General features: G+C 35.9%; 4 protein-coding genes and 1 long non-coding RNA gene across 5 annotated transcripts; 2 read left to right on the forward strand and 3 right to left on the reverse strand.

The window, feature by feature from the left end:
* Positions 1–5,601: 5,601 nt before the first annotated feature.
* LOC112711029 (uncharacterized) lies at positions 5,602–15,773 on the reverse strand. The gene is made up of 21 exons (XM_025763562.3): positions 15,289–15,773; positions 14,748–14,846; positions 14,485–14,636; positions 14,231–14,303; positions 14,006–14,128; positions 13,633–13,741; positions 12,716–12,795; positions 12,482–12,563; positions 11,029–11,168; positions 10,828–10,938; positions 10,624–10,740; positions 10,429–10,518; positions 10,284–10,337; positions 9,936–10,010; positions 9,742–9,817; positions 9,534–9,633; positions 9,033–9,102; positions 8,635–8,708; positions 8,067–8,176; positions 6,624–6,881; positions 5,602–6,287 (listed from the first exon to the last, which is right to left on the reverse strand). The coding sequence occupies exons 1-21, from the start codon at positions 15,412–15,414 to the stop codon at positions 6,019–6,021; spliced, it is 2,388 nt and encodes a 795-aa protein (XP_025619347.1). The 5' UTR covers positions 15,415–15,773; the 3' UTR covers positions 5,602–6,018.
* Positions 15,774–18,181: 2,408 nt separating this feature from the next.
* LOC112709208 (CBS domain-containing protein CBSX6-like) lies at positions 18,182–19,561 on the forward strand. Its single transcript, XM_025761104.3, has one exon. It carries the CDS (start codon positions 18,227–18,229, stop codon positions 19,499–19,501), a length of 1,275 nt encoding a protein of 424 aa, XP_025616889.1. The 5' UTR covers positions 18,182–18,226; the 3' UTR covers positions 19,502–19,561.
* A 3,090-nt stretch (positions 19,562–22,651) lies between these two features.
* LOC112711030 (ubiquitin carboxyl-terminal hydrolase 2) lies at positions 22,652–26,922 on the reverse strand. Its single transcript, XM_025763563.3, has 7 exons — positions 26,737–26,922; positions 26,458–26,634; positions 26,276–26,331; positions 25,940–25,986; positions 24,026–24,072; positions 23,810–23,912; positions 22,652–23,708 (listed from the first exon to the last, which is right to left on the reverse strand). The coding sequence occupies exons 3-7, from the start codon at positions 26,304–26,306 to the stop codon at positions 22,932–22,934; spliced, it is 1,005 nt and encodes a 334-aa protein (XP_025619348.1). The 5' UTR covers positions 26,307–26,331; positions 26,458–26,634; positions 26,737–26,922; the 3' UTR covers positions 22,652–22,931.
* A 9,064-nt stretch (positions 26,923–35,986) lies between these two features.
* On the forward strand, positions 35,987–42,015 carry LOC112711031 (uncharacterized). Its single transcript, XM_025763564.3, has 14 exons — positions 35,987–36,543; positions 36,959–37,087; positions 37,608–37,700; positions 37,858–37,986; positions 38,624–38,707; positions 38,791–38,909; positions 38,992–39,093; positions 39,267–39,383; positions 39,868–39,924; positions 40,006–40,072; positions 40,504–40,557; positions 40,676–40,765; positions 40,921–40,959; positions 41,525–42,015. The coding sequence occupies exons 1-14, from the start codon at positions 36,502–36,504 to the stop codon at positions 41,618–41,620; spliced, it is 1,218 nt and encodes a 405-aa protein (XP_025619349.1). The 5' UTR covers positions 35,987–36,501; the 3' UTR covers positions 41,621–42,015.
* Positions 42,016–42,706: 691 nt separating this feature from the next.
* Positions 42,707–44,086, reverse strand: LOC112712997 (uncharacterized). The gene is made up of 2 exons (XR_003158025.3): positions 43,928–44,086; positions 42,707–43,067 (listed from the first exon to the last, which is right to left on the reverse strand). It is a non-coding gene; the product is annotated as an uncharacterized lncRNA (long non-coding RNA).
* Positions 44,087–72,089: the final 28,003 nt, after the last annotated feature.

A 72,089-nucleotide genomic window follows, 5' to 3' on the forward strand; every position in this document is an offset into this window, starting at 1 on the left:
AGATCGAGCATACAAACAATAGGATCTTTATTCATCAAACAACATACACAGAATAGATCTTGAAGAAATTTTATATAGATAAGTCACATCCATTAAGTACCCCCAATGATCGTAAGGTCTTTGGATGTGAAAAAGGATCAATTCCGTCCTAAATAAGAAAATGAAGATATTTTTGGTCCCATATCTCAGTGTCATTGGAGCACTAATCTATCTTGCTAATAATGCATGACCTGGTATATCATTTGTTGTGAATTTACTAGCAAGGTATAGTTCCTCTCCAATCAAAAGACATGGAAAGGAATCAAATAAATCTTTCAATATCTTCATAGAACTGTTGATATAGGAATATTATATCCATATGAATCCAAGTCACAATTAGTTGACTATGCAGATGCAGGATAATTGTCTGATCCACAAAAAAGAAGGCATCAAACAAGATACCTATTCACATATGGTGATACAGCTATATCATGGAGGTCTACAAAAACATATGATAGCCACAACATCCTCTAATCATGCTAAAATACTAGCGGTACATGAAACAAGTCACGAGTGTTTTTGGCTTAGGAGTTTAATCTAATATATTCTGTTATATTTAGACTGATTGATCATAAAATAGCTCCAACTATTCTGTTTGAAAATAATACAGCATGTATTGCTCAACTTAACGGTAGATATATCAAAGTTGATAGAACAAAATGTAACACCCCAATTAGCCTAAGCTTTACCTCGCGTCGTAAAGCAAAGGTTAATCAAGGATTACGACAGTTCTAAGCTCATACATATGATATATAGAAGGAATAATATTATCTAGAAGCCCGATGAAAGATATAGCTCAAAAATCAGGATTTGAAAAGCGCAAAACGTACTAGCGAAGCTACTAACTTAAGGCACAAGGAATAGGTACGGTATAACAACATATCATAGTAAAATAGTATAATATCATAAGACGCTAGTCACGGCTCGCAGAGTTTAAGCCGACTAGCCATATACGGACAATACATGAACCCAAATAGTAAAAACAGCTTATACAAATTTTGTTCTCTCAGATACAAGCCTCTAGGTGAAAGAAAATACAAAAGTGAGAGACATAATTCAAAATAAATTAAAAAACCCAAAAGGAGTATCCATATCCTCCGCTTCTGTCACCAACTAGATAACTCACCAAGGTGGGTTGCGACCTACATCTGAAAACAACAACAGAAATATGATATGAGAACCGGGGTTCTCAGTATGGTAACAGTGCCCAGTGGTGTAGGATATAAGACCCAGGGACGCCAAAGGCAATCCTAGACTCCATATCCATCACAAGAATTCAAGCTTAAATCATTCTAAACCAAATAAGCATAATAGGTAAAACCTTAACAAAACTTAGAACCATAGCACCATAAAAGTGTAATCTATCTTAGGGGATTTCTAATCTAATCAAACACCGCTATCCCACAGCCTTCACCAACCGATCCTCCATGTGATCCCATCGCCACCGCCTTCTGAACCTCCTCAAACCCAGTAAAAGTGCAAGTATATACAATACAAGTAAAACACAAGTATAGGCATGTATATCAATTAAGTCAAATAGCAATTAGACATGTTATACAGATAGGAAAACAATATCAAGTCGGCAAAGCATACAAACAGATAGAAGATGCACATAATGAATGTCTGCCCTACAAGCTGTGATATCACATTATCGGTTCAACTGCCAACCCGACACGTCTCCATGGAGACGTCGCCTTTCGGAATCATCATATGGGAACCCCCGAGATATACTGCTCGGATCACTATCCAGGATTGTGCGCCTGTACACTTTGGAGATCCGAAGGGATGCGAATGGGATCCATTGCCACCGACCTCACATCTAAGCACAAGCGGGACAAACCACCGCCCTTATGCCGCCGCCGCTACCTCGAACAGGCGGGATCCAACCTCGGCCCTTGCCGGGCGCATAACGTCTCATAATCTCAATATACAATGATACATCAGTGGTTCTCAGAAAACATTTTCAATATGTCATGGATCCTTTAATTCCTTCAGAGTCTTTGACTCAACCCAACCATTGCCAATTCATATTTCCATTCCTCTTCTCACTCTGCCAACCCATCCTCAGTACACCAGAAACCTAAACCTCTGTTTCTCTAATTTTTCATAATAAACATCAACTAAAACCCTTAGCCTATTTCCCATATTTCCATACTCAAAAATTAAGCCCAAGAGTCCTAAAATGGTGTTAGAGAAGCTTACAACCTTGTTGGAAAGGTAGAATAGTTGAAAACAAAGTAAAATTTGAGAAACAGAGCGTGTGCGTCCGCACAGGGGTGTGCGTGCGCACGCCCAGGAAAATTTTTTTAAAAGTGTGTGTACGCACAAGGGTGTGCTTACGCACAGGTGACAAAACTTGCAAGATTTGTTCACTCGCACAACCTGTGCCAGTGCCCCCAACAGACTGGCCTCCCCAACGTGTGCGTGCGCACGAATTTGTGCGCACGCACAGGTTGCAATTTTCCATTGATGCGCACACGCACGATCTGTGCCAGCGCTGCAAGCAGACTGCCTGCCTCTGCGTGTACGGACGCACATATCTGTGCGTGCGTACAGGTCACAATTTTTGCAGAGTGTGCGTGCGCACATACCAAAAAACATAAAATTCTATAACTTTACAGAATTCCAAATTTTCCACACCAACTTTGAATGATCATAACTTCCTCTACAAAATTCCAAATTTCACAAACTTTATATCAATTTAAAGGGTTTTCAAAGATCTTTAATTCTAAATAAATCTCAACCAATTTTGAAAACTGAGATGAAAGTTATGATCAGACAAATTTCACCAAAATTCAACTTTTACCCAAAATCATAATTTCCTCAATCTTTCATAAAACACAACCAAAAGCAAACCAAATTCCATTTGTCACCACCATTAACACTATATGTCATATTACACCAGGATTACCATATTTTCCTTTACCATTCCTCATCATCAACCTTAACATCAATATATTACATTATAATTAATCCTCATTAACACTCTCTCAACAACATTACCAAATCATCAATATTATCATCACATATATCAACACAAATCACTTCTCAACTTTACAAATCATTCATCATCATTATATCACTTTCAATTAACATAATCCAACTCAACAATCCTCAATCCTTCATAAATCACCACATACCATCATTCAACAACCCAACAACCATATAATTTCAAACATATCTTATGGGTCACTAGCCTAAATGTCCATGAATATTATATACGACATAGAGAAAACCGAAACCATACCTTGGCCGGTTCCCAATATGAACTAAATGAGCTTTCAACCAAAATCCAACCACCAATGTAACTCCAACAAGCACCAACAAGCTCCAAACTCACAATAATCAAGCTATATACATATAAATCACCACAAAATCAACCTAGGGTTCCATTTAAACATAATATCACAAGGGTTTAATGGCTCTTACCTTTTTCAACAGATTTGATAGCAAAAATCTAATGCTAAGCAAGGATTAGAGCAAACCTAAACATCCAAAATTACAAAAACTCACTTAACCCAAAGTCCTAAAACCCGAAATTTAGAGGAGAGGAACTGGGAAGATTTCGAACTTTTCTTACCAATTTCTTACATGGGTTTGTAGAGCTCTTCACAAGAAACGCGTAGCCGCTGACGGCACGCAAATCGAAGCACCATAGCTCAAGATATTAGCTTGGAAAGATTGAAGTGAATAGTGCTCAAGGATTTCTCTTCTCCCCCTTCTCTTCAGCTGAGTGTGTGTGTGTGTGTGTTTAAGTGTATTATGAGTGTTTGGGTTCATTAATGAACCCTTATATATGTTGGACTTTGGCCCAACTTGGGCCCGGTTCAATCCGTTAGTGTTTTTAGCCAGTTTGGCCTAACTTCGGACCAAACTTTTAACACTAACACCCGATTTTCCATTTCTAATGTTTTTCTAAGATTTTTTACTGTTTTCACTGTTTCTTGCGCAGCACCGAGCAGACTTGAACCGGTTCAACCGGTTCGACTGCTGATTCGCGATTTTTCACGGCTTTTCGTAGAAAACACATTTTCTGACTCGGAAGGACCTACTGAGTTCAAAAATCATATTTAAATCCCCAAATTCTCATCCTAACTTTCCGGAGTTTAATTTGGGCATTTAAATGATTTTATCCGTGAAGAATCCGGTTCTTACACAAAACATATTTCTCCCAGATTCTTCTTCACTCATGACTTTCAAAATCAAGGAATAATTAATATCCAACAGATCAGCTCAAGCAATAATTTGGCAGATTTATTTACAAAGTCGCTTCCAAAATCCTCCTTTAAAAGATTGGTACATCAGATTGGGATGCACCGATTTCAAAATATTAAATAATGTCAACAAGAGGAAGAGACTGTACTTTTTTTTCTTGATCATGTTTTTATCCCTATTGGATTTTTCTTGACAAGATTTTTAATGAGACATTTTTCATCATAAAAGATATTGTACTCTTTTTCTTTCACTAAAGTTTTTTTCCTTTGAATTTTTTTTAGTAAGACTTTAGTGAGGTATAATCCTAAATGGACATTCAAGGAGGAGTGTTGTGATATGGATGTCCATGACTTCTTTTACAATATGAGTGACTCGATTTTTCAATGTTGGGAGACTCATGTTATCAAGAGAGATTGAACATGTTATCAAGAGAGATTGAATTTAATGAGGTTTGTATAAATAGAATAGTCGAGTCTCAAATAAGAAATACACAAAATACTAGCATAAAACACTTATATATATATGCTATGAAAAAGTGAATTATCAAAAAATATATGAATTGTATCAATTATATTGAGATAATAATATTAGAGAATATTAATCCTAAAATTTTTTATTTATATTTTTTTATTTTATATTTATTTCCTCTTTTTTATTTATTTATTTATTTTACAACACTTTGTTATATATAAGTATATTATTCGATGATCTTGCTCTCTTAACATATTGTAGGCCAAGGTGATATTATGCAACTTTGTCTTCTGCCTCGTGTTTCCCACTTTCCCCACTTTGGTACTCTTAGTTTTCCTTCTAGGGTTGACTTATCCGAAGCACTTATTTATACTCTTAATTTATATAATTTATTATTTTACAGATGAAATTCAAAATAAATCAAACTATAAATATAATTTTCATTATATTCGAATACTTACTATTATGAATATTATCATTGTTTTTCTTGTTCAATATTAATTTATAATAGATTTTAACATGTAGAATCTATCATGATGTAATTCTTTCTTGAGATACTTTTTCTTAATGTTTTTGCTAGAATTTTTCACTAAAAATTTATTCTTGAAATTACTTTATCCCTTTAAGACATAATCAAACAAGAAAACTTTAAGAACAATCATGCTCGTATACACTAAAGACCAACAATCAAATCAATTATTTGTATAAAATATATATTAAAAATAAATTAAATCTCCCATATATTTATATACAAATATATAATAATTAATCATTAATTTAATGATTGACATTTTGTGTACAAAAAAAATTTTTGAAGAACAATATTGAGTATATTAATATTAATAGTGTTAATAGCCTTTAAGACGCACACATGGGTTGTTACCGTATGACACTAATCACTAGTAATGTGCATCAAAGAATACAGTGTATTTGATCCATCCGATATTGAAAAGGTTTAAGTACATGTTTAACCCAAAACTTTTCCTATAACAGAAACTAATTACATTGCCTCTAAAATGTTGCTTGTTCAACACAAGAAAATTTAGACATGCCCCCAAAACATATGGGCAAAATACCACACAGCCATTATGCTGCCCTTAAGATTTCCCTTCAAATAAAATCATTATCTATGAAAGAATATTACAAATCAACTAAGCCAATAGAAAACACAATTAAAATCCATATACCATAGAAGTTTCTTCTATTTTAACATGATCACCAGCGGCCAGAAGAAAATGTTAACCTGCAGATTCGACATTTTTCCTTACTCCTTTTGTTGTCTGGCAATTTGCTTTACATCCCGGATGACGATGTTCGGTTTATCCTCTGAGCACCTAATTTTAGAGCAGCTGGTTTGGCTCCCCGGCCTCGGCCTGCTGCCAAGGGTTTGACCTTAGTGGTGGGTGCAGGAGCAGCAATAGCGGCCCAGGGGTCATCATCATCAGTTGCATTTGGTTTCAAATTTAAAGGTTTTGATGTTTTCGGAGCAGGAGCTGCTATGGAACCCCACAATTCATCATCTTCGTTCAACTTCGGTGTACTTTTGCTTCTCGAATTTGAGGCTGAAAGAAATATAAATAAGAAAGCCCACTCGATTAACACATGAGCAAACAATCAACCAAATTATACAGATTACTAGTTATAAAACAGTAGAATCCCTGAAAAATAACTGTATTTCTCAAGATAATTATCAAATTCAATGCCATCTAACAAACAACAAAAGCTCAAAGTGCGTTCTGCTTTAATTCCCTTTTAGTAAAGGCCAATCCATTCATTTGGTGCAAGAATTCACACACACACGCACATAGTATACATGACTTTCAATATCTCATTCATATTTGCAGATAATGGAAACAAGGAATTCCAAACCAGAACATTAACACTTGAATACTTGATACCTAGTTTTGTCTGTGCAACAGGTTGAGTAACTGGCCGCCGTTGAGCTGCTTGAATGTTTGCAAGAGCCGGAGCTGGCTTCGATTCTTCTAGTGGTTCCAGATCACCCCACCCATCTTTGTCATCTTCATGCTCTTCATCAATTCCGTTCTCTAGTTCCCCCCAACCATCCGTTGATGTAGGGGATGGAGGAGCAGGCTGTTCAGCAAAATCAGTTGAGGAGCTTACTCGGACAGGTACTGTTGATGGTGTTTCTACAGCTAGAATACACAAAATGCAAAAAGAAATAAACATGTTAGACCTAAAACCAACTAATAGAAGGAAACCTTTCTAGTAAAGCAAGATAGCGTCAACAAATCAAATAAGGAAGAAAAAATAACGGGTTCAGTTTTGCCTTCTCCTCACACTTCTCCATTTACTTATCCTCCCCTTCATTTAAAAATCATCACAAATGAGAAGTAAGAGGTATGCAGACGAGTTTTGGAAGCACACGATTTCATTTAAGTAGAAATATGTTGGAATAAATGAAATGTAAGTTTAACAGGAGTAACAGTAATTTTAGCTTAAACATTAAAATTAAAAATCATATCATACCACAAGTAACATACATTAATAAGCATCTTGTGTTTGTCGTACAAAATGATGACAAAATAGAGGGATGTAAATTAGATAATCTAAGATAAATGGATAAACTAAAGGAGAGGTGACTGTTACTTGTGGTAGAATCTAGAAATGTATCATAGAAATGTATCATGTAAGTCTAAAATAAAATATTACAACTAATAAGCCTACAATGTCATATAGGAATATATATTGGTTATTACAAAACCAAGAGAATAAACAAAACATTGTAAAGATGAGAAAGTCATGGTTAATAACAGCACAGATTAGACTCTGTCTCTAACAGCAGGTAGGGCACTTGACATAAACGAAAATGGACAAGAAAGGAGTTATACCCAAAGTTAATAAACCAAACTGTATGGTGGCTTCATCAGTTATATAGTAAGAACAGTTCAATCTTCAGATACCCTCTCAAAGAAAAAGGGGAGAGACAACAAATCCTTTAAGAAACTTTTCTCAGATAATTTCATTGTTTTAGAGGAAGTTCCATTATCTTAATCCTGACACTTACATTTGTCATTCCAGGAAGTCGATTTTTTATTCTCTAAATAGCTAGTTTTAGCATTATTCTGGTTAACTAGTATGATTGACTAAGGCTAATTGGAAGGCATCATTAGCATTTGAAATTATCTAAATGATAAGCAGGGTGGAACCCTCCCGCATGTCGTAGATGTTCAGTGCGAAAGTAAAGACTAATCAAAACAGCTAGATGCAATTCATGACACAAATTTAGATTATGCAATAAGCAGATCAGGTTCAAAATAAGTAAATGCGTGAGACACTAGTACCCAAAAACACACAAGCACACTGATCATTTAGCATACCTGAGCTGGCACTAGAAGTTGTTTGTGTACGTGTGCTAGTGGTTGCTGAAGCAACTGGAGCATGATGATCAGAAGGTTTACCCTTCAGGGTCAACGAGCTCATAGCCCATCTGTGGAGTGACAAGAGTTTAATCAGGAACACAAAGACAACGGGAAGAATCAATCATGTTAAACAAGGAGAAATATCAGGTACTCTAAGTTGACATGCACACTCGCCTTTGAGAATATAAGAGATATCTCATGCTTTCCTATGCTATCATGTACGTTATCATCGGTGATCCTCCCTAGTTATCACATTCATATATTTATTTATGTGGCCACTGAATCAAGTTTTCAAAAGCAGATTACAAGAGATTACATATTAACGAAAACAGTACCAAAACAAAGTAGACAGGAATTTAAGAATTAGCTACTATTTTCTGAATTTCTTTGACATTAATAGACGGGGTACTGCAGTAAATAATCATAATAAGAAAAGCTAATGCCAAAAAATGTTTAATGACATTCTTGCTTTCTCTTGTACTTTAACTTGTTAACTGACAGGCCAATAAAATTTGCACGGACATACCCAAGTAAGCCAGCATTTTCTGGAACAGATGAGCTTCCCATGCCTGCAGCTGCAGCACCCTCTGCTACATTTGTCTGGAAGAGAGAACAGAAAAGAACATGACCATCAGAAATTCAGTATCACAGATCAGCAATAAAAGGCGGCAACAACAAATTATCACGACAAAAAATATTTAATTTAGAGGCCAGTCAGCAAAAATAAAAAAGTTGCTCAACCAGTCCAACACTAAACTATATATATGCAGTCATTCATGATGGATGCAGGCCATAGAGGATAAACCGCAAATACATAAGAAATCAGTTTAGCTAAGAGAAGTTAATAAACTAATTATGTGCATACACATAAGATTTACTTACAGTTAAGCATCTGAATTAAAGATAAAAAACTTCAGAATTTACCTTCTGATAATAATTCTTCGCTATCTGTAAAAATTGATCAACAGCTTGAAATGCCTTAGCTCGAACATCACTATTTGGAACATGACAAGGATAACATAATCACTGTCTTAAAAAGGAGAAATAACTAAAGATCTGATCATAAGAATGATATCTATTTGGAATCTGAACACACAAAACAACCAAAGCACCACATAGCACAAATAAATGCTCACACAAAGGAACATTTATCATGAACATTCCCCTACAACAGTACTGGAATTTGAAAATGGAAATCAAAAAGAGAATCTTGCAGCAATGCTAGTACAATTGTATGATGAAAAACTAAGTGAACCCATTAAAAGATATTAAATAATCGCATATATCAATTTACTAGAGAACTCCTTCATGTACAAATAGCAAAAGGGATATAAGGAAATAACAACCCATTAATCATTCTCTTATCTTCTAATGAAATGTCTTTTTCTAGAAAGAAATAAAGAAAGAAAGAAAAAAAGATGTAACCTGTCAGGATCAATTGTGAGTACAACAACATTAGGAAGAATACGCGTTGCAACTTCAGTAATGTCATAGTAGGAACTGGTGGCACATAAAGCCATAATGCCTGACCGAGTAAAGTTAAAATGGTCAGAAAATACTGCTTGAAGAATTTATCGGCTGAACAAGAACAACTCAATAAAAACACTAATAGATATGTGTATGATTGAGTTACCTGCTGCTCTAGCAGGTGGAAAAGTATCACGCAAAGCACGAGCAGTAAATGCATTAATCAACACTCTTTTTCTTGTCTGCAAATATAGTTATTAAGCCATCAGTAAACTCAACAATGAAACATAAGCTACTATCATAAAGTAAAATATAGTAAACCAATCCTATTTGAGTTTGCAGATATCATTTAGATCATACCCCATCATTTAAGTAGGTTGCAATATTTCCCAACAAGATGGTGGTATTTGTTCGTATAGCTGGTTCTTCATCAACCTACAAAGCAAATTTCAGGTTTATAAAGTTTAAATTGGAAAACCGGAAAGAGTTAAAAAAAAAAATTTCATTTACAAAAAATTAAAAGGGTAGCCCAGTGAACAAGCATCCCACGTTAGTAGTTAACGCAGGGTCAAATGCTCCAATTTGAAACGAATTTAGCAGTTATAAACTGTTAACACAGCTAAAAGAAAGCTATCATATGCTTCACTTCATCAGTCACCAGAGGCAACTAATCTATAACTCTCCAAACTTTAGTGGTATAAGCAGTACCTGTAACTTTGACAGATACTTTAATAAAGACCCTGAAATTGTCCTTTGAGAAAGCTGCAATTATGAAGAAAACATAAAAATTTAAGTAAATGAGAAACCAGAGATAATGCATAATTTTCTAACATGAATACGAAAGAAAGCATGCCTTTGGAGCCAGAGTTAGCATGGATTTGAGAGTCAGCTCCCTTAAAAAAGCAGATGTATCAGAGAACCCAGTAGCAACATGAGGGTAAACCTGAACATAAGCCGATAAGCGTCAACAATAATTGCAAAGTAATCATATTGTAGTTGAGAATCTTTCTTGATGTAACAAGAGGAGGACAAAAAAAGAATCACATACCTGCTCATCAACAATTTGTGCTGATAATGACTCTCCATATTGATCAATATGTTGAAGTAGGGCAACTCTAATAGATCGGTCATTAGAGGCATATAGTTTAACAATTGTTGGAAGCACCTAATATTAAATTATAATGATGAATACTGAATTAGAAGGAATATAGTACTTTATTAAAAAAAGAGGAAAAAGTGAAGAAACTGATACCTTGACACGAAACTCCTCAGCAGAAAGCCAGGAACCCATTTTCAAAAGTGCAGTCAAAGCAGGGGCAGCAGCTGAACCAAATTCAAGGGCAGAAGCTAATAAAGGAAGTAACTGTGAAAACCAAAAATGAGTGACATAATCAATTGGTATTAAATGAGGTTGATATAGAATTGAAAAATTATAACTTCCAAAGAGATTTACCTTCTTCAATACAATTGGACGAGGAAGCTGCTCTGCTAAATTTGGAAGCTTGCGGAAGAAGGTGTCTTTTTCAACACTATCTTTCAAACTCAGAATTTCCATGAAATGTATTGTATCAACCAACTTATTTTGAAAATACTCTGCAAATCCATAGGGGATCGACACAAATTAAATACAAGGATCACAGAGAATTAGATAAGGGATTCAATCAGGTGAGAACTATTGAAACAAGGGGAAACTCTGGATGTGCTATAGATTGTTGATAAAGCGAAATTTCATTTCAACTGTTTGCAATGACCCTGAAAGCAAAGCCCCCCCCCCCCCCCCCCCAAAAAAAAAAAAAAAAAAAAACACACACAAACACATCTAGCTCTAATCTGGAAATAGCCGAAATCAATGTAAATTATATAATGTGCTCAAACATGACTCTCATCTAAACAATAATCTCAATATGTGTATAGGCTCTAAAAATGTGAATCACCATCTTTTCTTTTTGCTTGTCTATAAATAGTTTAGCAGAAGAGTTTACAATCATATATATAAGCAGTAAAAGATGCTAAAATCAGTTTACACAAGCAAATTCTGCAATATGATATGAGCCTATCATGTTAAGAATAACCCTCAGTACACATATATAATACCCTAAACACAACAAAATATATTGGTGCGTATACCATCAAAAAGTAGGGTTTAAGGTTTAGGTTTAGAGTTATACAACACATGGCAGACTTTGGCTTAGTTTGGTAAAGCTTTTACTTTTTAAAAGTAACTTATCAAAGCTAATTTTTAAAAGATGGCTTTTTAAAAGTTGTAGCATTTATGATTGGTAAATCAAATTAAAAATAGCTTTCAATAAACACACCCAACAATAATTGTGTTTGGTAAAACAGCTTTTAAAATTTAAAAATACTATAATAGACATAAATGAGAGCATTAAATTTGAAAATTAGTTATCATATGAGGTTATATTAGACTTGTAAATTTTGAAAAAGCACAAGCCAACTTTGAAAAGCTCTATCTTAGGTGCTTTCAAAAGTACCCCGATCTTTTAAAAACTGCAAGCACAAACACATGGTCTTTTTTATTTACCAAACACAAAATGAAGAGCTTGAGCTTTTAAAAAGCACAAACACCTCTTCAAAAAGCTTTACCAAACCAAGACTTTAACTGCAGCCTGATTATAACAAAGTACAACCTTTAAAACTGATTAAACAAGGAACTTCCAACAAAAGCCTTATGCTAGCTAAGAATAGATTGCTAAACCATTTATTTATTAACAATACCATATTGGTCAAATTCATGCTTCTGAAGACCTCAATATAACAAATAAAGGCTTTAAGTAGCCAAGAGCCATTACAAGCTACAAATCAAACTAATATCACCAAGCCTATGATAATATCAAGCTAAAGAAATGTTGTTTAACTATAAATATATCAAAGAGCAGAGCACCTACCACTGTTTTCTATAAGCTTTGAAGTATTTAATCTACGAGAAGGCATGGAACTCAGTAGTCGCTGGTAATCTGGAAGCAGAGACTGAGAGGGGAGGGGGGGACAAACATGAAAAACGATTATTCCATTAGAATAAGATGTAAATCAATCACAACAGACTAAAACCACCCTTAGTCTTTGCACACAGCCATAACTAAAATATATAAACAAACCGATAAATTCCTAAGTAGGCTGACCTTTGGAATGGAGCCTGTGTTGCGCAACTCCTCTGTTTTTCCCAATCTCGTGCCAGAGAATATCTCATAGATTAGACAACCTAAAAATCCAGAATGAGGGAGGTGCACTTGGAACAGGTAAAATACTAATATATAATGGGGCAAAAAATGTTCTGTGAACCTACATGTGTGTTAGTTCACATAATTTAAACTAAGGTTACTAACTCATAATTCAAAGAACATTTATGTTAAGAAAAAATGTTTGGATAACTAATAAAATAGTTTTTATTATGCCATTCATTATAGTTATCCAAACATACCATATGATCTGTTCCCCACAAAGCAAGAATTAATTGAGGCCACAAAGTTGGCAAGTATGTAAGCATGCGTCGAAGACCCACTCCTAAAAAGCTTAATATGTTGTCCAAGGTTGGACATTGGCTTGTATATCCTAAACACAACCTTCACAGTATACCAATCTAGACCGTAAGCATGAACAATGCAAACACTCACTCACTGTGCTGAAACTCACTTTATTTAGAGCAATGGAGGTGGCCGGAAAGAAATACTAACCACAGTTCATCTAGCATGCCAAGGACCAACTCTCCAAGAAACTTAAACAATTAAGTGAAAGTTCAAGGTTTAGTTTTTATAACTCTAACCGCAAGAATTTCACACACTAGAAATCAAAACTTAATAGTATGTATATTTACAGAAGCAGAGAAACAACAGGTCTAAATGAAGAATAAGTTCCGAAACATAAGTGATGGCCATGTGCTAAATGGGATATTAACTGGCCTAGATAGCAAATGAAAGTTGTCACCTTCAGCATGCAAGGAAAAACAAATAGAAAAACACTGGATAGTCCTTATATTCCAAATTGCTATTATATTGTGTTATTTATTAAGAAGAATATAAAGGGTCAGCATATAACATACCCATGCCCCAAGAATCAATGGACCACGGAGGAGACTTCTTAATTGCAGCCCAGTCCGATTTTACCAGCTCCATTGGTTTGTATTGTGCCCCAACAAGCCATGCATATTGCTGAATGGAAAACATGAGACCATATGATGATTATATATTTATTTTTAACTACTTCAATTTTTAATTGAAAAAAAAAATCAGAGGAAATCCTTGCAATTAGCCAAAAAAGGGGTAAAATTGCAAGGGAGCATCCATTATGTCAGTCAATTTTGTCATAAATGCAGCAAGTATACAACAGATGGCTGAAACTGGAAAGCAGGTTACAGATGGCTCACTTCAGTCTACTCAACAATTACAGGGTAGTACAAGCAATCAAGAAATTACCAGCATTGAGGTAGATGAAGTTTCATTATTCCCATCAAACTCCGATAGAACATCAAAAGCATGGAGTTTCCAGTCCAAAGTTTGTGTGACGACAACACTAGCCATGCAAACATTACCATGAACCTGCAACGGACAAAGTATGTCAAGAATCACAAAACAAAACTAATGAACATAAGAAAGAAGAACATGAGAGCCAGAAACCACATTTAGCTCACAAATACTCACAAGTTTACAATCGTTATTTAAGAAGCTCACAGCTTTAGCTACTTGGTGCAAACCCCAAGCATAGTACTCATCCCTACATCCCCAATAATCAATGTATTAACAAGTGAATTTCAACTTAATTCATAAACCAGATTAACACATGACAGTACTATGAAAGTGTAGACCATAAAAAAGAAAACATAAAAGAAATAGTTTGGAGCAATTGAAATAAATACTTGACAACTGAAACTTATGAAGTAGGAACCCATTCTTACCTTTGTGTACCTTCAAGGCCTAGCTCCCTAATCTTGTCCGTAAGTGGCATCACAGGCTCAGTCACAATGTAGATGGTAACCTTGGGAGAACTGCCATCATAGGTTTCGACTTCGGTACTATGAAGAAATGACAAGATATTCGGATGCCTAACCTGAAAACCAGCACTACCATTCAAAATAGGGGGAATTTTCGACGAAACTGAAACTCTCACAAACGTTCAAAAATCTGACAGCACACAACATAACATTAAGATGAAACCCACAGTTCGGAGTCGCTTGACACCATTCCGACCCGCAGCTAAATGCCCATCCTGGGCGGTGCTCCCAGTCAGAGAGAAGATTGATACCGGAGACCCGTCATCCTGAATTCGACAAAAACTGTAGCATTATCAACCAAGTCAACGTGATATTTAGAGGACTACCATCATTCAATCTAGCAAGTCCTATGCAGAAAGCTCCATGCTAAATCTCAACCAAGAAAATCCAATAGTGAGCAAGTGCATACATGAATCAAATAAATTGTTTTTTGTTTTATTTGGTGGGGGTGGGGGGGTGGAGGAATGGCGAATAATCAACTTGGTTCTAGCAAGCATAAAAGCACATCACCCTAAATCAAATTAATAAACTCATATAGCGAGTAAGTAACTACATGATTGATCGGTTGTTGCTATGTGATATAACTAGATGAGATCAAGCAACATGTATTATAACATTAAAACTAGGCGATCATTAATAATTACAATCACAATCATAATCATAATTGTAATTATAATCCTAATGAGGGGGATAATTAGGAGGGGGTACCTTGTTGGTGCCGCGGTGATGAACCCAAGAGCCCCAAGCGGAAGGGTAAGCCTCGCCGATGTTGTAAGGCAGATCCTTCAACCCTGTCCCAGATCCACCCACTACCTCTTTCAAAAACTTGAACATTTTCTTCTTCTTTTCTAGCTTTTATTATTGTGAATTTTGGATCCCAAATCTGAAGAAGATGATGAAGGTGGAATCTACTTAGTTGCTGCTGCTAGCTACTGTGTTACTGGATCTGATTGCTTCGTTCGTTCTTTCGTTAGCTTTCTGTTCCTATGCCTTCGCAGCAAAAAGAGATCCTTATTTTAGATTCGCTACTTCAGAAACCCATCCATTTCCAGCACCTTAACTACGAAACACCAGCCATATTATTATGAAATCCTTCTTATTAATTCTGCCATTTTTTGTTATCGTTTAGTAAGTTAAAAATTAGTTTATTTAACTGTAAACACCCGAATTATTTTGGGCTCGAAAAATATTTCTGAATTTTGTTATCAATAAAAATGCTTTATTTTTATAAATAATAAATTATTTCTATATTTAATAAATTCTGTAAATATTTGATCTAAAAGATTGATAAAATAGTTATTTATTTTTTGTTAAATTATACAATTGTTCTTATATTTTTAGTAAAATTATATATTGATCTTTATATTTTAAAAATTTATAATTAAATTTTTAAAAAAATTAAAATTTGTAATTTAGTAATTTTTGCCGTTTAAAAGGTATTTGATTTAACAGAATATTTTCAGTATATTCTCTATTTTAAACATGTGAGCTACACATATTACAAATAAAGATCAATTTATAATTTTTGTGAAAGTATGAAAACCAACCATATAATTTAACCATTTGAAAATGGTCAAAAACTCTCTAGGCTATCAGAATCCACCCTATCCCTCCATAGCTCTCTAATTCTCACTTTCTCATTTTTCAAAATGGCACCCCAACCCAGCACTCTCCGTCTCTCATCTTGACTCACCATCGTCGTGCCTCTCATCCCCACTCTCCGTCTCTCATCTTGACTCACCATCGTCGTGCCTTTCATCCCCGTCACCACACTAAATCCATTGATAAATTGAGTTGCTAATATTTATGTTAATTTGTTGTTATTTTCTTCTTAGACATTGAATTGTTCGCTTTGAGCGTGTTTGAGATTGGAATTGTTCTCTTCCATTTATCGGTGTTCAGTATTGAGATTGGAAGAGAAGAAAAAGTCGACGGATAAGAGAGGCAAGATGAAAGAAGGAGACGAGACCCAACTCATGAGCACAAATACGGTGGATCCAGCGCGGCAACGGTAAACCGAGGTGAGAGACAGAGAGCGCTGGGGTTGGGGTGTCATTTTAGAAAGTGAGAAAGTGAGAGTGAGAGAGCTAGGGAGGGGCGAGGTGGGTTCAGATAGCTTAGGGATTTTTTCATCATTTTCAAATGATTAAATTACACGATTAGTTCTCATACTTTCACTAAAATTGCAAATTAGTCCATATTGTTAAACGTGCAGCTCACATGTTTAAAATAGAGAATATGTTGAGAATATTCTATTAAATCAAACACTTTTTGAATAGCGGGGACTAAATTATAAATTTTAATTCTCTTTATGGACCAGTTATAAAATTTTAAAATATAGAGACCAATTTACAATTTTACTGAAAGTATAGGGACCAACTGTGTAATTTAACCTCTATCCTCTTATTTTTAATTTTTTAAGTAATTTTTATTTACTCTAATTAAATCAAACTTTATTTGAAAATAAACTTTTAACAATATTCTCACCATTTTTTCATATTAGATCGTACCGATCTCTCTGATTTCTTAATCCAACCTAAGAGAAGTAGTGAATAAAGTAAACAATCTCGATTCTTTCTCTAAACTTGATTCAAATCTTTTCATCTAAAACACCAATTCAAATGCTTGTAAGCTTTAGCAAATTGCCCTAATAGCACTTTAGTTTTGCACAAACGTGTAATATTGTATCTTTTAATTTTGCTATTAAAATACTCGTTGATAAAATTATTAGGTGCTCAGTGCTCTTAAGAGTTAAGAGTGCGTGTGTGTGTTGTGCCTCTAACCAAAAAATAATAAAAATTGTGTTATTCAATAAAAGTTGAAGTAAATGATAGATTAATATTGGAACAATTTTTTTTTTTTCCAATATACTACTGTTTTAAATTTTTATTACCAAAATGTGGTCGTTTTACTTAGGTGCACTGTTTATCATGGTAACATAAACCCCTCGTATTTGTTTTCGCATTCTGACTGGATGGTGTTTAACCGAATTTCAGGCTCTAGCATGTGAAAAAACATGGAATGGCACTGTGATAAAATGGTGACATTTAAATAAATAATTTAAAAAGTATAATATTTTGATCATAAGTGTTTAGAATAATAGTATACTGAAAAAAAAAAAAAAACTCTTAATATTGTCAGCATTTTTAATGGAGTGTCCGAATCTATGATATATCTCAATGATGTTAGTAGCAATTTTATAAATTCTACCGTTGTTAATTGCCTTGAAAAAAATTTAGCGATTTAACAAATTGGTTTGCTCAATTTCACACCGTATATATAGGGTGGGTTAAACCAACAAACCATTCATTCTTCAAAACATGCTAAATATTCATAAGCCACAAACCAGATTAGACCTCGTCAGTCTAGTCTTTCGGAGTTACACAGATATATTTGGATGATTGATTAATTTTCCTTGATCACCTCCTTCTTCAAATCTTAATTATCCATATCCATCTCTTGCTCCTTCACTCTCTCCTACATTTGATTCTATACAATTTACACACATAGCCCATTCACAACATTAAGTCACATGAATCGATCCGATTCGTCATCCGGGCGATACAGAAACTATGAAATGGCCATGAATTGCACACGAATCGTCGGAACCAGTCTGGTGTAAGAACACCATCAATCAAATAAGTTTATGGCATTGGCCTTTGTGTATCACACAGTGGGAGATCTCACTGTTGGAAAGCCTGACTTGGTTGAATTTCATGACACTGAGACACTTAAGTCAGCAATTCAAGCAATAGCAGATTCACCTGGAGGCAGCATACCAATCTGGAAGAAGAGATCATTGTCGCTGTCATCATCATCCTCAGATGTTAATGCCCATGAAGACAATGAACTGAGGCAACAAAGATTTGTTGGCATGCTCAGTTCTCTTGACATTGCTGCTTTCTTGGCCAACACGGCAACTAATAGTCAGGATCAATCTTTGGACATGGACAGGAAGCTCAACTCCCCAGTTTCCGAGGCGGTTGTCCCAAACAACTCCCTACTAAAGATTGTTGATCCTTCAACAAGGCTCATCGATGCACTCGAATTGATGAAGCAAGGAGTAAAACGCCTGCTTGTTCACAAGTGCCTTGTATGGAAAGGTTCGTGCAAGCATTTCTCGGTTGTTTACTATTCTAGATGGCTCAAGAACATTGAATCTAGCAACAGCAAACAAACAAGCATGAGTTTTCAAGAATCCTCGACATCATCACCTTCAAGAGTTACCTCGATTCCTAACAAGTTTTGTTGCCTCTCCAGAGAAGACGTGCTCCGATTCATCATTGGTTGTCTTGGAGCTTTGGCACCTCTTCCTTTAACCTCCATGGCTCACCTTGGTGCAATCAATTCGCATTACAACACCGTTGAATCCTTCAAACCAGCCATTGAAGCAGCAAAAGCAACTCCAACGGACTCCATTGCGGTTGCAGTGGTGGAACAAACACCGGAAGGCAAGAACAAGATTATAGGGGAAATCTCTGCGCATAAGTTGTGGAAATGTGATTACATAGCTGCATCTTGGGCTTTGGCGAATCTGTCCGCAGGACAATTCGTAATGGGAGTTGAAGATAACGATAACGATAGTGATATTGAAACTGAGTTGAGTGTGGATACAAAAAGACCTAAAAGATTCAGTAGCAGGAGCATTAGATTCTTGAGTAACCCTTCAGGCCCCGGCATTTTCGGCCAAAGCAGGAGCATGTACAGAGGAAGAAGTGCTCCTTTGACATGTAAAGTGAAAAGCACATTGGCTGCTGTCATAGCTCAGATGCTTTCACACAGAGCAACTCATGTTTGGGTGACTGAGGATGAGAGGGATGATGTTCTAGTTGGCATTGTAGGATACGCCGACATTTTAGATGCTGTGACAAAGCCTCCTACTGCATTTATCCGTGCAACTAAATCCACTGAGATAATGTGAAATAAGAACTGACTTGAAAATTCTTTTTTATTTTTCCTTTTTAATGATTGTGTCTTTTGTGCTGTGCGGCATGTGTTGGAAATGTGATATTTGCCAAAAGATTTTCATGTCTAACAAGATTGCCAATATTAATGTAACATAATATCTCTGTTGGTTTTGTTTAGCTCAATCTGCTTCAGCTCAGAAAATGTTTAAAGTCCTCAAATTTGGGTTTAAAATAGGGAACTTAATCAGAAACTTTTCATCCAAGTAGTGTCACATGGAATTTTTTTTTTTTTTTTTGCGACTAAATATAAAGGAGGAAAAAAAGAAGACAAACAAAAGAAATAAAACGCAAGCCAAATCAGATGGCTGGGATCATGTCTAAACTAATAAGGTGTTGAAGCTCATCGCAAGGTTGATTCCAATCCAAATACGGGTCCGCACTAGAGGTAGCAGGTTTAGCCATAAAATTAGCCACATTGTTTGCTGATCTTTGGATCAAAACTATGCTAACCTTCCAATTCCCATTCATGACCTCTTGAATCTTTTTAGCCAAATCCCACTCTGCAATACCATTACTGAACATCCTTCTGTTCACCAAAGAGAAGGCATCCAAGCAATCTGTTTCATAATACACCGCTCAGAACCCACTGTCCCAAGCAAACAGTAAGCCCCACCAAATAGCAAACCTCAGCAAGTAGAACGGTACTAGTTTCAAGTTTCCCAGTACAGTCTTTCAACCACCAATCATCAGAGTTGCGGATAATACAACCAAAACTAGCAAGACCATTGGAAGCGCTTAAACTAGCATCACAATTTAATTTAACTGGATTAACAGTGGGAGGAAACCGGGACAAGCAAAGAGAAGGAGTTCAGGATTGATGCATGGAGAAAACAATACGTAGCTCCTTAGCTGAGCTACGGATCAGTCTACCCACTTTGCTAGTACTCCAAGAATCATCCGAGTTAAATAAGTCCTTATTTCTATTTCTCCAAATCCCCCCAAAGGGCCGAGTAAAACACAGAAGCATCACCTTGTCTATAGCTTTTAGTCTTTTACGAAGCCATTGACTCAAATTTGGATGGTGTGAATTGATGCGTGAGCATCTTTCCTATCTTTTCCTAATAAATTTACATTTAAATTGTTGAGTTTAATCAAGAATTAATTATCTTTTAGCCATTATGGATGCTACTTTGATTCTTGTGCAATTCTGTTTATTTTAGGTAGCATTTGCCTGGATTTGGAGCACAAGAATTAAAGGAGATGACCAGCGAGGAGCGACGCGTGCACGCACCTGACGCGTACGCGTGACACCCGAAGAAGACTATCAACGCGTACGTCACGTGCAGAAAACGCAGAAAACACTTAGGGCGATTTCTGGGCCCCATTTTGGCACTCAAGTAAGGCGCAACTCTTTGTCAAGTTAGGCGCAGATCCAGTAAAGCCAAGTGGTCCCCACGTTACAAGGCGCGGACTATTTAATTAATTCTGATTTAGATTTAAATTTTAAAATAGGAAAAGATATTATTTTAATTTTAGAAATTAGATTTTAATTAATTAGGATTAGATATAAAAGATAATATTATTCTATTCCAACGGGATTCCGCACTTTATAGTTTACCTGAATCCTAGTTTTCCACTCTGAACCATGAGCAACTAAATCTCCACTGTTAAGGTTAGGAGCTCTGTCTATTGTATGGATTGATACTATTATTTTTCTATTTTAATTCATGTTTGATTTATATTTCAAGAATTGTTTTCGTTCTTTATCTTATGAATTTGGGTGGAACGGAAGTATGACCCTCTTTCTAATTGAATTCTTGTATAACTTGGAAAAGCTCTTTACTTGAACAATAGGTTGAAAACAATTTCTCCTAAATTCTAATTATCTGGATTTAATAGGATACATGACATATAATCCTCTTATATTTGGATAATTAGGATTTCTGTGGCATATAAACTAGAATTGAATTTCACCCTCTAATTGGAATTAATTGACCAAGGAATTGACAGTTGATGAGAATTAGAGGAGACTAGAAAGGTCTAAGGAATTAAGGTCTAGTCACATATATTTTGCCATGAATTAAATCTTGCATGATTAAAATAAATTAATAAGAAAAGTCAATCCGGAAAATAGATAACTCTGAAGCCTTAACTGCCTTCTTCATATTGTTTTTCCAACTTATTTACTTGTCTGTCTTCTTATATTCTGAATTTACTGTTTAATGCAATTGAGACCCAAACGCTCTTTTCTTCTTGTCTAACTAAGCCAATCACTCAATCATTGTTGCTTGATTCATCAATCCTCGTGGAATCGACCCCCACTCACCTGAGGTATTACTTGGTACGACTGGATGCACTTGCCAGTTAGTTTGTGGTTAGAAATTCCACACCATAAATACAAGCCTAAAAGGTTCCAAATCTCGTTGGGTCTAACACAATCTTTGAGACACTGCGTTAAAGTTTCAAAGCCCAGTTGACATTGATGGCAAAGATTCAACATAGGTATGCCACAATTAAACATAATCTTCGTTGTAGGAACATTACGAAAACTAAGCCAAATCAAGAACCTATACTTATCCAGAACATGATGCCACCAGATCCACAACCAATTTCCATGCTCCTCCCACCCAAATTTTCTTTTAGCTAGTCAACTATAACCACTGCTTGCCCAAAGGGGAGATCACTAGCAATTGATCCCTCAAGATTCCACTTGTCAGACCAGAAAGATTGATTCAATGAGCCAATACACCAAATAAGACACCCTAAAAGCATTAAGGCTTTCTTATTAGTGTATTAATCAGAACTCATAGCTCCAAAGTTCAACTCCATGCATATTGCATGCGTATGCTTGAACTTGAATCTTAATTTGTAGAACAAGGAATGTAGTTTCCAGCATAAATTTCACTTCTCTGCAACATTATGTATTTGCACATCCCGTTAAGCTTAGTAAATCTATTGTTCCTCAGCTATTATTTCTGAAAATTCAAAATGTCTGTTACTTGACAATCTATGTGGCCTTCCAAGTTCTGCGACAACAGAAACTGTTTTTGACCCCTTTTTTTCATAGAAGTATCATGGACAGTGAAGGAATTCCCATCCACTTGGTTGTAGGTGGGTGATGCACAATAAAAGATTAAACATAGTAAAATTCACTAAGCCAAATGTTGGTTTAAAGCTTAAATTTTTCCCTAAATAAAATTAAAGGCACATTATCGAATCCAGACAAATGATTCACCAGTAAAGTGAACTCAAGAATCTTAAACTGAACACTGCAAGTAACCTGGGATCAAAAGGTTTGCAACAGTACTCAACAACTGCTTAAATCCTAGAGCAAAAAACAATAAATTAGGAAGTTTTCAACATGATACATATGAGCATGCTTAAATATCAGGGGAGAAAAACCCACATAAAATGTTTGTCTAAACTGATTAACAAGTACATTCTTCAACTAGTACTGCTTGTTTTTTGCTTCGCCTTCTCAATCAGGGGCTTCAATTGCTTCTTCTCAGCAAGAATCTTTAGGAAGTTAAACAAGAAGGGTATGTAATTGTGTTTCCTACGAATATTTTCTGTTCTCCATTTCTTAAACTTCTCTTCCTCCATCAAGATCTTCTCTGTAGCGGCTTCAATCCCAGCATTAACTTCAGACAGAGAATTGTTCAGTAACTCAAAATTGCTGTTGTCCACCAGTCTCTCTGACTTCGATGCAGCCAGCTGCTGCAAAATTCGCTCCCTCCTCTTCTGAAGCTCCTTGAGCTCGGCAGTATAAATCTCCTTCCTGTTCTTGATGATTGCCATAAGATTGAACCTTATTTCGCTTTGGGAATACCTCTCAATACGCTCTTGGATCACAGGTTGCACCATCTTAAGCCAGTCCATATCGGCTTGTCCACCAGAGCACTGGCCAAGGCTAATGGGACCCTCCTTTAATCCATCAAGCTCATACAACACCCCATCAACAGGAAGATAGCTAATAAAATGGTAAACATCATCATCTTTGGTAGCAACCTTTTGCTCTTCAGGGACAAAAGGTTCTGGCCTTGCAAAGCTATTATGGGCGGTACGTATGGCTTCACTATTATTGATGGCCAAACCTTTGAGCTCAGGAGGAAAGTTCTTGGTAAATTCTTTCAATTTGGTCAACTCTGGGCCAATATCAACATCTGGTGAATTTAGAAGAATAGACAAGATCGCCTGGGTTGCACAAGCATTATTAATTACCTACAAATGCACAAGGATTAGAGTTTTTTAAGATCAGTAAAACTGTAAAACGGTAAACTTTTATGATATTTGGGTAGAAAACTTAAAACAAAGCAGCAGACCTGGCTTGCAAAAAACAAGTTGGGGTTTGGATCTTTGATTACAACACGGTCATCCTTTTCTCCAGGACGCCATTTGAACAGAAAGATCAACCCGTACACAGGCCTGTTATTGACAGTGCAAATCCAAAAAAAGGGGGTAAAGGCAGATGCTCATAAATTAATTATCATGATCACTGAATATCAGAAGTCCAATACTAACTGAGACAGTACACTAACCTAAGGCTGTTTAGAGACTCAAGGTCCAATGAATAAAGTTCCTCAACCTGCCAAATAATCGCAGGTACAAAGATCATAATCACAAACAAAAACAGAAACTAAGATATGTATCTCCTCTCCGGAACTCATAAGATGATATGAGACCAGTAGAATCTGATGCATGCATCCAAGTTGGAAAACTAATAGAAAATTAAAAGAACACAAACTGATAGTCTGTAGTGATAACTCAGGAACTTGAGAGGCCTGACCTCTCCCGAATTCCCCTTTCTTTTTCCCCTCACCAATTCCCTTTTTCCATGTCCCTGCTGCTATGTGAGAAGTGCTTAGTTTACAATGAAATTACGCCTTTCTCACTTTCTAGGTGGAATTACAACCCATACTCTTTCTAAAATATACATAAAGAAAATTACATGTACAGAAATACTAAACAAATATGGAGGTACGAAAATAAAATGAAGTTGCCAGCTTATCCATTTCATAACAAACCTGACTGCAAGTTAAATCAGATAGGAAATTATTTTCCATGTCCATAGATTTTACTAGAACTATTCTGGTCACCAAAATGAACACTTGTTTTTCTCCCCATTAACCTGTTCCAAGAAATTAATTATTTGTTCAGTTGATGGGAAGTGTAGTTATCTTCCCCTTCTACATTTACTATTTCCTAAGGTCAATTTTCTCTTCTGATAAGGAAACCACCAACTTATACCATTGTTGTGACTTCTGAAAAATCTTATATCATTATCCCAAAAAGGTTTTTTTTCCCCTTCTTTTTTTTTCAAAAAAAAAAAAAAAAAAAATTCCCCAAGCCATTAACAATTTAAATAAGGTTGCACATGATTCTTCTACTTCATGACATTTTGGTGCTGTAATGCTATTATGCTGAAGTACACTGCTGTCGTGTTATTTTTAGTTCCAGAATGATGGAACAATTCCTTTAGGATTAAGCATAGACCTTTGCTTTTATAGGGTTTCTGATGGCTTGCTATAAAGGTTTTTGGAGTAGGCTAAGTTTTAAACAGCATATAGTTTATGCCCAATGCTTGCATAAATAAAATGCATTAACAAATTGTTTAACATAAACATATATACCACCAATATTATTTACCATGAATTGGTGTTCATATCAGTCAATGGTTACACAAGAGGAAAACAGCTGAAACTAAGGTAGCATTTGGTGAAGAGACAAAGACGGAAAGACTGAGACTGAGAGATAGAGACTAAGAGAAAGAGATTGAAATAAATCTCAGTATTCTGTTTGGTGCAAAGTGGGAGGCAAAAATTGAAACAAGAATGAAATTCTAATTTAATTTGTGAAAAGAGTAAAATTGGAATTAATTAATTGAAATGAATGTATTTTAGGTATAAAATGTTATTAAAGTTTCAGTCTCCATCTCTAAAAATTTTAGTTCCCTGTGTCCCCACTTTTTGGAGGTATTGAAATACTGAAATTTTGAATCTCAGTCTCCTAGTCTCTGTCTTAGTAACTCAAAACAAACGCTACCTAAATTCCCTATTTTCTCAATGCTTTCGCATAACATAAACACCTCCTTAGCTATGGTTCTATTTTCGTTTTACTAAAGACGATAAATAAACAAGCCCAATGCCTTATAGCCCCAACCCGAACCCCGCAAAATTGAAATCCCATACCATGAAGCTGGGACCTAATACATATCCAGTGAATATTGAACACAAATGGCAATATTTGCCAGTTTATTATCCCTGTGAAAACGTGGATGCTAGAGCATGCCAATGAGATCAAAGCAGAAATCCTTAAGGAAGCAAAAAGTCATAAAAGAGAATACCAAAAATAAAGGGGGAGAAAAACAACATCCAAACCTAAAGAAAAACCATGAAAAGTATGTGCGATTCTAAAAGAAAACAAATGTCATATAATAAAAATAAGTTACAGACCTGTACTCCTTTCACTTGCATTTGCTGAATGAGCTCTGTAAAAACCCCTGACAACGAAAAATATATATAATTTAATGACAAAAAAAAAGCAGTAAACTGCTACATAGTGTACCAATTTACGAATCAAATTCTATGTATCCAGTGGTCACAGAATAAACAAACATAAGATTACTTTTTTTGCGAGCCCTCACTCTAACAATCTATATAGACATGTTTGTGTAAAAGACGTCAACCATTCAGCGAACATAGTAAATTAATAAATAAAAGGAAATATTTAAAAAAAAACTAATTGCAAATTTATTGGGAAAATTTGAATAGCATGCAGAAAGAGCGTACCTGGATCGGATTCAATGGTGCACCACGACATGATTTTGGATACACGAATCACCAATCTGCACACAAAAAATTACAAAAAAGAAAAAGACAAGAAAGAATCAATTTTAATTTTGTTTTCACAGCACCGAAACGAGAATGGGATTTTTCATATAAAGCAAAACCACCTATGAAGGATTAAATACCTCTTCCTCTGTGTGTCTCTGGTATATGTCGAATTCGAGTAGCTTCGTCGTCTTACTTGCAACCTTTGCAAATGAGGGTTTATACTTTTTGCTCGTATACCGTCAGCTCTCCACCGCTTTACTTTTTAATTTATTTATTTATTCCAATTCAAAACAAAATAATTAAATAAATAAAACCTGAAAACATAAATAAATAATTAAATACGGGATATACTATGGATTTTTTTTAAATTAAATAAGTATTATAATTACGAAAATACATCTAATAAAAAAAATTACCAATATACATTATCGGTCATATCCCGGGTCTAGAAAAAAAAAAAGCATTAAATATACAAATTGAGAGGTTCTATACCCGAAATAAATTTAAAAAAAAAAAAAGAAATAAAGAAACCGGGTGGCGGCCTGGCGGGTGCACCCAGAATAAGCCACAACGACAAGACAGATTTAATGCATAAATGTATAGGGTTTTCTGTACTTTAGATATGTACATTTTAAAAAATGTTGTGATAAGATTAAATTAGATGCTATTTAATATGGGTGGTTGAATTTTATTTTTAATGTTGAATGAAGTTGAAAAGCAAATTTCGTACGCTTAAAAATAGAGGAGCAATTTCAAAAATATTACACACATATAAAAAATAAGGCTCAATTTTTTGATATGGAGACTTTGTGTGTGTTTTTTCTGGATATGAAGTCATGGGGACGCCATACAAATATGTGAAACATCTTTTTTATTAGTGTCAGGTCCAAAAACTTGGACCGTATGACTTGTTTGAGTTTCAAGTTTGGCATAGCAAATCAGTAGGTCCGATTTGAGGAGGAAGAGATTTTGGAATTCCGGAAGGTAGTAATCGTACCCTCCGAATTGTTAGTAGTGTTGATTTTTTTTGTGTTGTGTTATGAAATCGGAGGGTCCGAGCTGAGTTTTTTATTATTTTTTTGAATTCACTAAAGGTAATCGCATGGTCCGATTTGGTTGGGACTTTAAATAAAAGTTAGTGAAAACTAGATCAGAACAATAACTCGCATCTTCTTCTCCTTCCTGAACGGTTCTTTCTTCTGGTTTTTAGTTCCTCTGTTTCTTACTTGTTTGGCATAATAGCTAAAAATCTAAAACCCAAGTTTATGAGCTTGTTAATGTGATTGAGAAAAATGAGTGACAGAGTGTTATTGAAGGTGTATTATTTTGGTCAAATTTTGTTACAAACATCTGAAGGAGTAACATTTGTTTGTGAAAATCCGTTAGATGTTGTGATTCCTTTCACAATCAAATTTGAAGAGTTCAAAGGTGTGATCTGTGAAAAGATTCATTCTGAGAGGGCAAGAAGAATATCCTGTATTCTATATAGATATCCTATACAAGTGTTTGGTGGATTTGTCCAGTTTCAAACCAAATATGTAACGGACGAAGCGAGCATGCAAGATATGTTTTTCATGTATATTGAAAATCGGAGTCAACTCTCGTTCATCGAGTTGTATGATGAATTTGAGCAATCTAAGATCGACCGGAATATTCTACGGGAAGATTACAATAGTGACAGTGAAGAAGAGTTCGAAAGCAACTACGAAGTTGTTGGTGTAGATGGAGATGAGGTTCAAGGTGACGGAGCTATGGCTCCGGATGTGTCTGATGTGGCAACTGCACTGGCAAACGATGTGCCATTTGAGGAGCCATCATTCATGCAAGTTTTGGATTTGGAAGCCATGCATGTTCCGGAGTTTCCGGATTATATCAGTGCAGGTACGTAATTCTCCGTATTTATAAGAAGGATTGGAATTTTTTAATAATTTATCTTGATAGTTGGACCAAGTAGCTAAATGAGGTGTGAAAATATACTCGATCAGTATTTATTTTTGTTTACCTGTTTGTGTATTTAACTTTAAGATAGTAAATTTATTAGAGAGTTATTGAATTAATTGAATATAAATTAGAATTTATTGGTTAATTAGTAAATTAGTTAAATATTCGTTAGTATTTATGAGTTAATTTAGTAAATTAAGTAAATATAAATTGGTATTTATTAGTATTTATTAGTAAATTAGTAAATTATATTAATATAAATTAGTATTTATTAGTATAGAATAGTAAACTAGTAAATTAGTTAAATTAAAATTAGTATTTGTTAGTAGATTAGTTGAATATAAATAAGTATTTGTTAGTAAATTAGTTAAATATAAATAGTTTGGAGGTTTTTATCATAATTGATGCAGTAAAAATTGTTTTACCTTTATTTTCGATGTTTAAACATGTGTTTTCAAAATTGGTTGTATGGCTGTTCTGGGCAGAAATTTCTTTTGTCGCAGATAGTGAATTTGCCGTTGGGGTGGAATTCAGTTTCAGGGAAGCTGTTATTAAAGCGATAAAAGAGTATACTATACGAAGAAGCGTAGACTACCGGGTGTATGAGTTTGAGTCGTTGACATTTTATGCAAAATGTACACAGTATGGGTCAAGATGTGATTGGCTTATCTGGGTTAGCATGATCAGCCAGAAGTACTGTTGGATTATAAGGAGGTATAATGGTAGTCACACATGTACCAGAGCCACAATTTCTCAAGATCATTCGAAACTGGATTCGACCACAATTGCAGAAGCAATTAAGCCGTTGGTTGAGGCGGACCTCGCCTTGAAGGTAAAATCGGTTATAGCAGAGGTGCAATCGAAGTTCAACTACATTGTTAGTTATCGGAAAGCATGGTTGGCTAAGCAAAAGGCAGTGAAAAAAATATTTGGAGGTTGGGAAGCATCGTACGGAGCGTGCCATATGGTTTGAGGCCATGTGTTACAAGGAACCATCAGCTGTTGTTCATTTTGAGACTATGCCTACATATCAGGTAATTTCTGGCTGAAATTGAGAGACTTGAGCAAAACTCTGAAAAAGGCTGACAAAAGGACTGCTGATGTTGTTGGAATCTGACCTTCCTACACTCGAAATGGATTTTCTGGAGCTACAGAACTTTAAATGGCGAGCTCTCAACGGCGTTGGAAAGTAGACATCCAGAGCTTTCCAACAATATATAATAGTCCATAGTTTATTCGGAATTTGACGATGTAACTTGGCGTTGAACGCCAAGTACATGCTGTTGTCTGGAGTTAAACGCCAGAAACACGTCATGATCCGGAGTTAAACGCCTAAAACACGTTATAACTTGGCGTTCAACTCCAAGAAAAGCCTCAGCTCGTGGATAGATCAAGCTCAGCCCAAACATACACCAAGTGGGCCCCGGAAGTGGATTTATGCATCAATTACTTACTCATGTAAACTCTAGTAGCTAGTTTAGTATAAATAAGACTTTTTACTAGTGTATTAGTCGTCTTTTGACCACGTTTCATCTTTGGTCTCAGTTTTGTTTTATTCTTCATCTTAGGAGGCTATTGATCACGTTTTAGGAGGCTGGCCATTCGGCCATGCCTGAACCTTTCACTTATATATTTTCAACGGTGGAGTTTCTGCACACTATAGATTAAGGGTGTGGAGCTCTGCTGTACCTCAAGTTTCAATACAATTATTATTACTTTCTATTCAATTCTCTTTTATTCTTATTCCAAGATATACGTTGCACAACACTTTGATGAATGTGATGATCTGTGACACTCATCATCATTCTCACCTATGAACGCGCGTGATTGACAACCACTTCCGTTCTACCTTAGCCCGGGCGCATATCTCTTAGATTCCCCAACAGAATCTTCGTGGTATAAGCTAAATAGATGGCGGCATTCATGGGGATCCGGAAAGTCTAACCTTGTTTGTGGTATTCCGAGTAGGATTTCGGGAATCTAGAAAGTCTAACCTTGTCTGTGGTATTCCGAGTAAGATTCCGGTATTGAATGACTGTGACGAGCTTCAAACTCCTGAAGGCTGGGCGTGATGACAAACGCAAAAGAATCAATGGATTCTACTCCAACCTGATTGAGAACCGACAGATGATTAGCCGTGCTGTGACAGAGCATTTGGACCATTTTCACTGAGAGGATGGGATGTAGCCATCAACAAGGGAGATGCCTCCAGACGATTAGCCGTGCAGTGACAGCGCATAGGACCATTTTCCCGAGAGGATTAAAAGTAGCCACTGATGATGGTAATGCCCTACATACAGCTTGCCATGGAAAGGAGTAAGAAGGATTGGATGAGAGCAATAAGAAAGTAGAGATTCGAAAGGGTTCTAGCATCTCCACACGCCTATCTAAAATTCCCACTATTGATTTACATAAGTATTTCTATCCCTTTTTATTTTCTATTTATTATTAATTTTTGAAACCCATAACCATTTAATCTGCTTAACTGAGATTTACAAGGTGACCATAGCTTGCTTCATACCAACAATCTCTGTGGGATCGATCCTTACTCACGTAAGGTATTACTTGGATAACCCAGTACACTTGCTGGTTAAGTTGAATGAAGTTGTGAGCTTCTCCAACAGTGCCTGGAACTTTTTTATCACAATTTCGTCCACCATTTGGCGTAGTGACAGACACAAAAGAATCACTGGATTCTATTCCAACATGATCGAGAACCGATAGATGATTAGTTGTGCTGTGACAGAGCATTTGGACCATTTTTACTGAGAGAATTGGAGGTAGCCATTGACAATGGTGACGCTCTATGGAAGGGAGTAAGAATGATTGGAGGAAGGCAGTAGGAAAGCAGAGATTCAGAAGGGACAAAGCATCTCCATACACTTATCTGAAATTCCCACCAATGATTTATATAAGTATCTCTATCTTTATTTTTTGTTTATTTATCTTTATATTCGAAAACCATTATAACCATTTGAATCTGCCTAACTGAGATTTACAAGATGACCATAGCTTGCTTCTTACCAACAATCTCCGTGGGATCGACCCTTACTCACGTAAGGTATTACTTGGATGACCCAATGCACTTGCTGGTTAGTTGTGCGAAGTTGTGACAAAGTGTGATTCACGTTTAGAGAGCTCCAAGTCTTTGGCGCCATTGTTGATGATCACAATTTTGTGCACCAGCAATCTCAAGAATATTACACACATATAAAAAGTAATATAAATAGAAATATTCTTAGCTTTTCTCTCTCGTACAAAACTCTCTTTCTTCTATCTATTGAGTATAAGTTACTACATATATAATACTATCAAATATATTAATTACTTTTATAGTGAGATAATTATATTAGTAAATATCAATATTAGAGTCTTCTATTTACACTTTTTATTTTATATTTATTATATCTTATTTATTTATTTTTACAACAAAAAAGATTTATATATGTTGCTTGTTGGTTTACTCATTTTTCACACTAAATATATCTCAATTCTATTAATTCTTATCTCAAAAAAATGGCCAATAATAATTTTTTGTGGTAATTTATTCTAATGGAATTATTAAAAACGGTAAAAAGAGGGTGATATTTAAGTGTAATTCACTTTTAAAATTGTACATTTGCTGTGTTGATTTTCTAGATGCGCTTAAAATTGCCATTGAGCAATATGGGGACAATTAGTTCAAAGGTAGTTGGTAGAGTCGCATATAGCTTCCTATCGGCATTGCCTGGTGGAGGTTTTATTAACTGGACATTTCGTGTTAAAGCTGATACGTCAGTATAATGTTTGATGTACATGTTAGGCTAATGGCGCAACATATTATGGAGTGGTATGCAAATGTTCGTGACGTAGGAGGTAGTTTTGGGTCATCTTCTTCAATATCCGAAGCAATCCCGGTATTGGCAAGGTCGATTCACTTCGTTGACTCTCGAGACAGTACTGACGTAGAGTTGAGTGACTTTAATTCAGATTATGTAGCCAAAAGCGAGTCGGCTAACAAGAGTGAATCTGATTTGGAGACTCTAGCTTGTGGGGGTGCTCGGTTTCTTCTTCCTCCCTTTGTCCATTCCACAATTATTAGAAGTTTCAAACCATTATCACACTCTTAATCTGGATGCGATGTAACTAGACGACCTTTTCAATCTCGGTGACAGCGAAGATTACAATACGGATAGCGGAGTATAATCTCAAGTGGGCCACAGGTTTAAGAGTAGAGATGCTGTATTGATGGCAGTGAAGAATTACAACATTCAAAGAAATGTTGAATACAAAATTTTAGAATTTAATAGACTGAAATATCATTGTCGATGCAAGCAATTCTCTGTTGGGTGTCCATGGAGCCTTCACGTATCACTACATCAAAATCACAACTATTGGTAAGTGTTGTATACTACAATATTCTAAATTAAAGTCATGTTTATTAAAATTTGTGTTACATAATGAAAAATAAGAGTTTTATTGTAGGGGGGTGCAGAGGTTTAGAGGGTCACATACCTGCTTAGCGCCAACAATGTCTTAAGATCATGCTCAGTTGGATAGCACTTTGATTTGTTCTGTTATCCTACCAATCATATATGTTGACTTGTTTGTATTTACAAAGTGCAGTGCAACAAAACTATCATTTCAAGTCATCATATCGAAAAGAGTGGATGAAAAAGCAGAAGGCTATTGCACATATGTATGACGACTAGGAAGAGTCGTACAATAAGCTTCCTATCTTGTTACAAGCTTTGTCTGACTACCTCCCAGGACCTCTTGTTACAAGCTTTGTCTGACTACCTCCCAGGACCTGTACAAGATTGTGTTGTTGTTCCATACTACAATGGAAACCTCGTTGACAGAGAGTATAGCAAGCTTGATAAGGTGTTTTGGACCTTTTTTGTGTGTATCGAAACTTTTAAGCACTGCAAGTCATTTGCGTCAGTTGATAGGACGCATTTATATGGTAAATACGGGGTGTGTTACTAATTATTGTTGCTCAAGATGGAAACAATAATATTCTGCCCATAGCATTTGCACTTGTCGAGTCGGAGTCCACCGAATCATGATAATTTTTCCTGACGAATTTGAGGGAGCACGTCACTCTGCAACATGGTATATTTCTCATAAGCTAGAATATTAGGCTTGGTTTGGTAAAACTTTTCGAAGAGGTGCTTGTTCTTTTTAAAAGTTCAATCTTCTCGTATTGTATTTGATAAATCAAAAAGTCCATGTGCTTGTGCTTGCAGCTTTTAAAAGATCGGGGTATTTTTAAAAACGAATTTGGATCCTCTAAATTTTGAATTTTTACTTTAAAGGGTAAAATATGATCTCTCACTCTTGAATGATTTCTCTCTCATATTTTCTCTTGGTCCCACCTATGAAATAAATGGTGAAAGATCACACTTTACTCTCTAAAGTGAAATTCAAACTTTAGAGAATCCAAATCCTTTAAAAACACCTAAGATAGAACTTTTCAATGTTGACTTGTACTTTTCAAAATTTAAAAGTCTAATATAACATCATATATTAACTAATTTTTAAATTTAATGTTTACATTTATGTCTATATAGTATATTTAAATTTTAAAAGCTATTTTACCGAACGCAATTGATGTTGCTTGTGTTTATTGAAAGCTATTTTTAATTTAATTTTTCAAATATAAATGTTACAACTTTTAAAAAGTCATCTTTTAAAAGTTAACTTTTATAAGCTACTTTTAAAAAGTAAAAGTTTTACTAAACTAAGCATTAGTCCATAGGAACCAGCAGAATTCTTAACCTTAACCAAGGAGGATTAGTTGCTTATATTTTCAAAGAAAACCTAATATTATAAAAAGTACAATGTGCCGAAGAAGAAGGAAGAGAACCCTCAAAACGTCGCACTTCTCCTCTTAAATACTAACCTTAAAAGGAATTCAAATTCAAACTAAAATAAAATCAATTTTAAAATAAAATAAAATTCAACTAATTAATGTTTTCCTCCACCTAAACTTTTAATATTTTCTTCCTACAAATTCTCAATTAATGATGTGGTTAGTGGGTCTAAGCTGAGCCTTTAATTAACCACACAAGTGATGAAGAATTGAAGATTTAGTGGCTTAGTTTGAGGTCCCAAGAGAATGTTCATAATCCCACGTTGCACGTGTACGTGAAGCTCAATTTCAATTTAATTCACTCCCTGTCTTACCCATGTTGGACGTGGAGAGTCCCACATTGAATGTGGCTTTAATTTTTCTCAATTCTGGCATTTGTTTTCTCTCAAGTTTTGCACGTCAAAAATCTCACATGGGACGTGAACTAGGTGTTGTGAGTATGCATGCATCATGCGTATCTCAAAATTCTCTTGTTGTGTGTACACGTGGGTTATGCATACGCATGATAGCCCATGTACTACGTTGATGTCTTCACGTCCCACGTTGAAATGGGAGTCATGCGTACGCATGAATGAGAAAATTTTGCCATTTATGCGTATGCATGGGTCATGTGTACGCATGACTTTTGTTTTGGCGTTGGATGCCAATACTCCTATGTTGCACGTTGAAGAACCTAGTGCCCCTAGGAAGGCATAATTGGTTGGCATGGCATGCTTGACCTCCTACATTGCACGTGAAGCTTGATTTCAACATAGAGAACTCTCTGTTTAGTCCAAAGAGCTTTCTGTTTGCTTTTTTATTCTTGCTCTTTGTTGCTCAAAGTGATTTCTGGCCTCCTTTTTCTTTAATTTTTACCAATTCTCTTATAAATTCATAAATATACACATACACATAGGAGTCTTCTAAATTCTCTTCACCAATTATTTTTATTGACGGCGCTAAAATTTATTAATATGATATGTTAAATGATACAACAGTATACACACAGGAGTCTTAATTGACTATTAACATGATGGGTTTATGAAATTAGTTTAAATCAAACGTAAATTGAAGGAAGAACTTGAGGCATTGAAATCTCTTAATTTGTGATTTATTTGATTTAATTTCATAAATTTATCATATTAACCGTTAATTAGGACTTTTAAATGTGTATTGTGGTGTCATTTAACATGTCAGATCTTACGCCATTAGCAATGGAAATTATGGAAGGACAAAATGACTAATTTAAAAATGTTGGAAGGACGGATTTGATTAAAAAATTTTTTTGAAAACTAATTTGAAAAATGAGTGATTTTTCAAAAATTAATTAACTAATTTGACTATTTACTCAGGAAATTAAGATATACTAACACCATTCTCTCTTTGGAGAGGTTCATTTTCGAGAATATTCAAGAATCAAGAACCATATGTTGCAGAGGTTATCAACAAATCAATTAGGAACTACAAAGAATGACCTAATTTTAATTTTTCTAATTGTTGATGGTAAAATCGAAGATGACTATAGTTTAGTTTTCTGTTTTATTACCTTCTAACTTTATTCTTTCTAACTACTCTTCTTTATTGCCTTGAATTTTTTGTCTAAAAAAAAAAATCTGCAGCTCCACAAAGAAAGAAAAATTGAACAAAGAAAAACCAAGGACGTAATTATAGGCAAAGAAAGAGAGGTTGACATAAAATAGGTCGTCAAAATTGAACTTAATGAAATTACAAATTGTATTAAGCAAAAAGTTTAACTTAAAATCACGCAAAAAGGGTTTAACGTTAAGGATGGAAAGAGTAGATATTTTTTGGCGGCTAATTGTGGAACTTCCGAACACGGGAAGAAGAAAAACGAGTAAAGGATGATAAAAGCCAAAGCGGGCGTTTGAGTTTGGAGGAGTTCGTGTGTGTCTCGTGTTTGTTTCGTCTGCGTCAAAATTCTCTTCCCGTCACTCTTTCGCTATGAAAATGATAAAATAAAAATAAATAAAAAATTGGAAAAAATAAGTAGAAGTATATAAGCATTTTCATGTTTTACCGTTTCCGCTACTTACGTCAACTAATTCTTTTCATTCTCTACTATATTTAAGCAATTAATCTTATGTTTTATAATCCACTCAATTAATTTTTAAATTTTAAAAGATTACGATCACCATCTTCTTCTCCTTTCTTATCGCACACTAAATTCATTGACTATATTTATATTTATGTCTATGTTTATTCCTCCTAATCCTAATTATTGCGACTATAAAATATTTTCGTCAAACAACTATTGCTACTTCTTTTTTTTTTTCTTTTCTTTTCTTTTGTTCTCTTCCGTTTACTTTTTATTTTGAATTGTTCATGTGTAACACATAGAACGACATAGCCCTCTGCAGAGAATTCTCTGCGTTTTCAACGCCAGAATATGAAGTCACCTTCATCTTCTTCTTCTCCTTCTTCTTCTCGGGTATATATAATATATATACATGTTATCATCGCTATTGCTTGCTTTTCTCTCCTTTTTTTCTTTTTAATTGAATTTTTATTTTCAGAAACCGTAGCCTCTTCTTTTTTGCTTCCAATTTTGATATCAATTTCGCAGGGTTACATTATACCTTGTTATTCAAATTACGCTTTTATTCATCACCTTGATACGCAAATCACTCTTTGATTAGGATATGTTCCAATTCAATGTTTTTATATCCATATAGGTGATATCGATTACTTGCTTAAACACTTCATGTCATGCAGTTGAACTAGTTTTGTTTTCACGTCAACAATGCTTAACTTTCTTTTTCCCTTTCAATTCGATTCAATTTCAGAGTTAGTGTGTTATTATTGTCTTCAATCTAATAGCATTGTTATCTTTTGCATTGAATCAGGCTGTTTTGGTTGCTGATTCCAAGAGTAAAAGAAGCTATTGTTGTTCTTATACCCTATTTCCAGCAGCTTGTTTGATATGTCTTGGCCTGTTCTTCGCTTTTTCGTCCTTCTCGCAAGGCAACAGAGAGGTATGAACAAATAGAAGCATCATAACATAGGATGAAAAATTGAACAGATTCTCTGCATTGATGACGATCTATCTATAATCTAAGATCACAGAAAAGATGGTAGAATTTTGGCTTAGATGGTACGGACATTTTTAGTGAAGCCTTGTCGAGGGTTACATTAGGGTTGAAAGTGAATCAGATGATGGAATTAGAAGGTATTCGTAGCTAGAGGTAGCGAGAGACTTAAGAAAATATGGAAATTATTGGAAGATTTAAATATAAACAGTTCAAACACAGATAAAATTTATGAATAGGCACTATGGTGTCTTCTGATCATTGTAGTTGATCGGCAAGTAGGACAAGGCTTAGTTGTTGTGTTATCGACCATGGTAACAAAATCAGTGTTTTAAAGTGTGCCCTGTATTTAAGTTGGAGGGTATTTGATTATAGTTCAAGCAACCAGTTTTGAATTTGCCTTTTGTTTAAGTACTGTTTGTTTTCCCACCAATCGTAAAATGATCCTCTACGTGTCATACTACAGAAACTAACAAGCTGGAGTGTGAACACTCAGAATCAAAATGTGGACAGTCTGACTCAGAAAATGGAAACTGATATAGTTAAGGATAAATGCAAGGTTCATTCTCTTACCGTGCCTTCATTCTTAATCCACTAAGTTGTACATAATATTTAACTGATTAATTGTTTTTTTCCCTGGACGAGTCATATTCATTGTTCTATTATTCTAGATGTTCAAAACTTTGGTGCTTATATTTGTTTATCTTGTTTAGTAGAACCAGTGCAGGCCTAGGGGAAGCGAGGCATTACCTGCTGGTATAGTGTCCAGTACTTCCAGCTTTGAAACGCGACCTCTATGGGATATTCCTGCCGTAAGGAAGAAGCATCATCAGCGCAGACAAGTTGTAAGTTTCAGTCAGTCATGAATAACTGAATACTTGAATTCCGTGCGTTAATAGGGTATTGCAGTTTCTCCAATGCCCATCGGTTTTAGGGGAACATCATGTTATAAGTGATGTGATTGATGTGTTTCTGAATGTACAGCCTCACGATGATCCTATCCTTGATTTGAAAATGTAAAGATGTAAAATGCAATTAGGTTTTACAGACATCCAATATATTTTATTGCCAAATTTATACCATGATCATCTAAATGAGTGAATATGATAAGATAAAATTTTTACAGTACATTAAAATTAAACTCTTTAATAAATGTGCTCATATACGTGGCCAAGATACTTAGGCAAGTGTCCAGAATTAAAATTGAAATAATTTTGGAGACACCCTGCTCTGTTTGAGTTGGGGCAAGATCACCACCATATCCTGATATGGGAGCATTTGGACTTTAGATATCTTTTAAAAGTTTGTCCTCTCCTTGTAGATGCATTTTTATTCTTTATTGTTTGTGTTTGAAGTTATTGGTATAGCTTACATAATCTTTTTAATTGACACTTCAATGACATGAAACACGTATCATGATATAATAGTCTTAGTTACTTTTCATTTCTTTATAGTATGCCTGACTTTCTTATACTTTATCAGAATGAGGTAAACATGACGAGAAACTTGTTTGCGATGGCAGTGGGGATAAAGCAGAAGGATCTTGTGGACAAAATGGTTGAAAAGGTACCAGTCTGATATAGTTTTCTCATTACTAATAATCCAAGTTGATCCATGTGTTGTGATCCTCCTTCTACTCCAAATTTCAGTTTGTAGCAGCTAATTTTACTATGATGCTCTTTCACTATGATGGTATTGTCGACGATTGGAAGGAATTCGACTGGAATGATCATGTCATTCATGTGGCAGTACTCAATCAAGGCAAATGGTCGGTATCCTCACATTTCATTCCCTTCCCATATTTCATTTTTCTTCAGCGAGTCTTACCTGAACATGTTTCCAATGATTAGGTGGTTCGCAAAGCGGTTCTTACACCCTGATATGGTTGAAGAATATGATTACATTTTCCTTTGGGATGAGGACCTTGGAGTTGAAGAGTTCCACCCAGATAAGTATGTTGAAAACCCTTTCTGATTTCTGGAAATTAGAAAAAATACAGTTTGATGCTCTTGGATTGTTTAATTAAAATTAAAATTGGGGGAGCTTACTTCTGCTTTTTTTTTAAAAAAAAATGGGCACTCCTATAATGGCACAAAATCTTAATGATTCTCAAATGATTTTTCAGTTATATATCTATCATTAAAAGTGAAGGGCTGGAGATTTCACAACCAGCTCTTGATCCTCAACTTTCTGAAGTTCATCATCAGATAACTGTACGTAGTAAACGGACGATCGTACACAGGTTCTCATTTATATGCTTTTTTGTTTCTTTTTTGTCAGCTATGATATTTTCTAATTTCGCGGAACATATGTTCTTAGAAAGAACATAACTAGCAAAAATATTTTCACTATTCTCAAGATTTCTGCCTCCCCATTATATCATAAGTTAGACCATTACTACAAATAAGCAATTTGTATTACAAATATTGAATGGAAAGCCACTTTGGTTCGAATAAAGTATTATAAGCAAATCCAATTCTTGATACACTTTTCTGGGTGTTCTATTTCCTCATGCATATATATGACATCAAGATTTGCTTATGCTTTTGAAGTTTAGTACTTAAAAGGTAGTTACCAAATTGCAATCATACATTTAATCTGAGAACGAGAAGATGAATTTATTAGAGAACATTAAATAGAAGAAACGCATAGCTTAACAAAAAGCTTTTGAGGATGCATATACTCACAATCATGTTCTTACATACTTTTGGTTGTTGTGCTTGCAGAAGGACATACAAAACTGGAGGTTGTGATTTGAGCAGCACTGCTCCTCCTTGTACCGGGTAAAGTTTCGGTAATATGTAATTCAATTGGCTTTCTCTTTACTTTCCTAGACTTGAAGAAAGATTATCTATTTTTTTCAGGTGGATTGAAATGATGGCTCCTGTTTTCTCAAGAGCTGCATGGCGTTGCGTTTGGTATATGATCCAGGTGCACTATTCTGTTCTCTTAGCCTCATTTTGTAATTGTGTTAGGACAATGTTAGGACAAATACGTAAAAATACTGAGAGATATGAACTTGTTTGGAGAAACAGGCTAAATGCCTTTTTCCTGAGATAACATTTGTCTTATTTTCCGTTCATACAAAATTTAATAGTGAGGATATAATTTTTTTTTGAGATCTACATGTAAATGGTCTCTCTGTAGACACGATACATGACAGAACTCAATGGCGTCGTTTGATTCATGTAGCCGATCCCACCTAGTGGGATAAGGCTTTGTTGTTGTTGTTGTTTGTAGTGAGAATATAGATTTTTTGTCCTTTCGTCTCAGTGCTTCTATATGTATATATAGGCATTACTTGAAGAATTGCTTTGCAAAATGGTTACATATTCATTCAACTTTTGTTGTTTATGTTACAGAACGACTTGATCCATGCATGGGGTCTTGATATGCAGCTCGGATATTGTGCTCAGGCATGTTATGCTTATTGTTTTTTGGATTCTTCAATTCTATTATTTCCATTTTTTCTATATTCTCTTATTTTTTAATCTTTAATTTCTAGTTCAATGTGACTTTGTTTCTTGTATATAGGGTGACCGAACGAAAAATGTTGGTGTTGTGGATGCTGAATACATAATTCACTACAATCGTCCTACCCTTGGAGGAGCAGACAAGCCAAACGTAACGAAATTTAGCATTTGATTGATGCTGAATAGCATAGAAATTCTTAATTAAGTTTTAAAAAAAAATTATATTTTCATATCATCTACTTTAATTGTATTCTGTCACTTGTTCTATCTGCCTTGAAACTGAGACGACTACTCTGTTATTCACAGGATTCTTCTCAACCTCAAGAACAGGATCATAGACTTGATGTAAGTTACTATCTTATTAATTGCTTGTCAATTAATGCAATAAAATGAATCGTTTAACATAAAGTTCAAAACTTTAAAGTTTCTAACATATTTACTTGTCACCTTTAATCTATATAGATATCTCTAGCTAATTATATAACTATCTTTTGATCTCTACTTGTCGTATGGAATTTGTTTTCTCAAGTCCATGAACATATTTTCTATAGTGCTAAAAAAGATATATTATCAAAGGAAAAAGCAGTTAAGTCACAATGAAAACCACTATCTCCATGTTAATTCCTTCCCCTTGTCTCATATATTGCATTTTTTGTTTGAAATACTTATTACTACATTCAGTTATTTTAATTAATTTCCACATTTGTAGAGTATCTGTCAGTTCATCACTAATATATCATAATTACTTTGGGATCAAGCAAGGCCTATACACATAGCATTATTATATTTAAGATTCTAGTATACGATTAATTTTCTGTTATTAGTGTACAGTGTGTTGCCATTGTCTTAGTCATTTTTGAATTATTTTTATTGGATTTTTATTTTTACTAACATATTGGAGGCTGTGCAGGTGAGAAGACAGTCTTTCAGGGAATTAGATCTCTTTCAAAAACGTTGGAAAAAGGCAGTTGAAGAGGATCCATGTTGGGTTGATCCATTTCATTAGCCAGTGATGCAATCAAAGTGGCACTAAAAATTTTTATGTAAATTCTGCACATAAAAAAAGACACGCCATTCATGTAAAGAGAAGAAAATTCAATTGGATACAGGTAAATTAAAGTGTTCATAGTGAGAATTCCTAGAGGAATCTCTCTGGTAATTTGATCTTAAATTATAATTTAAGCTAGGTGCATTATATGGGATATTTAGTTCGTTCCATTTTTAATCAGCGTTTTTTAAGATGAAATAAATAATAAGGGAAGGCACCCAATGATGATGGGTAAGAAGTTTGGAATATTGATGAAGTCCTTGAGGAAACATCTTTTGAATTTTAATTTCAGAAAAGGAATAGATGGATTCATGATCTTTATTATCTTAGTTTTATTTTATTGATTTTGTTTACGTTTCGATTCCCAAACCTTTTTTTATTGCCTTGTCGTATGGTTATATTAAGCCTCCTTCCTTGTAGATTCTCTTTCTATTCATTGTCATGCAACGTGTTTACTTGTTACTCTTCTCTATATGGTAACCAAAAGATTTGTCAAAAAATAGGAAAAAAAAATAAAATTCAAAGGGTCTCTTTTAATGACATTTTTATCCTATTTTCCATTTTTTTTAAAGTGAGAAATTGGTTCAGGTACAAAATCATTATTATTATTATTATCGAATAATAACTAGGCATAACACATTAATTACGATTATTCAATAAAAAAAAAAGAAAAATAACATAAATGCTTGCATTCTCTTATAGATTATCTCCAAGAATTGAATGCTTGCATTTTAATTAATTCTCGTTTTCAGACAATACTTTTGGCTGAATAGTGAAAACTTTGATAAATGTATTTTATGTATAAATATTATTTTTTAGATAAATATTTTGAAATGTGGAGTAAAAAAAATAAAAAAAAATCATGTTATTTCAAATGCTATATACCTTATATTTTTTTATTTATTTTCACTATGATACTTTTTTTAATGAATTTTTGTATATACAAAATAAAATTTAAATTTTAACATTTTTTAAATAGACGAATAAACTAATATTTTAATAATTAAATTGGTTATTTTCACCACAGTACTACACCAATATTACTAGTATCTAATAGATTCTTGACCTGTCATTATTCAGCTTCATGGCATACCAGAGATTCATTATTACATAGACAAAGTAAAAAAAAAAAAAAAAAACTAATTAATTAAAGGCTGCATCCAAGGCAATTACAAGACCTAGGGCCAAAGGTACAAGTGCCAGGAGGCTTGCCGGGAATGTTGCAAATTATAGAATAGCAGCAAGAAGATTGCACGCATGACCGTCTGTTCCCTCCAACACAGCATTGGCAAGCTGAACAAACTTGATAGCCTCCAAATATTTTTCTACTCATCACCATCTCTTTCATCTTCATCATCTTATTTGTATTCATTTGCATGGGAACGAATTCCTCCCCGTTTGCCTCCTAGATCATCATCATCAAACTAATTAAAGTTTGAGACACTTTAGTACACTCTAGGACGTGTTTGGTTTGTGATTTTTTTTTCATTTTCGATGTTTTTTTTTGTTTTTAAGATTTTGTATTTTATGTAAGAAAAGAAAAAAAAAAAGCTTTTAATTTTTTTTTTATTGTTTCTACATTCGTTTTTACAAAATTTTAAAAACCAGAATACATGCAAAACGAAAATAGAAAATGTTTCCACTAATAAAATAGAGGTTTAATTACTTTGTTGATTAAACCTATAGTTTTGCGAAGCTTTTAATTAAATTCTTATACTTTTTTTCTTTTTAATTGAGTTCTTACATCAAAATTTTTTTTAATTGAGTTTCTACGTTTTTTTCTCTTTTATTTGGGTATCTGCACTAATTTTTCTTTTACTTGAGTTCTTATATAATTAAGCCAATTATTGCTAAAAGTGATCTAATTCAAAAAAAAAAAAATTGATGCAGAAATCCAATTAAAAAAAAATATAGAGACTTAATTGAAAATTTTACAAAACTATAAGCATTAACAGATTAATTATAACATATACTACCTCTTTCACAAAATCTGTGAGTTAAAGTTATTTGCATATTAGTCGAGTAAAGAAAAATTGAAAAATTATATTTTTTAACTAAAAGACTCTGAACTTATGTATTAATATGAAATTTTTATTGCTAACTGCTAAGTGAGTTTAGTATAATATTGTACTTATGAAAGGCAAATCTAAAATAAATACATGCATTAAATGTTAACTTGAAATATAAAACAAATTATATATATAATATTCAACATGCAGAAGTACTTAGTATTCACTTAAGGATAGTAGAGACAATAAGACTCACATTGACATAGGTTGAGAATATGATCAAGAAAAAAATGAGGACACGAGCATGAGCAGCAGAAGCAAGAAGCATGTTGTTATATATGATTCTTTGATTATTTGGTTTGGTAATTAATTAGTACTTACTCATAAAGATATATATAGCCACCTAACTTTGCATACTTTTAGTTGGAAGAGTGGAGATGATGATGAAGGTCTAAATTAAAGGAAAAATGTTTCCTTTGAAATAAGAGTTCTTCTCGATAGAATGACTACTCTAATCTTGTCTCTATTCTTTTCTTTGCACTCTATAGCTGCCCTCTTAGTTACTCAAATTTTTAATAAATAAATATAATTAACACAACTAAAAGTATATTAATTTAAAAATATTTTTTTCATTTCGATGTTTTAGTAATATTACATGAGTAATACATTTATTATTAATATTAGTGCTTAGTTAAGTATCTAATATCCGTCAAATTATATTTTTATTATACTTTTTTATATAATACAAAAAAATAACTCAATAACTAAAAAATCTATAAAGAGTATAACTTAAATGAATTAATTTAAAATTTTTATTTTTTTTTGGTGTCTGAATTTTCACTAAAATTATGTGAGAGAAGGATAAAAAGCTTATGAGAAAAATAAAAATTCAAATCAAATAACCACCATTCTCTTTATATGTAGGTATAGATAAAATAATATTTTTTTCTATTAAACAAAGATTCAATTAATTTTTTGATATTTAATTACAAAGTTGACATTTTATAATACTATGGAAAATTTTTTTGACAAAAATAATATTAAATTAAATTAAACAAAATAATAAAAATAAATAAATAATATATATTATAAAAAATATTAAATACTAATAATCTCATTTATATTTAAAAAGTTATGCTTAGTTTTAGGTAATTAAATAATTAAATTATTATTAGTTATTATTTGTTTTAAATTTATATAATACAATAATTTTTATCATTGTATTAATATTTAATAATATAAATCTTTCTTATACATTAATTTTTTTTGAAGCGTGAGAGCAAATAAATTATTATAACGGGACAATTATCTATTTACATATTTATTATTTATTTTTTAAAAACTCATGGGACAATTCTCCTCACAATAAAATAAGTAGATCTGTCCATATATGGTAGTGTTTATATCTTGGTCTAAAACATAAAACCAGACCCAATATGGATAAAGGACCCAACTTTAGAAGATGGCCTCTATCGCATATCTGACCTCTTTTAAGAGGTCGTACACTAGCAGAGGGGTCCAGCTCTACTTGTCCAAACAAGTAACTGTCTCCGAATATCCCTCCGCTACATCTAGAAGAGAGATTCTAATAGACTCCCAAGATAAAGAGAGCAGTTATCCATCAATAAAGATTGAACTACTCCAACAAAGGTGGTTACTGACTCTACTATAAATACACTGACACCTCTCAGGTATAACACATGTTCTAATCTACTAAAAACCTGCCTAAAGCCCTTCCTAACTTAAGCATCAGAGTCTCTTGCAGGTATACCACCACCCACCTCCTCACGAAAAACTCGGACAGGCGGCACCTCAGTACCATCAAGTTGGACACTCCCATACAAAGGGATATGGACCTCACGTTCAGGCCCAAATCAATGTTTTAGGTAACCCTCGGAACATTAGCACCGTTGTCGGAGACCTAGAATTCACCTTCTGATAATGGTAGACTACCAGCATGAAGACATCCACAGGACTTCTGAATCTAAAGCTGAGTCCTAACCTGAGGGCAATGCCCTTATATTGCCTCTACCATACCAAATGCATGAACCCCATGAAGAAGGGCCATCAGGAAATCCACATACCAGGAGGGTCCATTCCGAAATCCACCATCCTGAAAATGAGGAGCTCCTCATACAACCGAGATCCTGGACCTAGTTTATGGCTAGGGAAATCGATTGAAATAGCTCGAACACGAGACTGAATGACAAGGAGAAGCAGAACGAGAGCTAGAGAGAGAAGCAAGACGACAGAGGGAGCTAGAAGAAAAGCTTCGAAAGCTGGAAGTTGACCTTCGAAACCGGACTAACAGGTTGGATAAGAAAGAAAGCCCCTTAGGCCGAGAAGATCCGTTCACAGAAGAGATCATAAGGGCTAAGGTTCCCAGAAATTTTAAAACACTCGATATGAATTTCTATGATGGGATAACCAACCCAAGGCACCACATCAACAACTTCAAAAGCAGAATATACCTGATTGACATTTCAGACGCCACCCGTTGTAAAGCCTTCCTGACTGCTTTAACAAAGGCGGCCATGAAGTGGTTTGACAACCTGCCACCCAGATCAATAACTAGCTTTGACGACCTGGCTAGAAAGTTTTTAACCAGGTTCTCTATCCAAAAGGATAAAACCAAGCATGCCCCGAGTTTGCTAGGAGTAAAGCAAGAGGTCGGAGAATCTCTCTGGGATTACATGAAAAAGTTTAACAAGGCATGCCTGAAAATTCAGAATCTACTCCACCGAAGCTGTGATAATAGGATTGGTCAATGGACTCAGAGAAGGACCATCCTCCCAGTCAATATCCAAAAGAAACCCAACTTCTCTGAATGAAGTTCAAGAAATGGCAGAAAAATATATCAACATGGAGGAAAATTTCTGACTCGAGAAACCTCTCTTGCAGTCAAACCTGCCCTACCAACCTCGGAATAAAGAAAAGGAAACCAAAAAGAAAGTGGAGAAAAATATAGAGAAGTCTCGAAAGTACCACAACTACACCCCTCTAAGGTTTTTCCTGGTGGATGTTTACAGAGAGATATGCCACACAGAGAAGGTTCCACCTCCTCGCTGGATCAAATACAAGAAGGTCGGAAGTCGGACAGAATACTGTGAGTACCATAAGCTCTATGGACATTCCACCATCGAATGTTACAATTTGAAGAATGTCATAGAAAAGCTAGCCAGAAAAGGTTGGCTAGACCGATACTTGGCTGATAAATCGGGCGACCCGAGGAAAAAAAGATAAGATAAGGAAGGAGGATGACAAGAATGTCCACCTCAAACCTCGAAACGACATATACACATGATCAATGGAGGATTTGCTCGAGGAGGGATATCAAAATCATTATGGGAAAGACATCTCAAGGAGGTGTATCAAGTCGTGGAAGATAGTCAACCGCCCGACTGATAAACAATTATTTTATGATTTATATTGTGTTTAATTGAGTGATTTTATCAAGTCTTTCACCCACTTATTCATATGATTAGCATCCCAAAATTGTTCTATGATTGAAAACTTGCTTCTTAAAGCTTTAAATTGTGTATTTTAATTTCTCTTTTATACCATTCGATGCCGTGATCTGTGTGTTAAGTGTTTCAGGCTTCATAGGGCAGAAATGGCTTAGAGAATGGAGAGGAAGCTTGCAAAAATGGAAGGAACACAAGAAATTAAGGAGATGACTAGCGAGAAGCGACGCGGACGCATGGCTCACGCGATTGTGCGAAATGGAGGAAATCGCAGTGACGTGCTCGCGTGCCTGATGCAAACGCGTGGATTGGAAGCTGCACAAGTGACGCGAACGCGTGAACGACGCATACACGTGGCAAGGAAAAACGCTGAATGACGCGCACGCGTGGACGACGCGTACGCGTGACATGCGCGATCTGCAGAATTAATAGAAAATGCTGGGGGCGATTTCGGGCCGCATCTTGACCCAGATTTCGGCCCAGAAACACAGATTAAAGTCAGGGAACATGCAGAGACTCAACATATCAGATTATACACAAAATTTTAGGTTAAGATTAGGATTCCTCTTAAAGGAATTAGGATTTCATCTTCTTCAATCACAGGTTCAATGTTCCTTTTATTTATTTTTCCAATTTAATCTATAAACTTTTCCATGTTAGATTTGAATATTCTAATTAATATAATTTGAGGTGTTTCAGTTATAAGATTGTTTTATTTATGCCATGGATGCTTTCGATTTATCCAAATTATTTTCATTCGAGTAGATTTTTTTTCTTTTGGTTTTGGTTAATTAATTGGTAACACTTGAGTTATCAAACTCAGCAGTGGTTGAAATTGGCAATTGCTGATTGAATTGGATTGCTCTAAAGTTGATTAGGACTTGAGGATTAATTTAATTAGTCCACTTAACTTTCCTTTATTTAATAAGGGATAACTAAGCGGGATTAAAACCCAATTTCATCACACCTGATAAGGATAACTAGGATAGAAATTCCAATTCTCATACCTTGCCAAGAGTTTTCTTAATTATTAATTTATTTTTCTTGCTATTTAAATTACTTGTTCTCTATTTCAAAAACCCAAAAATATATCTTTTTACATAACCAATAATAAATCATACTTCCCTGCAATTCATTGAGAAGACGACCTGAGGTTTGAATACTTCGGTTAATTATTTTTATTGGGTTTGCTTAAGTGACAAACAAAACTTTTGTAAGAAAGGAATTCTTGTCGCTCTAGAAGCTATACTTACAACGGGAATTTATTTGTGAAAATTCTAGATCGCGCGAGAGTTTCGTTCTTCAAAATGGCGCTGTTGTCAGGAAATTGCAAACGTGTGCCTTATTATTGGTTATTGTAAATATTTTTTCTTGTTTGTTTTCTTTGCTTTGATCTAAAAATTCTAAGTTTGGTATCATTTTATTGTTTTTCTCTTTCCTCATTAATTTCAAAAATATCTTTTCTCTTTATTTTAATTATTTTTTCGAAAATTACAAAAAAAATTCAGATTTTTATTTTAAAATTTTTATCTTATCTTATCTTAGTTTTAAATTTCAAAATTCAAATCTTTTTCAAAAGTCATATCTTTTTCAAAATCTTATCTTATCTTATTTCAAAATCAAATTTCAAATTTCAAATTTCAATATTTAAATCCCAAAATTCAAAATTCAAATTTTAAAATTTAAATTTAAAATTTTAAAAAAATCAAACCTTTTCAAAATTTAAACCTTTTTCAAATTTTTATCTTATATTGTTGTTAGTATTTCTAGTTTTAGGAATTTATTTTCATTAATTTTTATTAGTTTTTATTTCTTTTAGCTACCATGAACTCTCACCCTTTTGGCTATGAGTCTGGTTATAATTATGTTGCAGGAAGAGGAGATTACAATGAGAACATGCATCAAGGTTGGGACAATCAAAGATGGGAGGAGCCACAAGGATTTGATCAACCCTCATGGCGACAACCACCTCCAATGGACTATCAACAACCATTCTGTGATACATATCAAGGCAATGGCTATGGTGAGCACTCTTTTGATTATCAACAACCACCACTATATGCCTATGAACCCTCTCCTCAACATGACTTTAGACCACCATACTCTCAAGCCCCTTTTCACCATTCACCTCTATATGACCCTAACCCGTATCCACCATACCAACCACCTTATGAGCCAAATGAACCATACATAGAACCACCCCCATTCCAACACAACTACTCTTATGAACCACCACCTCAATATACACCATCTCCTTATCATTATCAAGATGAACCACCTTCCTACCATGAACCCTTTCTCCCAACAAATGAACCCTCCTATCCACCCCAAACCTCCATAGAGAAAGCACTTACCGATCTAAACTCTGCTATACAAGCTCTCGCCGCCCAAATTGGACCACCGAATACCTTCAACAATCAACCCTCAAGCTCTAGTGCACTTCCTTTTCAATCCCATAATGATCTCTCCATCCCATCACCACCCTCCCTGGAAGAGTACCCACATCCATCAATCCAAGAGCAACATGATCCCAATGATGCTATTGACATGAAACAAGAGAGAAGGGATCATCTTCGCGAATTCATACTTCATAAGGAGCTAGAAGAGGCCCTAAAGGTGAAGGTAGTAGAGATCCTTGAAGTCGAAGGAGTGGTTGAAGAATTAGTGAAGGAAGACATCAAGGAGGAGTCTGATTTTGTCTAGAGCAAGAGGAGGCCCAACATGTGGAGATAGGAGAGACCCTTGAAGATGAAAGAATAGTTGAAAGGAGTTATCATAGAAAAGAAATAATCAAGAAGGAGTTCGATTTTATACTAAAACAACTGGACAAAGCCATAATATTTGAAGAGGAAGAAGTGGTTGAAGACTTAGAAGATGCTGAACCTCCATGGGAAAGTCAAGCCATAGAGCCTCCTTCCAAGATGCTTGAAATTGATGCTAAGGAGGGTGTACAACCTCCAAGGCATATCCTGGTTGAAGACTTGAAAGAAGTTAATCAAGCGATGGAGATTCAAAGAGAAGAAGCACAACCTCCCATGCCCTTGGTGAACAATGAAGAAGAAATTGAATCGGAAGAAAGCTACCAAGAGGAAGAGGTTGAAATTGAAGAAGCTTGCAAAGAGGTGGAAGTTGTCAGAGGTGAGCACAAGGGAATGAAGCTTGCAAATTCATTAGAAATACCTCTCCCAAAGCTATTACCGTCCAACACAATGTTCAAGTGGGTAAAATTCTTATCCTTGACCTTTACTTCCCCACTTGAATATGAGCTATGGAGACGGATGGTCAACTTAGAGCTCTTTGTGGCATTAAGAGTAAAAGGAAAATGGTTAGTGGTAAGAGTTGTCTTGCAAGGTTCAATATGGTTGCATGCTCCAAGTTGAAGTACAGAGGTTGGTATAATTCTCAATTGATTGGGTCTAGGAGGATGTTTGGGTGCCTAAATGAGAATTCTAAGGCTGAACCACTCGGATGGAATCATGATAATCAACTTGAAGACGGGTGTAAAAACAAGATTTGGGATCCGAGAATATATGAGGATCAATTTTTTGAGCTCAAAGCTTATAACGGACTCCATCAAAGCTTGAGGAATTTATTTGGAGATGTTGAAGCTTATTGGAAGTCTAAGCATTGGTGGCAGTTTCAGGATGAATTCAAGCACAAGCATCTATAACAGGGAGCTCACCAAATGTCCAACTTAAAGACTTAACTAAAAGTGCTAGGTGGGAGACAACCCACCATGGTATGATCGTCCCTTTTTCAGTTTTAATTCTAGTCTGTTTTGTTTATTTTTAAGTTTTGATTAGACTTGGAATCATGCATAACATTCATATTAGCATTGCATTCTGCATACTGCATAAAAAAAGGGGCACGCGGCGCGATAGCGTCGCCAATGCGTCCGCGTCATGTGTGCCTCAAGGAAGAAAAGAGATTTTACAGAGAGTCACGTGAAAGTGTGGCTGAAGGCGTGCCTTTGGCACAAATTGATCCACGCGACCGCATCGCTAACGCGTCCGCGTCATGTGGGAAAAATGCCTCCTACGCGTCCACGTCACCTACGCGAATGCGTGGCCCTGTAAAATCGACGTAAAGAGGTGTATGGCAGAGAGTTATGATGGAATGGGGCTGGACTGGTGCTAGAAGCACAAACCTTACCACGCGAACGCGTGCACCACGCGTCTGCGTCATTTTCAAAATATGGCCATTCACGCGATCGCGTCAACCACACGACCGCGTCACCCTAAAATTTGGCAAACGAATTTCAAACAGAAAGTTGCGCGACCGCAAGGCTGCCCTCACGCTATTAGCACAAACCACTTCACGCGAACGCGTGGCCCACGCGTCCGCATCACTTCATAGAAGCGCTATCCGCGCGAACGCGTGACCCACACACTCGCATTGCCTGCGCCGCGCAGCTTATCCAAATCAGCCAAGATATCTTATCTTTTCTTCCCCAAATCCTAATTTTTCTTTCCCTTCTTATTTCTTTCTTCCTCCTTTCTTACTTTCTTTTTCTGTTTCTATTGGTGTTAAAGTTCTCTTCTTCAACTATTGCATCTTTTCTTGAATTATTTTGGTGCTTCATGACTTGTTTTATTCTAATTGGGTATTATTATTCATAAGTCAATGCTAATTTTTATAATACTGATATTCCTTTTGCATTGATATGCACTTACACTATCTTGCATTACCCGTACTGTCTTCCCCATTGTTGCAACTTTTGCACTATTGATATGCCATTTGCTTCCACTATTTTCTCACTCGCATGTTGTAGCTACCATGTAATTGAGACCTTTATTATTTGGCATTAACACCCATATTTATTTATGTTCTTATCTTTATTTTTGGGTTACTTTCCTTCCTTTTTCTCTTCTTTCAGGATGGTCACCATGAAGAGAGAGAAAAAGCTTCTTAATAGGGAGACAGGCAAGTCAATCTGCACAATCTATAGAGAAAGGCATCAGTTGGAGCAGCCCGTCCTCTTATACATCTTAGCATGCACTGAGGACAGCGCAATCTTTAAGTGTGGGGGAGGTCGATACCGATCTCCTGATGATTGGATTTTTGACGGTTTAGAATTTCACTAATGAAATCTCGTTGTAAAGTATAGTTTCTTAACCAACAATAATCCTTTCATACAAAAGATTGTTTGTCACTAAAACAAACCCCTAAATTTATAAACCGAAGTATTGAACCTCGGGTCGTTCTCCCTAGGAATTACAATAAAGTGTCTTGTTATTGGTTGTGAGTTATTTTGGGGTTTTTGAGATTTTAGACAAGAAATATAAATGGCAAAGAAAATAAACTAATAACTAACAAAGCTCTTGGCAAGATATGAGAACTAGAAGTCCTATCCTAGTTATCCTCCTCAATTGTGATGACAAATTGCCCATTGCTCCCACCTAGTCAACCTCTAATCATGGAGGAAAGTCAAGTGGATAAATCAATTTGATTCCTCAAGTCCTAATCAACTTCTAAAGGAAAGACTAACTTTAGAGGCATTCAAATCAATTAGCAACTTCTAATTATCAATCAACAAAGGAATTAGATAACTCAAGAGTCACTAATTACTCTACCTAGGCCAAGAGGAATAAAACCTACACTAAAATCCAACTAAGCATTTCATCAAACACTTGGAAGGTACAAAAGAAAAGCATAGTAAATTGATAACAAGAATATAATCTAACAAAAATTATTGAAAGGAATTAACAACAACAATCAAGGAAATCACAATTATCATGAATTACCTCAAATTGCATTATTGAAAGAAAACAAAGGAACAACAATCTATCCAAAACAAAATGAAGAATTACAATTATTAAAGCTCATAACTAGAAAGAGGAAGAGGAGAAGAGTAAGAATTGATAAAGGAGAAGTGAATTAAAGCATGAATTAAACCTAGATCTAAGAAGAGAGATTAACCTAAACCTAATCCTAATTCTAGAGAGAAGTGAGAGCTTCCCTCTCTAAAACTACTCTAAACTAAAACTAATGGTGCTCAATGATAGATTGATTCCTTCCCCTTCTATCCTTGGTCCTTTTAGTGCATTTTGGCGCCAAAGTTGGTTCAGAAACTCCCCAAGATCGCCAGGCACGTGCTACTTTAATGAAGTCATGTGCGGACTGCGACGCGTGCGCGCACGGTACGCGTACGCGTCCCTGGCCGATTCTGCAATGTGCGCGCGAGCGCCTTGTGCGCGTGCGCGTGCTTGGATGATTTCACTTCTTTGACTTTTTATGCTTCTCTCCACTTGTATGCTTCCTTCCTTGCTCCCTTTGATCCATGCCTAGCCTATTTCAATCCTGGGATTACTAGCAAACACATCAAGGCATCTTATGGAATCAAAGAGGAATTAGAATTCATCAAAATAAGGTTTAAAAGGCATGTTTTTACACTTAAGCACAAATACGGGAGAGATTACAAAACCATGCTAATTCATAGGTTAAATGCGAGAAAAGGTCATCAAAATACTCTAAATTCAATACAAGATAAATCCTAAAAATGGGGTTTATCATCTCCATGGGTTAGTTATTTTCTTCTCAACACCAATGTTTTATTTTCTTTGTTAATTCATTGTTGCATTGCATGTTTGATTGCATAATTGTTTGATTTTATGCATATTCTACTTAGTTGAAAAATAATAAGTTTCTTCTAAAGACTCTATTTTTGAAAAATTTCACTACTTTAAAATCAAAATTTTTTGTGTTAAACTTGTTTGAAGTTGTATTTGGAACATGGTCTTTGAGCCAAAGAACACACAACCCGTGAGATTTTGAGCTTATTTATATGGTTACATTATTTAACCATAATATTCTATTCTTGTGTGTTTTCCTTCTCTATAACTGCAATCTACATTTTGTTCCATTCTATATGTCCATTATTTAGTATATTTACATGCTTGCATATGATTGAGGCCATTAATTGTATTTTTGCTCGCTTATCCCAAATAAACCTACCTTTTATGCCATCCTTGTTAGCCCCTTTGAGCCTTTTAACCCCCTTCTATTTCATAACCACATTACTAGCCTTAAGCAGAAAAATAAAATAAAAATTTCAAGTTGAATCCTTGGTTAGCTTAAGATAGATATTGTGTATAATTTAAGTGTAGGGAATTTTATGGAAACATGGGATGATAGAAAAAAGTAGGAAATTAAATTGAATAAGTTATTTGAAAATTTGGGAAGCATGCTCATGTGAAATCAAAATAATTAAATTACCATGTGTATTGAAAAAAAATTTATCAAGTAATTAAATAAGGGGATACAAAAAAAATATTACCCCAAATGCAAAATAAAAAGAATCAATGCACATGGGACAAAATTCAAAAATAAGTTTGATACATGAGCATGTAATACAAAAGTGGAAAAAATTTGGGTAGCTAGGTAAAGCATTTTAAATTATATAAAGTATGTATATGTTAGGTGAGATCTTAGACTAATCAAGGATTCACTTTGTTAGCTCACTTAGCCTTATATATATATCCTTACCTTTACCTCAGCCCCATTACAACCCTGAAAAGACCTCATAATGTTTGCACTGGTATACTAAATTTGTGTTGATTGGTTAGATGATGAACAAAATTTTAGAAAGCATGACTAGGAAAGATGTGAGTGAATTAACCCTAGACACTTGAGAGAGTTAGAGTGATATACACTACCAGTGAGGGTTCAATGCTTGATTTTATGTTCCCTGCTTTCATGAGCTATCTTCTTACAAGTTTACTTGCTTTTTATTATATGATTTGAATTAGTGGAATTTGGTTTGTATTTGTCTTGGAGAGCTTGTTTGCTTTTAACCAAGTAGATAGAATCATTTTAGCATATAGTTGCATTCATATAGGTTGCATTGCATTACATGAGTCTTACATGTTCCTATTCATTCATATTTATCTCCTTCAACTAAGCATGAGGACATGCTAATGTTTAAGTGTGGGGAGGTTGATAAACCATTATTTTATAATTTATATTGTGTTTAATTGAGTGGTTTTATCAAGTCTTTCACCCACTTATTCATATGATTAGCATGATATTACAAGTCCTTCCTAAAATTGTTCTATGATCGAAAACTTGCTTCCTAAAGCTTTAAATTGTGTATTTTAATTTCTCTTTTATACCATTCGATGCCGTGATCTGTGCGTTAAGTGTTTTAGGCTTCATAGGGCAGAAATGGCTTAGAGAATGGAGAGGAAGCTTGCAAAAATGAAAGGAGCACAAGAAATTAAGGAGATGACCAACAAGAAGCGACGCGGACGCATGGCTTACGCGACCGCGCGAAATGGAGGAAATCGCAGTGACGCGCTCGCGTGCCTAATGCGAACACATGGATTGGAAGCTGCACAAGTGACGCGAACACGTGGACGACGCGTACGCGTGGCAAGGAAAAACGCTGAATGACACGCACGCGTGGACGACGCGTACGCGTGACATGCGCGATCTGCAGAATTAACAGAAAACACTGGGGGCAATTTCGGGCCGTGTCTTGACCCAGATTTTGGCCCAGAAACACAGATTAAAGTCAGGGAACATGTAGAGACTCAACATATCAGATCATACACACAATTTTAGGTTTAGATGTAGTTTTTAGAGAGAGAGGTTCTCTCCTCTCTCTTAGGATTTAGGATTAGGATTCCTCTTAAAGGAATTAGGATTTCATCTTCTTCAATCACAGGTTCAATGTTCCTTTTATTTATTTTTCCAATTTAATCTATGAACTTTTTCATGTTAGATTTGAATATTCTAATTAATATAATTTGAGGTATTTCAGTTATAAGATTGTTTTATTTATGCCATGGATGCTTTCGATTTATCCAAATTATTTTCATTCGAGTAGATTTTCTTCCCTTTTGGTTTTGGTTAATTAATTGGTAACACTTGAGTTATCAAACTCAGCAGTGGTTGAAATTGGCAATTGCTGATTGAATTGGATTACTCTAAAGTTGATTAGGACTTGAGGATCAATTTAATTAGTCCACTTGACTTTTCTTTATTTAATAAGGGATAACTAAGCGGGATTAAAACCTAATTTCATCACACCTGATAAGGATAACTAGGATAGAAATTTCAATTCTCATACCTTGCCAAGAGTTTTCTTAATTATTAATTTATTTTTCTTGCTATTTAAATTACTTGTTCTCTATTTCAAAAACCCAAAAATATATCTTTTTACATAACCAATAATAAATCATACTTCCCTACAATTCATTGAGAAGACGACCCAAGGTTTGAATACTTCGGTTAATTATTTTTATTGGGTTTGCTTAAGTGACAAACAAAACTTTTGTAAGAAAGGAATTCTTGTCGGTCTAGAAGCTATACTTACAACGGGAATTTATTTGTGAAAATTCTAGATCGCGCGAGAATTTCGTTCTTCACTGACCTGCCCACTATCTCATTTACTAAGGAAGATGCTCATGGGGTAACACTTGGGCATGATGACCCGTGGTGATAACTATAATCCTAGCAAACGCTAACCTTTACAAGACCCTGATAGATCAGGGTAGTTTGGCCGACATCTTATTCAAACCCGCCTTCGATAAACTCAGGCTAGAAGAGAAGGATATAAAGGCATACCCCGACAGTCTCTTCGGATTGGGAGATACGCTGATCCAACCTTTAGGATACATTTTGTTATACACCCCTTTTAGAAAGGGTGTAAGATCAAAGACACTGAACATCGATTACATCGTAGTCGATGTAGATTTGGCTTACAATGCTTTAATAGGTCGGGCCACCTTGAACCGACTTGCAGTTGTTGTTTTCACCTCTGATCTCTGCATGAAATTTTCCACAACAGAAGGGATTGCCACTATAAAAGGGGACCAAAAGTTAGCACAAAAATGCTACAATGAAAGTCTTAGCTTGAAAGGCAATCCAGGGACAAAGAAGTCAACACCATTGAATTAGGAGGGGTCCGAACTCAGGAAGAATTGCACCCCCAACCTGAGAGAAAAATAGAAGAGGTACAAATTAGAGAGCATCTTGACAAAACAATAAGCATAGGGGTAAACCTGGAGGGAAGCCTGAAGGAATAACACGTTAAATTGTTGAGGAAAAACTCGGATCTCTTCGCATGGAAAGCTTCCGACATGCCCAGTATAGATCCCGATTTGATGTCCCATAAACTTGCAGTATATCCGGGCTCTTGAACTATTCAGTAGAAGCACAGGAAGCTCGGACCCCAAGAACACAGGTCGTAGAAGAGCAAGTATAAGCCTTGTTAGTGGCAGAGTTTATAAGGGAGGTAAAATATCTACTGTGGTTAGCTAACATCCTGTTAGTGAAAAAACAAAACGGAAAGTGGAGAATGTGTGTTGGTTATACTTACCTAAATAAAGCCTTCCCTAAGGATCCCTATCCACTCCCCAGCATTGATGCTCTGGTCGACTCAGCCTCAGGATATAGATATTTATCCTTTATGGATGCCTACTCGAGATACAATCAAATCCCGATGTTTAAGCCGGATCAAGAGAAGACCTCGTTCATAACTCCAAAGGCTAACTATTGCTACATAGTAATGTCTTTTGGATTAAAGAATGCGGGGGCTACATACCAACGATTAATGAACAAAGTATTTTCCTCTCACATAGAAAAATTCATGGAGGTGTACGTGGACGACATACTTCTTAAGACCAAAGAGGATGCGACACTGTTGTCCGACCTCTCCGAGGTATTATCTTCTCTAAGAAAGCATAAAATAAGGTTAAATCCCTCAAAATTCACCTTTGCAGTAGAAGCTAGGAAGTTCCTAGGGTTCATGTTAACCCAAAAAGGTATAAAAGCAAACCCAGACAAATGCCAGGCTATACTCAACATGAAGATCTCGACTTGTGTCAAAGAGGTCCAACAACTAAATGGAAATTTGGCAACTCTATCTGGATTCTTAGCCAGATCAGCCTTGAAATCACTCCTCCCCTTTACTCAATCTTAAGGAAAGTGAAGCAATTCGAATAGATCCCAGAATGCGAATGAGCCTTTCAAGACTTCAAAGCATTCTTGAGACACCTACTCATACTTACCCGACCTATCAAAGGAGAATAGCTCGTGCTGTATTTAGCAGTGGGAAGCCAAGCTATAGCTTTAACCCTGGTCCGAGAAGACGAAAAGGGGCAGCAACCTAGCTCGTGCTATATTTAGCAGTGGGAAGCCAACCTTACTTCTAGGCTCATACCATAAAAGTCCACACTAACCAACTGATAAAACACATTCTACAATAAATGGAGTTGGCCAGAAGAATGCTACAATGGGCTGTGGAGCTGTCTGAGTTCAACCTAAGGTACGAGGTTCGGATAGCAATTAAGTCGCAGTACCTTGCTGACTTTGTCGCTGAGTATACCGAAAGCCCGGGAACCCATCCATATAGAACCTGTACGTATGCTGGTCATCCAACAAAGTTGGAAGTGGAGCAGGTGTGATAAACCCCAATTTTAAAGTTTATCTTGTGTTAAAATGAGTAGATTCTATTAACTTATCTCACATTTATTCAATGAAATAGTGTGGTTTTGTGAATTTCTCCTAATTTGCACTTAAGATTAAAAACATATTTTTTTAGGCCCTTAATTTGCTTAATTGAATTCACTTTAATTCCACTCGATGCCTTGATAGGTTTGTTTAGTGATTTCAGGTTTAGGAGGCAAGGATTGGATCAAAGAAGTGAAGAAAAAGCATGTAAAGTGGAGAATTCATGAAGAAATGAAGTTTTGAAAATATGCCGATCGCGCATACGTGTGACCTTCCGCGTACGTGGTGGACGAAATTGTGATAAAAGAGTTCCAGGCACTGTTAGAGAAGCTCACAACTCCGTTCAACTTAACCAGCAAGTGTACTGGGTCATCCAAGTAATACCTTACGTGAGTAAGGGTCGATCCCACAGAGATTGTTGGTATGAAGCAAGCTATGGTCACCTTGTAAGTCTCAGTTAGGCAGATTAAATGGTTATGGGTTTCGAAAATTAATAATAAATAGAAAATAAAAAGGGATAGAAATACTTATGCAAATCAATAGTGGGAATTTCAGATAGGCGTGTGGAGATGCTAGAATCCTTTGGAATCTCTACTTTCTTATTGCTCTCATCCAATCCTTCTTACTCCTTTCCATGGTAAGCTGTATGTAGGGCATCACCATCATCAATGGCTACTTTTAATCCTCTCGGGAAAATGGTCCTATGCGCTGTCACTGCACGGCTAATCGTCTGGAGGCATCACCCTTGTTGATAGCTACATCCCATCCTCTCAGTGAAAATGGTCCAAATGCTCTGTCACAGCACGGCTAATCATCTGTCGGTTCTCAATCAGGTTGGAGTAGAATCCATTGATTCTTTTGCGTTTGTCATCACGCCCAGCCTTCAGGAGTTTGAAGCTCGTCACAGTCATTCAATACCGGAATCCTACTCGGAATACCACAGACAAGGTTAGACTTTCCGGATTCCCGGGATCCTACTCGGAATACCACAGACAAGGTTAGACTTTCCGGATCCCCATGAATGCCGCCATCTATCTAGCTTATACCATGAAGATTCTGTTGGGGAATCTAAGAGATATGCGCCCGGCCTAAGGTAGAACGGAAGTGGTTGTCAGTCACGCGCGTTCATAGGTGAGAATGACGATGAGTGTCACGGATCATCACATTCATCAAAGTGTTGTGCAACGTATATCTTGGAATAAGAATAAAAGAGAATTGAATAGAAAGTAATAGTAATTGTATTGAAACTTGAGGTACAACAGAGCTCCACACCCTTAATCTATGGTGTGCAGAAACTCCACCGTTGAAAATACATAAGTGAAAGGTTCAGGCATGGCTGAATGGCCAGCCCCCATGGTCTAAGGACTATGCGCCCCCAGATGTTCCTCAGATCTAAAGTGATCAAAAGATGACTAATACAATAGTTAAATGTTCTATATATACTAGACTAGCTACTAGGGTTTACATGAGTAAGTAATTGATGCATAAATCCACTTCCGGGGCCCACTTGATATATGTTTGGGCTGAGCTTGATCTATCCACGAGATGAGGCTTTTCTTGGAGTTGAACTCCAAGTTATAACGTGTTTTGGGCGTTCAACTCCGGATCATGACGTGTTTCTGGCGTTTAACTCTAGACAGCAGCATGTACTTGGCGTTCAACGCCAAGTTACGTCGTCAATTTCTGAATATACAGCATTTGGAGTCTATTTCTGTATTATATATTTCTTGAAAGCTCTGGATGTCTATTTTCCAACGCCATTGAGAGCACGCCATTTGGAGTTCTGTAGCTCCAGAAAATCCATTTCGAGTGCAGGGAGGTCAGATTCCAACAGCATCAGCAGTCCTTTTGTCAGCCTTTTTCAGAGTTTTGCTCAAGTCCCTCAATTTCAGCCAGAAATTATCTGAAATCACAGAAAAACACACAAACTCATAGTAAAGTCCAAAAATGTGAATTTAACATAAAAACTAATGAAAACATCCCTAAAAGTAGCTTGAACTTACTAAAAACTACCTAAAAACAATGCCAAAAAGCGTATAAATTATCCGCTCATCACAACACCAAACTTAAATTGTTGCTTGTCCCCAAGCAACTGAAAATCAAATAGGATAAAAAGAAGAGAATATACTATAAATTCCAGAATATCAATGAATATTAATTATAATTAGATGAGCGGGACTTGTAGCTTTTTGCTTTTGAACAGTTTTGGCATCTCACTTTTTCCTTTGAAGTTTAGAATGATTGGCTTCTCTAGGAACTTAGAATTTCGGATAGTGTTATTGATTCTCCTAGTTAAGTATGTTGATTCTTGAACACAGCTACTTTTATGAGTCTTGGCCGTGGCCCTAAGCACTTTGTTTTCCAGTATTACCACCGGATACATAAATGCCACAGACACATGACTGGGTGAACCTTTTCAGATTGTGACTCAGCTTTGCTAGAGTCCCCAGTTAGAGGTGTCCAGAGCTCTTAAGCATACTCTTTTTGCTTTGGATCACGACTTTAACCACTCAGTCTCAAGCTTTTCACTTGGGCATTCATGACACAAGCACATGGTTAGGGACAGCTTGGTTTAGCCGCTTAGGCATGGACTTGATTTCCTTGGGCCCTCCTATCCATTGATGCTCAAAGCCTTGGATCCTTTTTACCCTTGCCTTTTGGTTTTAAGGGCTATTGGCTTTTTCTGCTTGCTTTTTCTTTTTCTTTCTATTTTTTTTTGCCATTTTCTTTCTATTTTTTTCGCCATTTTTTTTCTGAGAAATTGATAGTATTTAGCGATTCGCAAGTAATAACTTCACAAATTAACGGCACCTATCAAGATAAAGATCACACTATGAAGAAATAATTGGATGAAACCCGAGAACAAATGACACAATTTTTAGAAAGGGAAGTTCGACGTATAGCCCATAAATCTAATGCCCGAGCTGATGTCCTCTCAAAATTAGCCAGCACCAAACCAGGGGGTAACAATAGAAGTCTCATTCAAGAAACTCTGCAATCACCATCCATATCAAAAGACGAGGAGGTATTAACCATATCCAACCAGAATTTAGGATGGATAAACCCCATAATTAACTACCTCAAGTTTGATGTCCTCCCCAAGGATGAAAAAGAAACCAGAAGACTCATAAAGGAGGCACAAAATTACACACTGGTCCACAATGTCTTATATAAAAAGAGGAATCTCAACACCCCTCTTAAAATGCATCCCGACCTCCAACACAAAGGAAGTCTTAGAAAACGTACATAGTGGTATATGTAAAAATCACATGGGAGCTCCATCACTGGCCAAAAAAGTAATCTGAGCCAGTTTTTTCTGGCCAAACTTATAGAGGGAGGCAGCTAAATTTGTTAAAACCTGTCCACCTTGCCAAAAACATGCTAATTTTCATGTAGCACCTTCGAAGAGCTCATCAGTGTCACCTCACCATGGCCATTTGCGAAATGGGGTCTCGACCTACTTGGACTATTTCCACAAGCAATAGGGCAAGTCAAATACCTTATAATAGGGATTGATTATTTCACTAAGTGGATCGAGACGGAGTCCTTAGCAACTATCATTGCCCAAAGAAGTCGAAAATTCTTGTACAAGAACATTGTCACAAGGTTTGGAGTACCCCACTCTATCATCACAGACATTGGGACTCAATTTACCGACTCAACCTTCAGAAACTTGGTGGCCGACCTAAAAATAAAACACCAATTCACGACAGTAGAACAGCCCCAGGCCAACGGACAAGCCGAAGCTGCCAGCAAAGTCATACTTGCCGAGTTAAAGCGCCGACTGCACGATGCAAAAGGGGTTAACATCCTATAATGGGAGAATCACCCTTCCGACTTGCTTACAGAATGGAAGCCATGATTCCCATAGAAATAGCTGAAGAATCACCTAGAGTCATATTTTACAATAAAGGAGTTAACATCCAAGCACAAAAGGAAGAGTTCGGCCTCTTCTCCGAAGTCCAAGAAAGAGATCGGATTAGGGAGGAAGCTCTAAAGCAAAAGATAGCTCTAAGGTATAACCAAAAGGTGATAAAAAGGAACTTTGCCACCAATGAACTATTCCTGATCAGAAATGATATTGGAGTACAAAAATCAGGAGAAGGAAAGCTGGCTGCAAATTAGAAAGGACCTTACAAGATAGTAGAGGTCTTAGGAAAAGGTTACTACAAAGTATCCAATCTCCAAGGGTGGGAGCTCTCGAGGTCTTGGCACACATGTAACCTTAGAAAATACTACATCTAGATAAAGCAAACCTCGCTGCCTTGGTGTACTCTTTTTCCCGGGTATAAGGGTTTTTAACGAGGCACCAACACAGGGGATAGGGGCACATGAGCCTCTAGTAAGTAGATTTGTAGAGGAATTTATTAATTACTAATAAAAATTTCCATCCTATTTCTTTCTTCAAAAGTTTTCTAGTTTTGAACGCATTAATTTAAGCTCGATAAACCGCAAAAAGCATTGACTGACCTAAACATGGTTGGCAAGATGAAGCGACGAGATACAAGTTAATGTAAGAAGTTATATAAACAACTCGTATAAAGTGACCTCAAAGAGGACGGATAAAAATGAGCTGTAAAGGTAACTTAATAAAGGCCGATTGTTAGAAGTTGGAACTGTGGAAGGAAACTCTTAAATTAATAAAATTTGCTATGGCTCAAAAGTCAAAGCAAACTATAATCCAGCTACAAACAAAAAATAGAGCAACACTCTGTGATATAAAGGAACGGTTTTCGAACATTACTTCATAAAATGGTTGTAGAAACAACTAAATAAAAGGTAAAAGTGCTCAAGAAAAACTACGAACAATTATAAAAAAAAGTCAAAATGTTATGAGACCCACAGGCCGGGCCATTCCAGAAGTCTAAAACAGAAACAAAAAGGGCTCAAGACTTTTCCCCAATAAAAGAGGTAAGGTCCTCGCCCGTGACTACATCTTTTTTCTTGGCCGAGGGAGTTGGAGGATGAACAGATATCGACACGGCTAGAATACTATCAGGAACCAAAGAAAAGGTCTCCACGACAACAACTTCAGGCCGGGCTTCCGACGTTGAGGTTTGACCGATCTGAGGACCCGAGGTCTTCGGGTTAAGGGGAGGTTCCTCCTCATCTTCATCAAGAGCATGAACAATCTTGCCATCCACCACAATGTTATCCTTGAAAGAGAAAGTTCAAGGTCGGGAGCCAAGACCTTGATTTGAGCCTCTAGGTTCTCAAACATCTCGTTTATCCCTAAGGCCACTAACTCCTCAAGTTCATCACATCTCTCTTTCATCTTTTCCAGCTCCTCTTGGAGTTCCAGCTTTTCCGTGTAAACACGGGTATAGCTTTCCTCCGATTTCTTCATCTTCTCGTCGGCCAAGACAGTGGCGGCCTCCGACTTCACTGGTCTCTCCCGAGCTCTCTCAACGTTGGTTCTTAAAGTCTCCCTCTCTTTCTCCAGGTCCTTCTTAATATCATTAAACCTTTCCACATCAGCTCTAGCGGCCACCAGAGCACTAATTGTGACCTGAATAGGAGTGTTTCTCAGTTCCCTAGCCAAAGTAGCACACACACACCGACCATGCGAAGTCCGCCACGAGCTAAGGTTTGGAGGTGATTCTGAAGGGCCACGTCATCCATGCTCATATGGTGATGAGGAAGAAGGTTCTTTTCACCCCAAGCCAATGCATCAAAACTCTTCGTATATATGCTATCCTCCTCATCCACCTTCTGTTTCTTGGAAGGGGCTTCTACTGAGGAGGGAGACTGAGGAGAAGGGTCAGGGGTATAAGCCGGGAAGTAGGGGTTAGGATGATTATCTTTGCATCGGAGGGGCTCGACTCTGACTTCTTCGGAGAAGATCGCGCGGAGGAGGATCTGAGTTATTTTTTTCAATTGGAGGTTCCGAGCTACCACACTCTTTTTTGAATTTCTAAGTGTTCTCATATGAGTAGATTTTGGAGCCATACTCTCTACAAAAACAAAGAAAAAAGTTAAGAAAAGACAGTTGGTGCACGGAATTGAACTTCGCACAACTGAACCGGCAAGTGCACCGGGTCGTCTAAGTAATACCTCAGGTGAGTGAGGGTCGAATCCCACAGAGATTGTCGGATTGAGCAAGCAATGGCTATCTTGTAAATCTTAGTCAAGCGATTAGAAAAGATGGTTGTGTATGTGAACGCATAAACGAAATAATAAAGAACGAAATACCAGATTGATGTGAAAACAGTGATAAGGATTTAGTTAAGGCTTCGGAGATGCTTTTTCTTTCCGGATTAACTTTTCTTCCTATCTACTTTAATAACGAATGATTCATTCAATGTCAGCTATAAATGACTAACTCATGTCCTCTCATCAAGTTAATCTCTTCTAAACCACAGCAGTCCACCATACCCGAGTAACTCATGTCCTCTCATCAAGTTGACTCATGACTTCTCACTGTAGCCGAAAATGAAGCTCTAAGCAATCCACTCTCCTTCACAATCCTGCTCAAAATGTCACAGACAAGGTCGGATCTTCTAGATTAGAGAATGCTGCTTCTGTGACTCTAGCCTTAGCGCCACAGAGACCTCAGTAACCCACGGTCAACGAGATTTCATGTCACGTATCCAAAGTTGCTCAGGTATTCTCTTGGAATCCGCAATGCATTCTCTAGTTTTAGTTCAATGCTATCTGGGTCAGGACTCACATAGAACCCATGTAGAACAAGTATGAATGTCACGGTTCACCCCCAATTCGTTAAGATTGAAGAACGAGAACACATAAGAGAATAGAATCAAACACATTGAAATAGAAACAATAATATTATTAATCCATGAGAATCAGCAGAGCTCCTAACCTTAACATAGGAGGTTTAGTTGCTCATACTGTACAAAAAGATAATAGTGAAACGTGCAAAAGGGCAAAAGTTCCTAACAAGGGTGAACTCTTGTCTATATATACTAATCTAATGACTAAGAATTACAAAAGTAAGATAAACTGGACTCCTGGTGCGACAATCCACTTCTTGGGCCCACTTGGTGAGTGTTTGGGCTGAGTTTGGGGTGAATCCACGTGCTGAGACTCCTCTTGGGGCGTTGGATGCCAGGCTTGCTCCCTTTTGGGCGTCCAAACGCCATTCTGATCCTCTTGGGGCGTCTAAATGCCAGGCAAGGTGTCAGTTGGGCGTTCAACTCCCATTTTGGGCCATCATTTCCAAAGATAAGTATAGATCATTACATATTTTTGGAAAGTTCTGGATGTTAGCTTTCTAATGCCATTAAGAGCGCATCATTTTGATTTTTATAGCTTCAGATATGCTCATTGGAATGCACGGAGGTCAGAATCTAACAGCATCTGTAGCCCTTTCTCTGTTTCTGAATCAAACTTTTCCAAAACTTGCCAGAATAACCCAAAAATCACCTAAAAACATAGAAAAAACACCAAAACTCAAAGTAGCATCCAAAAAGTGATTTTTGCACTAAAACCTACTAAGACTTGATAAAACTTGACAAAACATAACCAAAATCACTAAGAAAATAGTACTAAAAAGTATATAAAATATTCGCTCATCAACAGTAACAATGTTAACTGAATTCAGAAACTCAAAGAGAAAGAGATCTACCCAGCTCAGACTTCAGAAGGCTAGGGTCTCCTAAAAATCTTTTCGTATCCAAATAAGGAGCTCGGCCCCAAGCATCCAGAAAAAATTCTACAGCACTCCTTTCAAGGTCTTCTAAGTCCTTGACATCAGGCTTAAGGGTGACCAATGTGTCTTGCCAATATAAAGGGAAAACAGGAACTTGATTCTCGGCGAAAAGGAAAGGTCAGACTCCCTCCATGCTCTGGACCTTAAAAAAGTTATTCTTAAAATCATGAAAGGAATAATCAAAGATGACAAAAATCTTCTATCCTTGAACAACTCGTATGGATATGCATCCCGTCTTCTTCGTGGAACTATAGGGTTTGGTTGTAGCAAATAGATAAAAGAGCACATTCATTGAAGGTTGAACATCCAGCTCCCGACATAGGAGCTGGTATATTTTCAGGAAGGACCAGAAGTTAGGGTGCAATTTAGAAGGGGCGAGGTTGCAAGACCACAGTACATTAATTTCAAAACCAGTAAAAGGAAATCGAATACCTAGTCGGGTGAAGAAACAGTCGTATGCATAAAAGAAAGGTCGCTCAGAGTCCTCTAAAAGGGGAAAACACACCCTCTCTTCCAGATCGGGCGCCACTAATTCATAGTTTCTCTCGTCTTTCCTATTCTCACATATACTATGGTGTCTGCGGAACTTCTGATTATACTCTCTATCGGTCACAGGGACACAAGAAAGGACAGTAGTATATACCCAAACTCGAAGACTAGGAGGAACTTTGGTCAACATACTCAAAAGGACAGAGCGAGTCATAAAGATTATACCTACAGATGCAAAGTAAAAAATTATTACTAAAAGAAGTTGGAACTTGTCAAAAGTAAGTCGGAAAAATTAAAAAAATCAACAAAATCAAATGGTGTCCCTACTATGCAACATTGTCGCATAGCAACGATGCCATATGGGGGCAATAAGACGACAGTCAAAAGCAATACAGTTCGAAGCAAATATTTTTCTTTTTTGCAAAACATCAAGAAGATCGCAGTTTTTGTCTCAGCATATTTTTCGAAAAAGGGAAGAGAAGAAGAACTGCATCCTCACAAGAAACATTTTTTCTTTTACAATCTTCACACATAGACAAGAAAGTCTCAGAAGTACAAGACAAGTATTCAAAACAATTAAAGAACAAACCTTGAAGGAGATGCGAATCGAAGGTGGGCACGTCAATAAGGAAAAACACGAACGTTCCTCTCCCAAGACAGATGTCCAGAAAGAATAAGAAGGAGAATTCCGGAACTAAAGGCTCTAGAGAAGCAAAAAATCAAAAGAGAAAACGAACATTGTTTCACAAAGAGAGTAGAAAGAAAATGATTATGGAAATGTGAAAAGAGGAAAATGAGTAGGGAGAACACCTTATAAAGGGAGAAAGGGGCACATTCGTCATTACTATCCTATCAAAGTATGCGCAAAATCCAAGGAAAACTACCGCGTAACATTCACTCCCCATTTAAAGAGGTAACGTTCAAAGTTCGTCGAGTGACCGATGTCAAAGTCAATGCTTGGGCCCGACCACCCTAAAGCTTGGAGCCAAACAGGGGCACTGTTCATATTTTGGCCCAAAATATAAAGTCAGGCCCAATACAGATAAAAAGCCTAACCTTAGAAGGTGACCTCTATCCCATACTCGACCTCTTCTATGAGGCCAGACACTGATAGAGGAGTCCAGCTCTACTTGCCCAAACAAGTAACTGCTTCTGGATATCTGCTACATCTAGAAGGGAGATCCTAACAGACTCCCAAGATAAAGGGAACAATTATCCATTAATAAAGATGGAACTACTCCAACAAAGGTGGTTACTGACTCTACTGTAAATACACTGACACTTCTAAGGTATAACACACATTCTAATCTACTAAAAACTTGCCTAAAGTCCTTACTAACTTAAGTATCGAAGTCTCTTGTAGGTACCACCACCCACCTCCTCACGAGGAACTTGGACAGGCGGCACCTCAGCACCATCAAGTCATACACTGCCACACAAAGAGATTTGGACCTTACGTTCGGGCCAAAATCAACGTTTCAGATAACTCTCAGAACAGGTAGTATATAAAAAAGAGTAATATGATGAATTTTTTTTATGATAAACTAATAAATTCTTCACGAAAAAGGTATCAATTAAGATATTGAAAGATATTTGCGATAAAAATTTATTGGTCTGTGAGGAAAAAAATACCAAGTAAATACTTGAAATTTGTAATATTCAATTTATAGATCTCTAAAAAATGACAACAGTGTAACGTATCATCCTTGTGTCATCCATCTTATTCCGTCAAAGAATACGTGTATTTGTTGTCATTCTTCCTAAATCTAACTTAGAAACACCTCCGGACCGGGTAGTGTGTTTAGTTGATAGGTAATTGGTTAAAGAAGGAAATGACGGGTAAAGAAATTTATTCTTTTGTCTGGGTGTGTAAAAATAAGTAAAATGTTATATCAATATATAACTTATAGGTAGATGACTACATGAATAAATATATTTTTAAAAAGATAGAAAGAAGTGTATTATAATATACCATAGATTTATCTCTCTCTGTCTCTCTCTCTTTTAAATGAAGCTATTGATGTAACATTTTTGTCATAATAACAAATAACAAGATAACTAGAATACTTGCTCCTCTTTTTCAATAAACGTTAAGAATTCGTAAGGTTAATTTTACTCTGTTTCTCACTTCTAGACTTTATGTTTAACGTTTAACTCCTTAAACTTTAAAGATGTGTAAACTGATTCTTTTTGTATTTTTTTTTCACTAATTTTAAGAAAAAATAACACATATATATTCATCAAAGTTTATAAGTTTTAAAAAGTTTAAGAGCGAAGTCAATTTGCTTATTTTAACGAAAGTGCACTAGACTTGAATATGAATTTAATTAAATTATGTGCACCATTAGTGTAATTCAAACAATATTATTTAATTAAGTATTCTCACATTAGTTAAAAAAATTTTAATTTTTGGATTTACTGTGTAAATAATTGAATAATGATATATATATATATATAATAATAATAATAATAATAATAATAATAATAATTAAACTGTTAGTATTTATAATAATTTTTTTTATATAATTTAGAATGAATATCCATCTCAATTTTTGATAAATTTTTTTTGATAAATCACAAGCTTCTCAACAATTTTTTTTGTCCTTGATCTTTAATTTTGTCAAATAATTTTTTTTTTTTAGGTTAACTTAGATTAACAAATTAAAAGCTACATGGCATATTAAATTGCTGATTTATCTATTAAATGTCAACTTAGATTGACAGATTAATAACTCACTTAAATCGATCCATGTTAATTTTATAAAAAAGAAACTTTTTCTTTTGAAGGAGAAGAACATGATAAGCAGCTTGATTGTTGAACCCTAACATTGTCTACCCTTTCATATCATTTCCTCTTGTTGCTTATTGTTCTTTGCCAACAATTTGTCTTCTCTTAGAAAAATTCATCATACCAAGGTGGTTTCTTCATCTTTTATTCTTGTTAATTGATAGGAGTATAATATCTAGTAACAGAAAAGAAAAAGAATAACACTTTGTAACTATTTTCTTTTTCCATTTGTGATAGTGTTGTCATATATAATGGCTTGTTTCAATAATATGAGACAGTAAAATACATTTTCACGGTGAATAAAATTCCTTTTTTTTTTTCTGTTTTCTTTAATCCCTTTAATCCCTTTTTTCTATACCCATCATAGACAAATTTGATAAAAAATTGTTCAAAATCTGGGAGCAACTTGCTCTTCATACGATTGGAGCTAGCAACATGGAAGATCATCTTCAGAAGGATAAAATTCTCCCAAAATTCTCCAATGCTGAACAACAAGCTAGAACTGAATCCGAACAATACAAAGAATGAAAACAGAAAGATCACTTTCTCATGACATGGCTGCTTACATCCATCGACAATTCCTTCCAGAACCGCGTTCTTGATTGTCCATATGCATATCAGGTATGGGAATGCATTCAATAGCATTTTTCAAAGGCTTCTAAAGTTCAGATTAAGCAATTAAAGGTTCAACTAAAATCCATAAAGAAAGAAGGTTTGTCTATTGGTGCACAAATCCCCACACTCTGTACAACTGTACCAGTAAATGCACTGGGTCGTTCAAGTAATACTGAGCGAGTCAGGGTCGATCCCACGAGGATTGTGGTTTGAAGCAAGTGATGGTTATCTTACAGGTTTTAGTCAGGTGAATCAGAAGGTTGTTGGATTGAGGCAAGGGAAATCAGTAATAGGACTATGGTTAAGGATTGGAGTTGCCTTGTCTTTCTAAATTAATTCTGATATTACTATCTTCTTTGCTTGTGAATGATCTCTTCTATGACAGGCTGTATCTGATCAACGCCATGGGCCGTGGTCATCAATCTTCTCTATTTCAGATCAAATGCCATTGGTCGTGGTCATCCAATTTGCACAAGGGTGAAGCTCTAGCAGTTTATTCTCGATACTACTCAAAACGCCACAAACAAGGTCGAATCTTCCGGATCAGAGAATGCTGCTTCTTTGGGTTTTAGCCTATACCACAGAGACCTTAATCTTCTTGGAAATCGGCTGAACTGGTGTCTCGAGAAGTCCCCAACAAAGTCGTGGATTAGCCGTCTGAGAGATGTATAATTAAGCTGGCGGTTCGTGCTTTCCAGTCACGTATTCACACGAACCCAAGAAGACACGGGTGGTTGTCAACGCAGTCCTAGTACGATGAACAGAGCTGATTGTCACTGATCATCCTATTCACCATGTTGAAGCACAAGTATACATCTTAGAATTAAATCAAACACGGATCGAAGAGAAACAGTAATACTTTTATTAATTCATAGAACTCAGCAGGGTTCCCCTCAACCTAGGAGGTTTAGAAACTCATACTGAAAGGAAAATACAATGTAACACTCGAATATGGTAAATGATGGGCGAAGATCTTTAACAAAGAGTGATCTTCTACTTTAAATACTAAACTAATGACTAGTAAGGGTAAAACAGTCTTTTTAGTACTAAAATCCACTTCTGGGGCCCACTTGATGAGTGTTTGGGCTGAGCTTTGATGAGATCCACATGCTAGAAGGTCTCTAGGGTATTGAACGCTGGCTAGGGGGTCCTCTCTAGGCGTTTGGACACTGGTCTCTGCTTTGTGGGCGTTGGATGCCTGGAAGGGGGTAGGAAGCTGGTGTTGGACGCCAATTTTGGGCCTTCTAATCCGAACCAAAGTATAAAGTATTATACATTTCTGGAAAGCTCTGAAAGTCAGCTTTCCATATTCGCTAAAAATGTTCCATTTGAACTTCTGTAGCTCTAGAAAAGCTCTTCTGAGTGAAAGGAGGTCAGATCCAGACAACATCTGCAGTGCTTTCTCTGTCTCTGAATCAGACTTTTGCTCCAGCTCCTCAATTTCAGCCAGAAATTACCTGAAGTTGCATAAAAATACAAAAACTCAATTTCAGATTGTGATTCAGTTTTACTAGAATCCCATATAGAGGTGCCCAGAGTTCTTAAGCACACTCTTTTTGCTTTGGATCTCGACTTTAACCGTTCGGTCTCAAACTTTTCACTTGACACCTTCACGCCACAAGCACATCAAATACAATGAGAATAGACATAATTTAATTGGTCTAATTCAGAACCATCCAATAATTTTTAATCTTATTAATCTTAGGAATATCGCAAGAAAGAAATAATCGGCTAGGTCCTTAGGTTTATTTAAGGCTTTCGAGGAGCCGTATGAGGTGAAAATATGGTTAAGTAACGTTCTCACCGACTAGCATTACATAATAGTTTAAGTACAGTTGATATAGTTGATGCACAATCAAAATATGGTTTTTGGGGGTGGAATTTGTGGCGACAACCTATAAGTTTCGTCGTTTTTCTAATTTCTTCCCTAGCAGAAAAT

This window comes from Arachis hypogaea, chromosome 9 (assembly GCF_003086295.3).
Source record: "Arachis hypogaea cultivar Tifrunner chromosome 9, arahy.Tifrunner.gnm2.J5K5, whole genome shotgun sequence".
NCBI lineage: Eukaryota > Viridiplantae > Streptophyta > Magnoliopsida > Fabales > Fabaceae > Arachis > Arachis hypogaea.

Excerpts from the sequence above, each read along its gene's own strand:
- LOC112709208 (XM_025761104.3), top strand. The coding sequence starts at position 18,227 with ATGGCATTGGCCTTTGTGTATCACACAGTGGGAGATCTCACTGTTGGA.
- LOC112711029 (XM_025763562.3), bottom strand. The coding sequence starts at position 15,414 with ATGTTCAAGTTTTTGAAAGAGGTAGTGGGTGGATCTGGGACAGGGTTG. Across the intron at positions 14,637-14,747 it reads GTGTCAAGCGACTCCGAACT|GTTAGGCATCCGAATATCTT; the intron begins GTGGGTTTCATC and ends GCTGGTTTTCAG. Across the intron at positions 9,818-9,935 it reads CAACCTACTTAAATGATGGG|ACAAGAAAAAGAGTGTTGAT; the intron begins GTATGATCTAAA and ends CTATATTTGCAG.
- LOC112711030 (XM_025763563.3), bottom strand. The coding sequence starts at position 26,306 with ATGTCGTGGTGCACCATTGAATCCGATCCAG. Across the intron at positions 25,987-26,275 it reads CACCATTGAATCCGATCCAG|GGGTTTTTACAGAGCTCATT; the intron begins GTACGCTCTTTC and ends TTTCGTTGTCAG. Across the intron at positions 23,709-23,809 it reads ACTTGTTTTTTGCAAGCCAG|GTAATTAATAATGCTTGTGC; the intron begins GTCTGCTGCTTT and ends GTGCATTTGTAG.
- LOC112711031 (XM_025763564.3), top strand. The coding sequence starts at position 36,502 with ATGAAGTCACCTTCATCTTCTTCTTCTCCTTCTTCTTCTCGG. Across the intron at positions 37,701-37,857 it reads TAGTTAAGGATAAATGCAAG|AACCAGTGCAGGCCTAGGGG; the intron begins GTTCATTCTCTT and ends CTTGTTTAGTAG. Across the intron at positions 38,910-38,991 it reads GTACTCAATCAAGGCAAATG|GTGGTTCGCAAAGCGGTTCT; the intron begins GTCGGTATCCTC and ends TCCAATGATTAG.